We start from the raw sequence: 57,450 nt of genomic DNA, 5'->3' as shown, positions 1-57,450 counted from the left end.
TACCATTCGACTCAGTTCGTCGAGTACGCAAAATGTCTGTGTGTGTGTATGTGTGTGTGTATTTGTGTATGTAACATTTTTTTGCACTAACTTTTCTCGGAGATGGCTGAACCGATTTTCACAAACTTAAATTCAAATGAAAGGTCTTGTGGTCCCATACAAAATTCCTGAATATTATTTGGATCCGACTTCCGGTTCCGGAATTATGGGGTAAAATGTGCAAAAAATTGTGAAAATAAGTGCACTAACTTTTCTCAGAGATGGCTGAATTGATTTTCACAAACTTAGATTCAAATGAAAGGTCTTGAGGTCCCATACAAAATTCCTGAATATTATTTGGATCCGACTTCCGGTTCGAGAGTTATGGGGTAAAATGTTAAAAAAAAAAGAAAACATGTGTTTTAACTTTTCTCATAGATGGCGCGACCGATTTTCACAAACTTATGAATGAAAGGTCCTGTGGTCCCATACGTTATTCCTGAATTTCATGCGGATCCGACTTCCGGATCCGGAAATATAGGGTAAAGTGTGTTAAAAATTGTACACCATCACTGAAAATGGGGAAAAACCTTAAAAAAATTTATAAATCGACCTCAAATCTTTTCCAATTTGATGGTTTTTATCAGTAGACGGTCAAACAAACCGATTTCGGTTATTCTTTTAAGAATCGAAAAAAAATTTTTTTTTTGCCTTTCTCATATAGAAAGGTTATGCAATCACTGTGAAAACCGACGTTTGAATCGTGGCCCGGAGGGCCGAGTGTCATATACCATTCGACTCAGTTCGTCGAGTACGCAAAATGTCTGTGTGTGTATGTGTGTGTATGTGCGTATGTGTGTATGTAACGTTTTTTGCGCTAACTTTATGGGGTAAAATGTGCAAAAAAATGAAAATATGTGTTCTAACTTTTCTCATAGAAAGGTCCTGTGGTCCCATACGTAATTCCTGAATTTCATCCGGATCCGACTTCCGGATCCGGAAATATAGGGTAAAGTGTGTTAAAAATTTTATACCATCACTGAAAAGAGCGAAAAACCGTAAAAAGTTTTCTAAATCGACCTCAAATCTTTTCCAATTGATAGTTTTTATCAGTAGACGGTCAAACAAATCTATTTCGATTTTTCTTTTAAGAATCGAAGAAAAATAATTTTGAAGAATACCACAGTATTATATGTGATAGTTTGATTGATATGAGAAAGGCATCATTACACCACTAGGTGGATTAAAACAGGTTTTTTTTTCTGTCTTTCACTATAGAAATATTCGGTTCAGCTCGACGAGATCGAACAAAAAGAGAACATCCCCTAATCTTCGTACCCTTGCCCTCCCAGAACCACCATACAGTATCAATGTGGTAGAAACAGGTGGGGCAAACACAACTCCTTTGTGTTAGTGAAATTAACTTTGCTTCAGCAAGCCAAGTAAAACTAAAATCCACGTGCTTGCTTTCGTCACATCGTTCTGACTAGTTGGCATTGAATCAAAGCATGTTTATTTTTCATGTATGTCATCATACCGAATTATTTACAAATTTTTGGTTACCAACGCAAGCAAGCCATGTGGTCTGCCCCACCTGTTTATATCACATTGATACAGTATTAAATCGTTGAAGGTTGCGCTCATTGCATTTTATTATATCGTTTATTTATACCCGACTTAAACCTAGTTACGGTCGTTAGCTCAGGTGGTCCATTGCACTTCTACTCGTACTGTTCACGCACTTCACCTAATTTCATCCTTCGTTTCGCTCAAGGGGATCCACCTGATAACGATAACGATAGTAACGATGATAGTTGGTTCGCTTGCGCTGTTCTCTTTCTGATCCAGAAGAAATCCACTAAATACGATCGGCATATGATGTCGGACAGGGTTATAGTTTTATAGTGTATTTCGTTCTTTAACAGCATTACTCTCCTTTAGCTGTCCCGTCGCATACATAGTCCACGTGGACGTTTTTTACAATTACTTTCAAAGGACGCACGTTTCGACCGAATCGCTTGCCATCCAACATTATTTTCTACCGTCTGAACGACTAAGCGATTGCTCATAAAGATTGCCTCCGTTAGTTACAGCGTCACTCCGGTCATGCTTCGATTGTGCCAATCGTCTCCGCCGACCCAGCGTCTTACAATATTTCGCAGTTTTTGTTAATGCGACGTTATCCGCAAATTCAACGATCCTGCATCCGATGGTTTCAGCTTTAGTACTCCGTTGTAAATGGCATCCTGTAACGTTGGGCCGAGTATTGAATCGGTACTTTAGCCGTGATAGACTTCTATCATCCATCCGTCTCGTATATCAGGATTCTATGTTGAAAAACCTGTTCTTAATCCACCTAAGGGTGTGATAATGCTTTTCTCTTTTCATTAACAGTCTCATTAAAAAAAACATTTTTTTGATTGATTTTTTTATTAGGATCGATCATGTCATTCAGATTGTTTTAGTTAGTTCATAAAAGCGTATCTCAACGTTCACGTCATATATTCGATAGTGTTCTCGAAACAAAAAGTATCAACGATAATAGGTTCGAACTCATTCATTGGTTACATGTCTCTTTGTAGCTGTTCCAGCTATGTTCTCAGTAGTCCAACAACTTCAGTGAAAACATGTCTTAAGATCTAAGCAAGCAATCAGTAGCTTATGAATTATTTGTAAGTGTTGTTCGTAATTCTTGTCTATTCAAAAGCCTTCAAACATAATTGACATCTGGAAAGATAGTGCTTGAAAATTTTTGTCTTCGCAAAATTTCGTCTTACTCAAAGTAGGGATGGGATCACTATGAAAATATTCGCCGTTGCGTTCCTACACAAAGTTTGAATTTCTCTTTTCTTAAAAAAAAATAAAGGAAACGCGAGTTGTTCCTGGTCAAAAATAAACTAATTTTTTTTCCAGCTTACAACTATATGTGCATTTTTTCTTATTCTATGATATTACTACACTACAAATCTCAAAATGGACAGACAAATATTTACTAGCTGAATTACCAGCTAGTAAATATATATTATTTTGCATCTTCTCTGAATGGGAAAACCCATCTCAATTCGTCTTAACAATCAAAGATGAAGGTAAAGTAAAAGGTAAAATTAGTATATTTGTCTGTCCATTTTGAGATTTGTAGTGTAGTAATAGAATAAGAAAAATGTAAGTATAGATGTAAGATGGAAAAATAAATTTAATATGTTTATATATTGAAACTTTCGCAACGGCGTTGCTCGGAAATGTTTCGGGAAGGAAAGGGCACAAAAATTTTCGAAATTGTCCTGCCCAGTGAAATACCCGATTGAACAATACTCCGTTTATGTACAGATTGGTCATGGTCAGTGTCCCATCTCAGATTTCACAATAATCATAATTTTCACGGTATTCTCGTCAAATCGGGTCAGTTTTATGTTGATATGTTTTTCTTAAAATCCGATCAATTGTACTTTACACTTCTCATGTTTGGGCACTTGCTACACTCCCTCTCCCTTAAAATAACCTAGTAATCTCCTTTCATATCAAATTAGTATCTGTATTTGATAAGAAGCATTGTTTCTCATCGAATTGATTCTATATTGAACTCCCCGTTTTAGTGAACTTACTATAGCTCTCCTGCATTACACTTGCGTTTATAGGCGGATGAAGATTATGTTCCCTTAGTTATTTGAATTCCCCCGCAAAACGAAACCTGATCTTTTGAAATTATTTTTAAAATTTTGCGTTGCATTCAAATTAACAATAGTAATACTTTCTAACACAACCTTGAAATTTTTGCCCTTCTCTTGTTTTACAAAAAAATATAAAAATTGATTTTCAATACCACCTCCTTATAGTCTGAAGACCCCCCTCCCCCTCTTATTTGTCGACTAATAAGATAAATTTTACAACAAACACCCCTTTTTAGAGGCACTTGCTACACACTACACTCTTTCGATCACCTCTGCAATGAATAGCTAAACTCGTCGAGAATCGAAAATACCCTTATGACCACCTCTGAATTGCAAAAAGTACTCGTGCCAAATTTGGTGATTTTACTCAGTTGTTATGGAACTTTGCCGATATATACAAACAGTTTAACTCCCAGCTTCTTTATTAGTGATGTGCTTGCCATCCTTCCACGCGTATCAATATAGTTACAAAAATCTGTGCCTGTCGAAAGATATCGATTTTCGCAAAATTCGAAACATGTTGCCCCAAATTCCCCCTTCAAGCAAAAACTTACTGCAGCCTCCTTAAAATATCCTTATAGAAATTTATGAATAGCAGTAATAACTTGTTCCAAGTTAGATGTAGTAACCTTTTAAGATGTTTCAGAGTTACGGTCGATCATGAAAACATTCATTCTCCCTCCCTCCTTAAAATATTCTTAAGATTACTGAAGTACAAATAATAGCTGTACTTAGTATCGATTTTTGAAAAAATTCCATCCTTTTATATATATATATATATATATATATATATATATATATATATATATATATATATATATATATATATATATATATATATATATATATATATGTATATATATATATATATATATATATATATATATATATATATATATATATATATATATAGAAGAAGAAAAAGAAGAAGATTACCTGTATGTACTGAATTCTGTTTTTGATGTCTAGACGCTACATCCTAAATGAACATTTTACAAAAATGTTGTAACACAATTGTTACATGATTGATTCTTCATTTAGATCTCTTCATTTACAGCATACTTATAAGTGACTGCGGCACTTCTAACATGTTTTGTGGGATTCATTGTGGATATGAAATGGTTTGTTCACTATACGTCGAATTCTGAATCGAGAAAAGCTTTGAATCACTCTCTCGAACCGTAGAACTGAAATCGATACTGTCGCGATATTCTGCTGTGCAAAGGTAAGAAGGTGGACCTCGAAAGCAGATTACCACCTAACTCTGGATCCTGGTCGAAAAAATCGCATCGAGATCGCTTGAGGATGTGTTTGACGATCCGTGGGTAAGTCTTTTCATATTTGCTTTGTTTGTTAGCTCTCGTAGATTCTAGATATTTTCCTTCAGTTTTAATGGAGCCTGCATGAGAGAGTTAGTTCACTAGGAGCGAGTAAATACTCATTTCAGGTAACCATTTGAGATCACAAGCGAATGTGTCTAGTAGCATAGTCTAAAGGGTTACCATTTAAAAACTCTGTAATCTCAAGACGGTATGCACAAGATAATGCTTTTTGTTTTAGGAACACATGCGCCTCTAAAGCAGCAGTAGGAGTTGTGAATGCTCCTGTCATCGCCATAAGGACCATCCTTTGGAGATGATTTAATTTTTACTGAACTGTCGCAACTTCTTCTTTCTGCCAACATACAAGACATCCATAAGCTAAAATTGGTCTAATAATAGCTTTGTAGATCCAATGAAATTATATGGGCTGAATTAAAATCAAAATCAACCTAAAATTGTTCGTTAACGCGCCCAATCAACTCAGTTGGTGGCAATACTATTAGCTGATTTGGTGGCAATTCTATTAGCTGATTTTCTCTCGCTTGTTATATCTCTAATTGCCTTTGATACTTGGTAGCTTGGTTCTCTCCATTTCTACCTGCCATACTGACCGGTCATACATACCGCATCGAGAAAGATAGTTCTGAAGAAATAAAGTTGATTTATATCAGTGATCACGTTTCTACCTAAGCTCAGTGGTTTCATTTTGCTTAGTTAAATTACCGTCCCTATCCCAACCCGTGACCGACCCCAGACGATACTTCATTTGTCGAATGCCATGCAAGCTCTCTTAATCCTAAAATCAATTGAAGCATACCAATTCAGTTTTGAATTAAGAATAACTCCGACGTATTTAACTTGATCAACCACAGTAACCTCTGAACCAAAGAACTGTAACGGACGAGCTCCTGTGATAATGCTACGATGAGTGAAAAGCACCATTGATGTTTGCCTGGATTTCCAACCTGACAACACCATTGCTCAACAGATCGCAAGGCTTGCTGCATAAAATCAAAGAGAGTGTTAAGCTACGATTAAACATTGACCACACGAGGAGAGAAACACCAATTGCTCTCAAAGAGCATATAAAATTCTTGCATGTTGAAAAGAGTCTAAATGCGAGCCCAAGTAACAATTTTTGTCACGCTAGCTTATTTGTGACTAGTTTGCAACCAGAAATTTGAACGATTGTTACTAATATATAACCACTTGCGTGACTAAAAGCGCAGTTTCTACTAGTTTCTAAGTCGGCTATAAATAAGTTGTTACGTTGTAGTGCCATACTGAAAAAAAATATTTTTTCATAACTTGAAAATAACTTGTTTTCAAGTAAACTAGTTGAAACTTTGTCACTGTAAAAGTTGTCCCCAATCTTCAACTCGATCGTGCGAAGGAAACGACCCTATTGAATTAAGACGGAACAATTTTATCTATGAGTTATGTACAAAAAATTGATTTTAAGTAGTTTCAAACGAAAATGCTTCATATATCCGAAACATTATGCGTTAGACCTATAGCTTCTTCGGCAAAGTTTTTTCTCGTTGGAAGTTCTAAAACTTCGTCGAAAATATAATTTTTCTATCTCTTAAGGGAAAAAAATGTTGAAATGAACTTTTATCGTAGTAGGCTTTGCACATTTTTTATTGTGATCAAATCACGAGGTATATTTTTGTGAATGAGTTCTCCAAAAGAACTATGTATATCGGATAGAGAATTAAGTTCACGTTTTTGTCAATTCAAACCACTGTGCATTGGATGACCTCATCAACGAATCGTATTCGGCATTCGTCTGATGGAACAAGTTTTGGAGATCTTGAATGTGGAAACAAGATGACCTGAGTTTTTGCTGCATTGATCACAATTTTCCAGCTTGTAAAATATTCAGTTAGAGCATCCAGACCTGTCTGTGGTGTATTCTTCAGAGCATTAATGACACGACCTTTGTAAAGAATGGCAGTATCATCAGCAAATTGTGACAGAACACCACCACCCGGAAGAGTTGGGATGTCTGGTGCAAAAATGTTGTATAGGATGGGACCTAGGATACTTCCTTGGGGTACACCAGCAGGAATAGTGAATCTTTCTGAAAGTGCATTATTCAGAGAAACCTGGAATGCTCTATCTGCAAGATAATTTTGTGATCATTTTTATAAGATACAGCGGAAAATTATACCGATGCAGTTTAAACACCAGGCCATCGTGCCACACATTATCGAATGCCTTTTCAATATCCAATATTACCAGACAGTGTTTTGCTGGAAGGATCTTTCCCCGGATTCAAAACTGTTATAACTTTAGCTAACTTCCACATTGAAGGGAAGTAACCAAGTTTTTGGATTTTTTCACAAAAGCCATCAGCTCATTCGCAGTGACTCTTCTTTCCTCAGGAACCAAGCTGTGTGATTGGTTAATCTCAGCTACGCTATCAGCAACGGCTCTTTCATGTGGACTAACAATGTTGAGTCCTAAATTGAGAGAACACACAAACTGCTGGCCTAGCGCATTGGCCTTCTCTACTAGTGTGATTAAAGGTATTCCTTCGGTTGCGTCCTGGGGTGACATCAGAGAAGGAATAGGCTTCGGTTTTTTCTTAAGCACCTTCGTTAAGGACCAGAAGGGTTTTTAATGAGGGAGAATTTCTCAAAGCTTTCACTGGGAGTTCCTGTTGCGAAGCTTAGTTATTCTTTCCTGGATTATCCTAGTTAAGTTGTTATAAGAGGTTTTCTTATCTAGGATGCCAGTTCGTTGATACTGCCTCCGGTAGATATTTCGAAGTCGGATGTGTTTCTTGGTGACACTGTCAATTTGAAGAGAGGAACTCGGCATATGTTGTACTGGAACCGTCATATCACGAGCGACTGTGATTGAATGCTGCAAAAATGACGATCAATTGTTCAGTAGAGAATAAATCTCCAGAGTCATCCTTTACTGTGAGGAAGTTAAAATTTGGAATATCCCTCTTCGGTAGGAGCCGTGGGAAATTTATTTCATCCTTCTGTGGAACATTCTTGCGCGTTGATTGTTTACGGGACGCCTGTTGTCGATTTTTTGTGAACTCACCACGTTTGGGACACGATTTGCTAGTAGATGGATGGTCGCCATCACAGTTCCCAAATTTTACTGCGATGTCATCTAGTAGGCAATCGTTGGTATTGTGTGATTTGGCACATTTGGCAATTCCTCGCTCCATGGCTGTAGTTCAAACAGTTCGTGCACTGTGTGACCAAGGGTGGCAAAAACTCGCTCATAAGATTCCATTTGTTCTAATCTAATTTCTAATTCTCTCAGTGGGTTCTAATATTTGATCTGCACTCAGCGCTCATCTGCTGATTGCTTGACACTACGATGTTTTCTCTACACAAATAATTACCCAGTTACTCAACTCGTTCAGCGATGCTTTTAAAACCGATTTGCAGGTGAGCTGAACTCGGTGATGATGAAGTACTGAGTTGATTATTGCCAGCCCTGTGTGTGACATCCCGATGTACCGGTTTATACTTTTGCCATTCGATGATTGTATGGAATAACGATTTTATCGTTTTCAGTTGACTCATGGTGATGGAGCCCTTCTCCAGATGAATCAAGTACAGTTGATCTCGATACTTTCGAATGTCCGAGTTGTGTCGTTGCATTTTAAACATCATCATACGCATCCTATCGGGTAGTCCTCGAAGTACAACCTTCATAGGTTTGTTGGCGGCAATATCGTGTGTGAAGTATTCCGCTTTTGTCTGCTTAAGGTAACATTCCACTGCTTTGTAGTGGTTCATAGCCGGAACAGTTATTTTGTAGCCTTCAGTACATAAACGGATTGTTGCCTGTAGTCCTTTTCTGATCAACGTGTTGAAATCCGAGCGTAGAGTCGGTGAGAAGCAGTTCCTCTTCGACATCAACTGGCAGATCAGCGTATTGGTTGTTACTCAGCAAACGGTTGTTTACCTGTACATCACTTGACTTCAGACCGAGGGGGGCGACAGATCCGGATAATGCAAAAAAAATAAATAAATAGTTTTGAAAAGTGAAATATTGAAAAGTCAATAGAAACAATAGTCAAATTGCATTTATCCTCATTAATACATCGCTTTCATGGCTGAAAAGAAATAATCTCGGAAGTATTTATCACTCTACTCTACTTTCGATAAAGAACTGATTGGAATATGTATTCTCTAGCATAAATCAATTAGGATCTCTGTTGGTCATGATTTTTCTAGTGACAATTCTGCAGCTTCATTAACACAAATATTGTTATCAACAACGTATCAATCACCAAGGTAATATTTCGAACCACCAAAAACCCAACAAAAGACAATCGATCCATAACCATCTGTTACTATGATCAGTAAAGATGAAAAAGTAGCTACAAGAATATGCACAACGCATATGCGCGGGTAGGTAGGCAGCTGCGAATAAAAGATAAAACAAAATCGAAATTAATCGTAGCAGGTTGTTCGTCTGTCTACATCGAGTGTTAGATGACGAATGATTCTTAACTTTATTCAAATTTCCTGGGTTTTTATACAAGTTTTCAGCTTACATATCTAATAACAAATTCTACCATTCACATAGGATGAAATGAGAAAGAATGAAACGAACTATTATTGCACCTCTTGTTGATATGCTCTACGCGCAAAACATTACCTGCGCCGGAATGGCTAGCCTATTTGATCGGTCCTTTATATTATTTATTTAGGTTATCCTGCTTTATCTGGAGGTAAGAAAATTCTTCCGATTCGTTACAGTCACCATCGTTATTATAAACATTGAATGAATCCAGAACATTTTCCTATCAACAATAAAAAGGTAGTAGAGTACTTGAAATCCAAACTTAAAACAAGGTACAAATTTCACGTTCAAAAAGCTCAAAATTAATCCAAGTAGAATGATTTTTCATTATTTTTATTTCACATATATATGACAATTATAATATTATCACAATCGATGTTCAATCCCTATATTATTTTCTTCGTCTATATGATAGTGCATAGAACAAAAATGACTATTCTGCCTTCCATTATTTTCGCCAAAAAGTAGTTTTGTAAAAAGTAATATCCTGTTTTTTTTTTATGTTTTATACACTTCTTGCGACTCCAAAGTGTGATCACAGACTAACAGACATGACAGTATGAGTAAATTCTAATAAAAATTATTTTTCGTGATGCACTAGTTCCACCTATATTGTACTGCGCGAACTATTTACTATCTGTACACCCCTTGTGTTATGTAAAAGTTTTTTTACTAGTTGGTTTCCCCTCGTTTGTCAACACCGATCAGCTGCTTGCAGGGATGCCTGATTTCATCAAAATATTTGAAAATGAATCGTCACAATGATTTATTGGATTACGTTGATAATATATTTAACTTTTTCTTGATGTTGGAGGGTAACCATTTATTCGACTCAAATTTGTTCATCTAGACTATTTTTTATTGTGTTGGTAGTTTTCACCCGAAATTAAGTGGCGGCAGACCAGAAGCAAGTAAATATTGTAACAAAACGGGTTCGATTTTTTATTGAGTTGGAGGATGAGAAGTAGGCGCAATTATAAATATAGTTTAGGCAATATCAAAGATAAACTCAAGATAGAGTAGTCTGCGATTTCTTAGGTATCATTTGAATAGGACCCCTCGATGAGCTCGGTTCACTGTCAATTTGAGTATTTTGAAGCAAAACAACAAGTGTCTGATCACTAGATGCGTCGTAACTATGACAATGATTGTTTATGTTTGGAAAAATATCAAGTTACAGTATGAACGATATTGAGAAATTTCGCTTTATATCAGTGATTCTTAGAATAAGAAAGTGAAAACTACTTAGAACCATTGTCTAGAATTTATTTAGTTTGTTATAGCCTCATCCCATGAAGCATCAGTTGTGGCAAGAAATCATTATATGCTGAATGTAAACATATGTGTGCTTCCTTTCTAACTTGTATTGTTTCCATGGCATTTTGTCGGAACTAGTCGACGCTTGTTATCGGAGGGTCAATAAAATTACATTATTACTGAACCAACTGGTTCACGATTACTGACCCAACATTTTTCAATGAAACGTATGGAACATTGTAATCTTCAGTTTATCTTTGGCAATATGTATTAAATCTGTATCCCGCATGAAATTCGCATGGACGTATACAAATCAATACATTACAGGTAATTCTGTATGAATGGCAACTCTGTTGGTAAATGAAAAAAATAAAGACAGTCTAGATGACAGACATGATGTTTTTGATAGGGTAACGTGGCGCCATCATGACACATGTGAGTACTGTCCCAAATAATAGAATATTCGAAATGACCGTTAAAATGATTGAAGAATCAAATTTGAGTGTCCTGTCTGTTAGTCTGTGGTGTGATCGCCATGTTCATGCCAACAAAAGTTTTTTAGGTTGCTTTACGTTATCATTACGTTGGGAAAACCTACCGATAGCTATCTGAATCAATGCAGAAATTGTATGTTAGAATCTTATAATATCTTGCTACATCAATTCACAGTTACGATTTATCCTCCCGTGGTTGATGGGCTTGACGGTATTAATAACATCATCAGATACAATCAATTTGCGTTACAATTTGATAAATATATGTGTTACAGTTTTTAGCTTCGTTATTGAATCAAATAAATAGGATATAGAACGACTTGAATAAAATGTTGATTGCATTACGCTCCAACATCCGGGGTTGGAGAGGCCGGCAGGGCTTAACTGAGCTCTGTTTTATGTTTCATTTTCATACTGCCGGCCCTTATTACCAGTGTGAAGTGGAAATTAAGTGGAATAAACATATCTCAATTGAGTTTCACACGATGGCAGCAGATGAACGGTAAATTAAGTTCATCTTCGACGTTTATTGGTGGTTTATGTACCATAGAATATAGTGGAATGATGTATTATTGTGAAATAGAATAAAATAATATAGACTGAACATGTGAGCAAACCAACTAATAGCTGTCAAACGATGTTCATCCAGTTTATTTTGTAAGGATATCTAATGGGTGAGTTGATGTGTGAGTGAAATGTAAGAGGAAGTACATACAAGAACGGTAATAAAGGCCACCGTTCCAGCTCAGGACTAACGATAGACCAATAGTAGAGATAAAAGTAGGGTAACGGTATCCTCTTTATCTCACCTCCATTAGTCATCTCATATACGAAAACCATTAGATAAAGTGAGATCTGTTGTTTCTGTTTGATAGATTGACGCCTAGAGTGAGATAAAATAAGGAGCATTCGCTTCAATTTTTCGCGTCGCTATAATATCAGTATTGAAAAATTTCCGAACTAAAAGGTGATTTTTTTGAGGTTAGGATTTTCATGCATTAGTATTTGCTCAGATTTTTTGAGGTTATGATTTTCATGCATTATTATTTGCTCAGTATGCTTTGACATTTCATCATGAATAGACTTACTAACGAGCAACGCTTGCAAATCATTGAATTTGGCCCTAGAAAAGTTGGCAGAAAATCCGCTTTTTTATCGACAAATTTTGTTCAGCGATGAGGCTCATTTCTGGTTGAATGGCTACGTAAATAAGCAAAATTGCCGCATTTGGAGTGAAGAGCAACCAGAAGCCGTTCAAGAACTGCCCATGCATCCCGAAAAATGCACTGTTTGGTGTGGTTTGTACGCTGGTGGAATCATTGGACCGTATTTTTTCAAAGATGCTGTTGGACGCAACGTTACAGTGAATGGCGATCGCTATCGTTCGATGCTAACAAACTTTTTATTGCCAAAAATGGAAGAACTGAACTTGGTTGACATGTGGTTTCAACAAGATGGCGCTACATGCCACACAGCTCGCGATTCTATGGCCATTTTGAGGGAAAACTTCGGAGAACAATTCATCTCAAGAAATGGACCGGTAAGTTGGCCACCAAGATCATGCGATTTGACGCCTTTAGACTATTTTTTGTGGGGCTACGTCAAGTCTAAAGTCTACAGAAATAAGCCAGTAACTATTCCAGCTTTGGAAGACAACATTTCCGAAGAAATTCGGGCTATTCCGGCCGAAATGCTCGAAAAAGTTGCCCAAAATTGGACTTTCCGAATGGACCACCTAAGACGCAGCCGCGGTCAACATTTAAATGAAATTATCTTCAAAAAGTAAATGTCATGTACCAATCTAACGTTTAAAATAAAGAACCGATGAGATTTTGCAAATTTTATGCGTTTTATTGTTTAAAAAAGTTCTCAAGCTCTTAAAAAATCACCCTGTACTTTTTCTGCGGTATAACTTCACAAAACCGAAGCAAAGATATTGTATTAAATTTTATCATAATTCATTGATTGAAAGTCGAGTAATCGGTAAAATAACATGGGGACTCTACTAATGAGATGGCTATTGGTACATTATCCCTAGTGTAAATCTATTAGAATAGAAATAGTAACTCAATGTTATGATGTTTATATGTGTTTATGTATGCATGTGCAGAGATGGCATTTCACCAGAATGATACACGCTGGAGTCAGATTCTTGTCCACACCGAGGATGCAAAAAACGAAGCACCGCACAAAGAGGAAAGCGCACTTCTTCTCAGTGTCGAATAGACAGCATTTGAGTGTGTGCTTGTGGTTAAAGCAGCTGGCGCGAGTGAAAAACATTCTCGTCGCATGAATCGCTCACACGCGCTCTCGTCTAAATACACCCAAATGACCGCTGGCGCGTGATGGTGAGCGAACACTTCTGTGAACTTCAATAAATAGAGAGTAGATCTGGCCTTGCTATGAAAAATTTGCAAGGAAAACCAAAAATTTTACAAAAAATTGTTTTATTTGGCTGATTTTGCGTGTCCACGCTTCTTCTACGCAAACCATACAGCAGAGTGCTCACCGGCGTGTACACCTCTGTGAAAGTATCTGCATCCACCTCAGAGAATTTATTAGCTAATGCTCTAGCACTTTGGTGCGATTCAGTAGAAGAGGTAAAAGGAAATAAACAAACGCACTCATGATGCGTGCACACTTTATACAACAGTGGTGTATAAATGTAAAAGAGAAGAGCTCTCGTTGAAGTTGTCAGTGCGAGGGGAGAAATTTTGCTTGCTCTTCGTCACACAGAGGAGATAGACATCTCTGTGCATGTGTGTATGTATGTATGTATGTATGTATGTATTTATATATGTATGTATGTATGCATGTATGCAGGGCTTTTTATTATGTTTTAGAGAGAATATTGAAGTCATTCATACCTTAAAAACCTTAATATTTTGGTAAAATGGAATAGCAGAACTTCTAATCAGTTTTTAACATTTGGATGTTAAAAATACGGCCATTACCTTGTTTTAACCAGTATAGCATAAAAAACATGTTGCAACATAGCTAGGCTAAGTGGTATCAGAACTAGTTACGGGTTTCTACTATTGGAGTCAAATAAACTTATTTTCAACTAACAGCTGGAAGCATAGTTCTTGTTAAAGATATGTTTTGATTAAGTAACGATAGCTTATAATTTATAACTAATTCAATATGACAAAAAGATGTGGTGATTTGAAACCTAAATAATTATTTCGTAACTAGTTATGTTATGAAGAAACATTGCTGTCACCTTGTTTTAACCAATATAACACATAAAGCATACTCGTGCTTTTGTTGCAATATAGTTTTAACATAGACTTATCAGAACTACTTGCGGATTTCTACTTGGGAGACTGCTTACTCTACATACGTGTAAACAACATCACCCTGTGTAATGTGTATGCCCCATCGGAAAATGTCCGTGGTATAGTGCGAGAGAGATTTTTTAACACAACGCTCGCCTACTACCTCTGTCATCGCGCCGCGCACACACTACTCGGTGGCGATTTCAACGTTTATGCGACTGGAAATAATCATAGTTCAGTTCTACAAGCCACCGTTCAACACATTCACCTTCGTCAGATCAGTCACACTCTCGGTAGAGACTGGCGGCGGGATCTTCGTGAATATTTGCTGATGTACTACACCACACCTCATACAATCACTGGGAAAACACTAACCGAATTACTGTATGGACGAACTATTAGATCTAAAATACCAGCATTAAATGATATTGAGACAGCTCCTACCAGTACTGAGGCTCGCGACAGAGATCATGCTTTCAAAGATATATAAAGGGAAACAGACAGAAGATCTCAGGCGTAGGGCAAGAAAATCCTCAATTGCGGTGGGCGATACAGTATTAATGCAGAACTTATTACCAGGAAACAAGTTATCAACGACGTTCAGCCCGAATGAGTACGTAGTTACGCAGCGCTCGGGGCACCGCCCAAGTAACAATTCGAATGCCTTATGGTTTTGATTATAATTTATAGGAGTTTTGTAATTGATTTTTCAATTACCTGTTTTATGACAACTATAATAAGTGTCTCTTTTAACCAGTAATATCATAGTTTTCAAAGCTTCTATAAAACCCTTTACCTACACTAAAAATAAAATAAAAATAAAACAATTTACACTAGATTAAAACCATGCAAACACTCTTAATATTGCTTTCAAACATTTTCTTTAAAACATTATTGTCAGTTAAATTCTTTCATAAATCTAGTTTTGTGTGTGGTGCGTGTTCATTCTATGACAATTTCACTCAGAGTAAATTTGAGGGTTCTGAAGTACATTTATGACACATTAGTTGTAGGCTATTTGATTTATTGCTTCTTAGGTTAAGTGTAATTTGCATTAAAAGAAATTTCATGGCCGCCATTATGATGTTCTATACCGTAGCATTTATTGACATCAAATAAACTTCGAAATGCAAAAACGAGGAAATATGTTGGACTTTCATGATTCATTTTCAGATCGTATGCACAAGTTTTATCGCCACAGAATAGTTTTATACAAAATGACGATGAATCACAAAAAATAATTTTCATAAATCATGGAGACTTTCGCAAAAACCGCATTTATTTCAAGGCGATTAGTTATAGTTCTTATTTTTATCCTTACATTCACGATAAAAATAAAAGCGCATGAAGTTTTTACGTTCGGAAAAGGTCTCAAACTCGTAATTAAAATATAATATATTCTTACTGATTGCATTCAAAGTAAACATGACACACATAGTCAAGAAAAATATCATCAAAACGATCGTTTATTCATAGCGGAATTCATTCCATCCAAAGAAATTTAATGTTGATCGTAAAGCTGGTTTCAAAATTTTCTTGAATTTGGAGTTTTAAAGCAGGTTTATGCTGATTCTTCATTTTGATTTATAAACCTTATGAAGAATGGTCCACTTTTCAGGAACATGCTCTTATAGAGGTTTTCGGTAGGCTTTCGTGGAGTATAAAGTTTTATTGCAAGATTTATTATGTAGCATTGAAGACAGCTACAAGAATTTAATAATATTAAAAATGTTACTTGGGCGGGTGACTGTTGAGGACACAGCTACAGGCAGATTGTATGATCGCAACGTTGCACATCTGAAAAGGCAGTCCAGGAAAGTGGTAGAACAAATCGATGCTATACCTACAACTGGAGAAGAAAACAGCGGCGGGCATAATCAGTTTCCAGATCCTACTCTGCGGATTTTATCTTGAGCCGAAGGACAACGAAAGGTCTGAATTGACTCCGTTAAGTCCACAACGACGTGTTATAAATAAACCATCTAGATATGAAGATTACGTACCATAATCATCAGTGAGTAGAAAAAGGGAGATGTGGTACCTGAGCGAGAACGAGGTTATTGTTGAGTTGATATCAGTTGCGTGGGAGTTAATAAAAGACGATTATTAAACCATAAAAACAGTGTTATTATTACGGCCAGCAGAGAGTATTACACTCTGCATGGTGTACATATAAGTAATAATTTTCTGAGATCAAAATAATCTCTCAAACCCCTAGCGTTTATACCGCAACAAGTTTGGCTGATATGTAAGAAGGATTCGCAAAAACCACAACGCATCGGTTCAATATCGTTGACATATTCTCTACATTCGCCGCATTGTTTTTTAGCCATTGCGCTTCACACCAGATTCTTAACAAACAGAAACTTATGTAGGGTTTACACTATTGCTGGTTGCCAGCATGCTGGTGCCAGTGTACTGCCCTCTTAGGAAAAAACGTTCAACGGTGGTCCTTCGTTGGTCTAATACTTTGGATCATTGTACCACAGGGGTGTAATAACTTCAACTTAACGAATGTGTATTTTCCATAAAGTACCTAATAGATATGGTAAAATTTGATGCGCAAAAACTAGGAACCGCGCATATATTCGTGTGCTAGCCAGAAAAAAAGCCTTTTACTATGCCTGTTATGCTTTCTCAATGCTTTTTTCATAATATAAATTCATTTGATTGCAAATAATCTTTACATTCGAAAAAAAATTTGTTGGAAATCGGCTAAACTGTTTTGAACGGTTGATTCTCAACATTAAACTGACGAATCCAAACCACTGCATTTCGTCTATTCGTCTTTAATCGAGAATAGGACTTTTCGTTCGTACGAATGATGTTCGAATACACGTATCGTTCCAAACTAAACTGGCATACATTCTAGCGTTTCGCATATGGTTAACCACATGAATAGGAGTGATTTCATCCTGACTTAGCATTTATTTGAAGAAGATATTTTGTGGCAAAAGAGTCGCCTTCGAATTAATTCAAGTTAAAACAAGAATGATTTTTCGTATTCGTTCGAAAGTATCCGTTTGTCGTATGGTCGATACGGACGTAAACAAAAATGGAGTGAATAAATAACTAATAGCATTCAAAATCATATGGTTCAATATTTTAACGACCTGTAAGCGCATTGCCAATTTGCAGATATCGAAAGTGACTGTACATTCCAATGCGAGAGTTACATTAGAACGTGATCCAGAAAATGAAATCATCATGAATGAAGTCACAACGTCTAAGATTCTCTCAGCAATACGATCAAGTGCATTGCGAAAATCTCCAGGCCCAGAGGGTTAAAAAGAATTCTATTTAAGACCTTCGACATCATTCACAGCGAGTTAAACCTCATTTTAAACGAAGCCTTCTGTTCAAACTACCCTGAACATTTCGTAGAAGATGTGATCGTGTTAGTGAAAAAACGAGGTGCGGGAGACACCGCAAGTGCGTATAGACCAATCAGTTTGATAAAGTACAACTACGAAATTCTCTCCCGGATTCTAAAACAGTATTCAAGTGAAAAAAAAAATCCAATTGGACTTTAAACGAAAATTAACTGGCAATATAGCCTTAGTTACTGTGCCATAAAATCGGCATCATCTCGTGATGTGACGCCAACCAGAATGAAAAAGAAGAAGAAAACGAACAAGCAGCAGGAATGAATTTGTTCGTCGTATATGCAGACGATATCAGTGTTATAGTTGGCAGTGTGAAGCAATTAAGTCAAATACCGGCTATGTTCAGACAATTTGAACGTTTGGCAGGCGCTTTGACCAGAGCAGCACCTGCTGGTGGAGGCAGCCGATATGCTATATGGTCTAGTCTAGTGCATATCAACGGTCAGGATTTAATAGAATCACAACCAGCTTGAAGTGAACCTCACTCAAGCTGATGGGCGGATACTGTTCTGCCAGGATGTGGATTGCTAAATTACAAAAAATCGACTTTGGGACTTCGAAAAATTTTGAGATTTCAGAAATCGAAAACACCAGATCTCAACGTTTCATGCATTTCTAAAACAAAAGAAGAAAACCGGATAACTTTGTAAATATAAAGTACTTAGAGTTAGGATTTTTTTTGCATGATAAACTGTAAAAATATAATTCAAAACATTTTAATGGAATATTATATTATTCGTCTACAGCCACGGGAGTAAGATTTACTAAATTACTACTGTTTTCTGCAAGTTCTGTTATTGAAACCCGACCGCGTTGTTTGATAAATCTGGCAACAGCAGAAAGCTCTTCTTCCGATATATAAATAAACTTTCCCCTATCATCGATGACACCACTAAGTCGACCTTCTTTCTGCAACTCGGTTATTCTATCAATAACCGCTTGTGTTTTCAATTTGAAGTGAACTGCCAAATCTTCTAATACTATTACTTTATTGTGCTGCAAATAAAAAGGCATGATTAGTTGTCTTACACCAATCATTCTAACAGTACCTTGATAAATTTTATAAATTCTTGCAGTTGGTTTAATTTCTCATCTTCTTCTTCCTGATCATAGCCTTCTTCCTCGACACTAAACGATTCTTTCATTCGTAAATATTCCTCGTATTCCTTCCTTTCTTGATCCTCTCTAGCTTTTTTTTCAGCTTCCTCTTTTCTTTTTTCTTCTTCAGCTTCCTTCTCTTCCAAACGTGATCGTTCTTCTTCTGCCAAAGCAATTTTTTTCTTCTGTTCTTCACGCAATTTAAGCTCGTGCTCGCGTTGAGCCTTTTTCTCAGCTTTAGCTTCTAGTTTTGCTCGCTTTTTTGTACCCAGTTTTTCATTGCTCAAATCTGGATCTGCATGGGGGATATCATCAGCGCTATCATTCTCTTCGGCTACTGGTTGTGCCTCCGCGGCTAACCTGGCTCGGTTTCGTTGATTTCGAACCACTTGAACACGTCGCGGAATGTTTGCTTCATTCTCTCTGTGTGCATGATCTAACTCACAAGTAAATCATTATTGCCATAGGAATATTGTATACAATAAATACCTGGTAATTTAGTTGCATCCCTTCTTGACAGTATGAATAATGTTAACAATATAACTAATAAAGCTACCGCAAGTCCAGTGAGTAATAATACATCCATATTGAACAATTTTTTTAAATCGGTCAAATATAAATACAAAAACGACGGTCTACCAGCAATCAAAATAAATCATTCCACATATTCATTCATGGTACTGACGTACAGAGATCAGAGTTACCATATTCACAGATTTTTTTGCCTATTTTACACAGAATTTACAGATTTTTATGAATATTTCATAAAAATGACAGATTTTTAAAACGTTTTTTACAGATTTTCACATATTATGATCAAAAATATGCAACACAGATGGTACACAGATTTTTCAAATTGAAACATAGATTTTAAAATGGCAACTCTGACAGAGATGCCACACTGAGCTAAATTCTCATTTTCACTTTATATGATATTCTAATGATTTTTCACTATTAGAGCAAATTCAGCAGCTGCAAGATTCATATGGGTGGTCTATAATGTAAATGAAACTGAAACAAACGTATCCCCAGCAATCCGTTTTAGTTTTATTTATTCGACCAGTTCTACTGTCAAATTTAAAACTGGTATACACTGCCGTTCTATTTTTTCTATATTTGAAACACAGATAAAACGCTACTGGGGCTGCCAGTTTATTTCGTTATAATTTCTAGATTTAAATTTTAAAACTGACATAAATTATGCATCTAGAACTAGAACACTCCTGAATATGCCCTTAGCATTTCCATTGAGAGCAAATTCAGCAATTGCGAGATTCATATGGGTGGTCTATAATATAACTGAAACTGAAACAAACGTATCCCCAGCAAGCCGTTCTAGTTTTATTTATTCGACCAGTTCTTCTGTCAAATTTAAAACTGGTCTACGATGCCGTTCTATTTTTTGTATATTTGGAACACGAGTAAAACACTGCTGGGGCTGCCAGTTTTTCTTGTTATAAAATACAGATTTAAATTTTGTAACTGACATAAATTATGCATCTAGAACTAAAACACTCCTGAATATGCCCTGATAGCTACAAAGTGTATTCAACATCATATCAAATATATAAGATAATCTTATGAAACATAAAACCGACGACACGACCAGACACTCCGAAGAAAAATCGGAATAAAAAGTGTTCGTGAGCGATTTACCACCAGTTACCATAAATATAGCGACCCCTTGAAAATGACGAAAACTAACTATTCGAGCAACACTGTTTAAGTTGCTATGAACTAGTTACCAAGGAGCACCAGAATAAATAAACAAACAGTTTGAAACAGTTGTGGAATAATTCCACATTGAGCCTTCCGGTGAAACCCTCAACGAGTGAACACGTCGTATCGTGTTAGTGCGGTGAAAATTCGAGTATTTCGCGAGAAAGAAAGGATTTTCATCCGTACTTCGGTGACTCCACGTTGTCACATAGCGAGGGTTTCACTTGTAGTCCAGTGAAAAGATAGTCCATTGGACTATAAACGAAAGCTAACTGGCAATATAGCTAAATCGCTGTGCCATCAATCGGCGTCATCTCAAGTGACTCTTACAAAAAACTGCAAAAAATAACAATAATTCCTTCGAGGGCTGAATTGTATATAAAGTTTGTCAAACGCCGATGCTTGGTGAGTGTAAATGATATTCTCATTCGTATAAATGAATTTCTAATCGCTTTGTGTTTTTAGTTCGATCTCGAAAAAAGTTCCCTGGAACCAAATACTTAGGAAGCGAAGCTAAAAGCGTCCTGAAAGCGATAATTTTGTACAGCATTGAAACGGGCAGCAATGCTCCAGCATGTTGGATGATGTATTTTTCATTATTCGGAAGTGCATTCGACGTGGAACGTGGAACGCAATCGCTAGACGGAGTGTGTGCTGTTGTTAATAACGCTGCTAGTTGCTTGGAACTAGATTTCATAAATGCTTTGAAATCACCTCTGAAATCTGGTTACCCTACCGGTTACATAGATCTAGCCCAATCGGCACTTCAAAGTTCAATCCAGCAAGGGCGATTACAAACTAGTGACGTTGAACAGGCACGTGCAAAATTTTTTTAAAACTCGTTTGCATCCGTGGGTTGACCAATTTATCAATCACAATCACAACCTCGCTGAGGAAGAGTTGGCATCGTATGAAGCTGGGGAAACATTTATACAATTCCTTATAGTGCAAGTCGACGCCTTATTAACGGCGTTCAAAACTGCCCTCACACCAAGAAATTATGATGGATTATAATTATTCGGTTAGTATCATTACTAGTGAAGTTACAAGTCGCCTGGAGACATTCAATCGGCTTGGTGGACTAGTTTTAGTTTTTTTGCTTAGTTAAATCAATATATTCCCCCTGAAGATAACACACGAGAAGTTTTTTATTGCCTTAAACAACCAAAATCAAATTTTCAGTAGTGAATAATTTGCGTTGCCGGTACGGTACGCCACTACGAATTACATATTCGTTATGAGACAAGTACTCCAAAAGTGTCGAGAATACAACGCGCCATTGACTTCAAAGCGGCATACGACACAATCACTATGGCAGATTATGCAGCTATGGCAGATCTCTGAAAGAATAAATTTAATACTCTCCAGCGGGCCAACTACACTCAGTGGTTTCGTTTTAAGTGAGAATCTCTTGTTTTCGTTTACATTTCTTTTGTGGTTACCAAGGCTACTGGTAACTGTTTTTCAAAATCAATAATTTACCAACTTGTGTTGCCAGTTCCAACATTTTTTCAAGCGATTCCATTTTGACATTACCAGTTACTGAGGGGTAGCTCGATTTACGATACAGTTTTAAAAGCGAGTGGCAGGTCGTGTCGTCGATAAAACTCTTCGTAACGTTATTTATTATAAATGAATTTCTAATCGCTTTGTGTTTTTAGTTCGATCTCGAAAAAAGTTCCCTGGAACCAAATACTTAGGAAGCGAAGCTAAAAGCGTCCTGAAAGCGATAATTTTGTACAGCATTGAAACGGGCAGCAATGCTCCAGCATGTTGGATGATGTATTTTTCATTATTCGGAAGTGCATTCGACGTGGAACGTGGAACGCAATCGCTAGACGGAGTGTGTGCTGTTGTTAATAACGCTGCTAGTTGCTTGGAACTAGATTTCATAAATGCTTTGAAATCACCTCTGAAATCTGGTTACCCTACCGGTTACATAGATCTAGCCCAATCGGCACTTCAAAGTTCAATCCAGCAAGGGCGATTACATACTAGTGACGTTGAACAGGCACGTGCAAAATTTTTTTAAAACTCGTTTGCATCCGTGGGTTGACCAATTTATCAATCACAATCACAACCTCGCTGAGGAAGAGTTGGCATCGTATGAAGCTGGGGAAACATTTATACAATTCCTTATAGTGCAAGTCGACGCCTTATTAACGGCGTTCAAAACTGCCCTCACACCAAGAAATTATGATGGATTATAATTATTCGGTTAGTATCATTACTAGTGAAGTTACAAGTCGCCTGGAGACATTCAATCGGCTTGGTGGACTAGTTTTAGTTTTTTTGCTTAGTTAAATCAATATATTCCCCCTGAAGATAACACACGAGAAGTTTTTTATTGCCTTAAACAACCAAAATCAAATTTTTAGTAGTGAATAATTTGCGTTGCCGGTACGGTACGCCACTACGAATTACATATTCGTTATGAGACAAGTACTCCAAAAGTGTCGAGAATACAACGCGCCATTGACTTCAAAGCGGCATACGACACAATCACTATGGCAGATTATGCAGCTATGGCAGATCTCTGAAAGAATAAATTTAATACTTGCCAGCGGGCCAACTACACTCAGTGGTTTCGTTTTAAGTGAGAATCTCTTGTTTTCGTTTACATTTCTTTTGTGGTTACCAAGGCTACTGGTAACTGTTTTTCAAAATCAATAATTTACCAACTTGTGTTGCCAGTTCCAACATTTTTTCAAGCGATTCCATTTTGACATTACCAGTTACTGAGGGGTAGCTCGATTTACGATACAGTTTTAAAAGCGAGTGGCAGGTCGTGTCGTCGATAAAACTCTTCGTAACGTTATTTTTAAAAGATTTTCATATAACGAATGAAATTTCCAGTCTGATTTAAATTTATTGGCGCGCCCTATAACCATTACTAGATATCCACACAACATACATTGAAACAATTTATGAAGCGCATATTATATTCATTTCGAATTAATATAGATAGGTTTATCTATACCATATGACTAGTTTCATAAAATTCATATATTCATATATACTTTTGATGGAGGTCATCCCAGTTCTATATAGCAGTTATATCACAGACTAACAGACATGACACTATGTGTAAATTCTTCTAAAAAATTATTTTTCGTGAGACACTAGCTCCGTCTATATTGAACTGCGCGAACAATTTACTATCGGCACACCCCTTGTGTTATGCAAGCTGTTTTTTACTAGTTGGTTTCCTTCCGTTTGTCAACACAGATCACCTGCTTGCAGGGATGCCTGATTTCATCAGACTTTGTTTATTTAAAATTAATCGTCACAATACGTTATGGGATTACGTTGATAATACATTTAATTTTTTCGGCGATTCTTGAAGGCAACAGTTTACGGCGAAACTGTTTACTGATTTGACTTGTACGAATAAAAGAAATCATGATTCGGTAAGTTTTCATTAGTGAATTAACCATATTATCGTATCGTAGAATTATGAATTTATTGCAGAAAATTAATGGAAGATTTAAGATCGAGCTTTTTCATATTCGTCGGATTTTAGACAGTGCTTAGTTTATGCTAGAAATTGTAAAATACCGCTAAGAAATATGTTTACCGGATAATTCTAAGCACACAGACATTTTTAACAACATATTATTGAATTGCCATGCCACACACGCCCTAAGTACCGAAAAAAAAGAATTCATAGAGCCGAATAAAATCTTGAGTTTATCGTCGCACAGAAAGAAATTAAACTACAACATTGCGGAGTATGAGACGAAACGCTGCGAAAACATATTTAAGCATTTTACAAAATAAACTCAAACTGGATTAAATAGACGTCGTTCTTCCGAAGCTTTTAATATCCGACAAATTTTGGAATGCTATTTCAATCGGCTCAACAAGAATTATTTCTCGCTTCTGATCGAATCAAAATATACAGTATCTAATGGTCAATTGAGCTACTGATCGTGTCTGTTTTTAAAAGGGTCTTTGTCAAACAGCTGCTTCATATGAAGAGGGCTACGATCATAAACTCGGTCAGGTCCAACCTGATTGTTTTATAGCTATTGAAACCAAGTCAAGAGATTCGAAAAATAAGATTGAATTGGGTCTTGTACTTGGTCATAGAAACCACTTCAATCCTGATGGCAATTCGAAAGTAACGAAAGCGGGTCTCATAGGCATACTCAATCGTCTTTAACTTTTTTGTTTTGCATTTAAAAAAAATTAAACATCGTATTACCGATTACAGTTTGCCGAAACTATTATTTGTCAACTTCTGGTTTAGGTAATCGATGGCCTGTTCATATTCTTGTAGAAGGAGATCGCTTCTACAAATTCTATTGCCTCTTAGCGAAACAGTAGGTAAACAACAAAAAAGGCATACTAATATCGTTCTCATTGCACCTAGAAATCTTTCAAGTCAGCTTTACGATTTCTTAAAATAATATTGCATAAGACGCATAGGAATCAGTTAGTGTTTAGGATGGGTGGGGTTTACTTTCCGGTTCACCAACCACAACTATCTAACTCCAATGCAAAATCTGGTTAGTCTGATCCATTTCACTGAAAATGAAAAATCATGGATTAGCATCATCATCATGGGTGAAATTATCAACCTGACTTTTAAGGTGAAATGTAGCGTCATAAAATGCGCGCAAAATTTCATCCGCTTCAGTTGAACGAACCGTCGCACAAAGCATACCACGTAAAACGGACACATGGAAACAAGAACTTTTTACAATGATTGAGCGCAGTGGGCTTAGCTCTCGTTATATTGGCTTGTAAAAAAGACTGGACGTAATGGATTTTTGAATTCTTCACACTTTGAATATATCCTAATTCAATCGTTATTGTTAGTGATTACTCTTACACTAGAGCTATAAATCATGAGTAATTATGAGTGACTAACATGAGGTTATATGTATATGTATTGACCAACTGAATTGCTGAATGCGAAATGACGAACTGTCTGTTTCCTTTTGTGCGTCTTGTTTCAAGAATAAAAATCCATCTACTACAGGGCCGCTTTCACGTTTCAATGGGTCCGGGCTCAAGCAATATTTGTGTGAGAACCCCCGAGAACAAGTGATGAGAGCAAAAAAGGTCCCGGTTATATCATTTAATTTATTTTTTTGGTCGATTGACCCGGGGCCTGTGTAAAAGCGGCCCTGATCTACTAACACTTGCACTCAAAGCATAGTTTGTGCAACCTGTATGATGAAATATTCACATACACAGCAGAAGAAATTTCAAACCAAGCCAAAGAGGCCGACTCATGTGTGTGCAATCATAAAAAGCGGCACATTTTCTCGGACATCACTAGCTTGGGTTGTGAGAACTTAGATTGAAATGAACAAACTTTATAGTACCATAAACTTTTTTCCGGAAGCGACTTTCGGAATTATATAGTCTAGAAATGTCTGTTTCAACGATAACGAACCGAAGACCAAACAGCCTCTGGACTCCGGTGCCAGAAATCATCAAATAATAATTTCATAGATTACATTTTTAATACATTCCAATTATAACTAATAGTTCATCATACCATGCAGTTAAAATTATTTAGTGAATCTTTACTGAAGCACATATTTGGGGATCGGAATTGAATATAAAATTATTTCGTAGTTCTTTATTATTCAATCGATTTTGAAAGCAAAATCAAGCGTTGATTCATTGTATTCATAATAATTGAAAAACCAATGAATTCCAATAAGTTTTCCATGCTGACTGGCTCGAAGCTTACCCTCAATGGTTATCACTTTGTTTGTATATCATGTTAATGAACGATAATACTTGGCTTGTATTCATTTCATTCAGTAGCTTGCTACAATCTAAAATAATACCTGTTATACGATATCACACAGCCAGGCTTTATTGCTTCAGCAACATCAATGCATTGAACTCAACAGAATTGGACATTATTAGCATTATAAATGACAGTTACTTAGAAAATAAACAATTTCTTACAATACCCATTTTATTGTATTCAACTCGTTTCTATTTTAACACAAAACCCGTCATAACCGCGTCATAATTTTATATGTATTTTTGCTCACGATATAATGCCACCGTGCCCACCGTGCATTTCTCACACCACCTCAATACGAAACAGCAGCGCGCAAGCAATAAAAAAAATGCAAAAAAGTTTATGTAAACTTTTTCAATTTTCGGTTGTTTTAGCTAAAATTTTATAATTTTGAGTTGCATTTTCAGATTCTTTGTGAAATTCTGCTACAAACACTACTTTTCAGTTCTAAAATCATCCCCGTGGGACGGAACAGTGACCGTTTATACATTTCAAAAACCAATTACGGCTCGGCAAAGCAAAATTTCAAAATTCTAAGAATACTTAGTTATGATAAATTTGATTTCTAAAACTTAAGTGTTTTTGGTTTTTCGAAAATCGGTCTAGTTTTTGAATAATTGATCAAAAACGCGATTTTCGCATTCCGCTACATTTCACCTTAAGTCCCCAGTCATTCGGAAAAACCTGCCGACATTTTAGAGTCGATTTCCATAATTCGTTTGGTTTGAATCTGTGACTGTACTTGATTCCAGGTGAATGCTCGAATTGAATTTCATAATGAAGGTAAGCTGTAGTGAATCTTGCATAGCACTGTCAATAGCTTTGTATCCGATTGAAACATCCGCCAACCGCGGATAGACTGACTATGTAAAATTTAGTTCAAATCAGAAGAGGCACTGATGAATGGAAAACGGTGTCGACATTTCAAAACAACAAACAAACAAGCCTCGTTTCATAGCAACTTTGATGTTGCGTTGCCAAATCATTTCTTTTTCGGCATTTTGAAACACTCACGACGAAATAGACGATTGGGCTAGGCTAACTAGTTTATTTGCTGAACCAAGAAAAACAGATCCATTTGTATGGGACCTAGGGGTATTATTATTTGTATTTGCTTCGACGTCTTTATATCTGCTTCAACATCTAAAGATTCATTCTTTTTGCCTTACGATTTCGTTTTTTGTATACAAGTTGCTTCCTTAGAGGTTTTTTTTCCTTTAATTGCTTTAAATAGCTAGATATTAGAGTATTAAAAACCTTATCTATAATTATTTTGAAACAACTTAAGCATACGTATGCTTCGAACTGCTCGTATGGAACGTGCTCTGAGAGTCTACGTTTAACATATTTATGATTTTGGAACAAATATTTTAGGAACCGTTGTTTGTAGGCAGTAAAGGCGTTTAATCCAATGTCAAAAAGGATGGTGCCTGGATAGCATTGGGCACTTTTTAGTAGGCAGAAATTGTACACCGTGTTGCAGCTCTGCTTCATTTCGTCACGATTCAATAGCAATTTTTTTCGGCAACGTTTATGATGGAGCTTCAATGCCGAAGCCCCTAAAATGTACATGAGTGCATTCATCTCATTGTGGGTGTATTCAGTTTGATTTGTTGATTTCAGTGCTTCAAATTTATATGAACACATTTCAGAACTACTAGGGATTGCATCACACAAAAGATCATGATCGTCGAGAATAGGTAAAACATTGTCCTTTTCACAGTTGGCACCTTCAGCCAATTTCGCATTAGCTGCTATTGCAGCATATTTGAATGCTGTGCCAAATTGATATGCTGTAGGAACATCATTGCTTCCACATCTTCTGCGAATTTCAGAGAAATTGTTCTCTAGTGGGTCCTGGGTGAGATGATTTGTACATAGATATTCAAATTTGAAATTATTTTTCAAATTATACCAAAGCCATCGCAAAGCATATATGTTGCTTATCAGTCCACTTATGAAAACTGGCTTGCGCTGGCGTGTTGTAAGCATTTCAACTTCATCGTGGACCTGAAGTTGAAATATAAATATCAATCAATTCTACGCGTGATGTGTCATTAATACCTTCTCCAAATCGTAACAAGTTGGTGGTACGAAGTACAAATTTTGCAAGGTCTTTACGGCGGTATCCAAAAAGTCCCAATGGAATGATTCATCTCTAATTGCTGTTTGATACGGCTAAAAAGTATATAGAGGTTAAAAACGCGTACTTATGCCGCATGCTCTATGATATACTTTTGAGCCAGTTTCTTGGGTGCTTCTAGAATTGAATATGTCAAATAATATGTCGAAGAATTCGGCGTATCTTGCGGTACCACCGGCGCGTTCAGGCATTTCCCCAGACTTAATATAATATTGTAATCCCTTTGATACCGAAGTACTCAATGTGCGTGTTGCTTGGGCCACATTCATGGATGTAAATGGTTTCTGATACACATAACGTTCAATTAATTTCGGAACTAGCCTTGGTACCGACGTGTAATCAATATGATACAAAGTTCGTATGTCGTAAAAACTGGCAATCTTTTTCTCAAATACCGCGTTGTGTTTATATAAATTATTTCTAGCATTTTTTATAAGGTGAGGGCTATCATGGAATAAAGCAAGAGAAGTATTTTCGATTTGCAATAACGGTATTTTTTGCGTAACGCCGGACTCACTGGCCATCTTAATGTTCGTTGAACATTGATCCATAACCAAAGCTACTGGTTCCAAACCCCGTTGTTTGAGTGATCTGACTGCATCTGTAACTAGTTTAAATTGCGCTTTACTTCCAAGTGTGTGGTGTGCCAGTACGTAACTTATTGCCTTAAGGATATGTATATATAAATATAAGTCTCAAAATAATTTCAAAATGCAAATGCTTCTCATACTTTATTTAACTCGATATTCAAATATTATCATGTGGCAGAAGGCATTGCCTGAAGAGTGATGTAGATATCGTTTTTAAAATAACTGACCAGTTTTAAAGTATCGAATTAATAAGGTATTAGGAACTTTTGCATAAGATTACGCTAATGTCATTACGAGGTATTGTATAGAGGACATGTGAGGCCAGTAATGTAATTACTAGCAAGTAAGAGTGTAAGGGTAATAATGACGAAATCTTCATATTAGGCTCTCTGACAGCTCACTTACAACCACAAATGCAAATGAGATTGGTTTGTTTTCATCAGGAAAAGCATGCATTAAATACGATTCAGACGATCAATCAGCTTCCGTCGACGTCCAGATTATTTTTATTAATTTTTTTAGCCGAATATTGCTCACGTATCCGACGTTAAAATGTTCCGTGAACTTGACGTAGTGTCCTTTCATACGAATTGCTTACAATTAATGTTGTTGTTCCGTAATCGTTCCATGCAGCTGATAGTCACTTGATGCTGCGTGTGAATCGCTTTTACATATTGTTTTGTTTTCATCAGGAAATGTGTTGGCCACTCATTTTTCAGTAGGGCCACCGTTCATTTTTCACCGGGCATAGAAACCTCAATACTTAGTAATGATATTACCCAATTCTCGTGTAGAGGATTCTAATAACAGCTCTTACATCCTTGGTAATCACAATTGTGTTTTTCTTTTTTACTGCCCTTACACTATCATTAATAGTGGAATCACTAGCAATCAATGGCATTACTGGTCCTCGTACAAGAACCCATTTGCACTTTGCATATTTAAATAAAGTGAAATAATACTCTGGTAATGATATTGCCGATCTCTCATATAGACATGTTGCACAAATTGAACAAAAATTGAAACCTGCTTAAAACGATGGTGTTTATTTTGAGTTTTTTTTATGTTCCAATGTTCCATCGCCAATGTACTCACACCGCACACCATTACAGCGATTGCTTCAGTAGCCAAAATTTTTGGATTATTTTTTTCTAGCTTCTTCGGCTTACCATCAGAGGGGAAACCCATGAAAACGTCGGTTCGTGCGTTATACGTCAATTCTGCCTTAATTGACATTCCGTCAATTGCAATAATTACTGCCTTTTCATGTGCCGAAAAGCTCCGTGTTTTTCGTTCTAGTTTGTTCAAAATTTTGTAATTGATACCAGGTGTTATCTGGACATCTGCATTATACCTAGCCAAGGTCTTTTTGTTAGGTAATGTCAGAACATTGGATTTTTGAATCGATCTATATGCTGATGGCCCAGCCAGATAGGTCTCCTGGGCAAATTTTTTTGTCTCTTTATCGTACCTACGACCTCTTGGCTTTTTCACTGCGTTTTTGAGTGAGTTGTACATAACTTTGTTGCATTTCAAAGTATTGGTAAGTCTTTTTGAATATGCGTTAGACTGTCTTTCTAAGTTTAGAGCCTTCCTCAAAGAAATGATTTTCTTCCTTTTGGCCATATTTGAATGTAACCTCCAATTGCTTTTGTTTTCTGATGCTTTTAATTTTTGTTTAAGAATTTGGTTCTCACTTTGAAGGTGCAATTTTTCAAGCTTTTCTGCTTCATACAAACGTTTGTATGTGATTTGGTAGTCAGTAATGTCATTATATGAATCGAATGCAGCAAGCGATACAAACTTAAAGTTGTACTTTTTGTCGGAATGGAATGTGGGATCATCATACTTCCAGCTGACAGAGGACTGTTCAATATACTCATTTGTACAATCTAAGCTTCCGTACCCACCACGAGAAACTGTATCGATTTCGCTATCGAGAACAAAGAGTTCAAAAAAGTTGTCGCCAATAGCCGGAACGACATTCGGACGAAGGCTATTAATTTGGTGGATGAAGAAAAATAAGTAAACACACTTTTCAATAATAATATACCCTTCGCACAGGCTGTGCCTAAGGTCTTACCGTTTTCTTGAATTTGAAATATTCTCATACGCCTCTGGATGAAAGTGGTCAGAGCAAATTCGGCGTTGACGAACTGCAGCAATGCCCTTTCTCGAAAATTCGCTGTGAAGTTCTTCTGAACAGCATAACTGCACCCATAAAGCACATCTGCGGACAAATCGGGTTTATTTCTTAGATTAAAAAATAAACAGATAGAGGCTGTCATACAATCCGTATTCCTTTGGGAAAAAATGAAAAGTTTTCTCTGGATTGTATTCCACGTTATTGTAGCACCAGCCAAATTCACACTTTCTACCCATGCTTAAACTTTTTGGAATTGCATTGATAAAACGAAATGGTATGCTATAGTATTAATTCATGCATTGAAAAATAAATTTGTCAGTATTTACAGATTAAACCGATGCGTTAGAGATTGACACAGATGATTTTTATAATTTGTATAATTTTGATGAAGTAGCACAATTTTGTAGTGCTTAAAATTCGCGAGGACGTATACAAATTTGTACATTATAGATTATTCTGTATAAATGGCAACTATGTTGGTAAATGAAAAAATAAACACAGTCTAGATGACAGGCTGGATATTTTTGATAGGGTAACGTGGCGCCATCATGACACATGTGAGTACTGTCCCAAATAAAGGAATATTCGAAATGACCGTTAAAATGATTGAAGAATCTAATTTGAGTGTCCTGTCTGTTAGTCTGTGATTCCACTTCCTGCGATAAACCCGTCCTGTTGCCTTCCTTTCCTTTTCACCTATTGAGTGAATTACGGAATCGCGTGCGATTGTTACGTATGTGACTTCATAGCGAGACATAATGTAAAAGTCAATATTGTTCGAAATGCAATCGTGAACATTCGATAACGATTTGTCCGGTGTTTAAATTTACTGGGAAGCGAGTAATTCAAAATTGATGAAAATTGAATGAAAGTGATTACTTCGTCTGTAGCGTGTTAATAGTTTACCGAATTTATAGACGTGTCGCCGTCATTTTAGAAAATATTTCCGAATCGCGTATTTTTACTGAATATCTGCCAATTTCATTGAAATATTAAAATGTTGTATAGTGTGGCAATATTCTTGATTGCGATTCCATTCAGCAGTGCCCTTTATTTTCACATCGGAGAAACAGAACGTAAATGCTTCATTGAAGAAATTCCAGATGAAACAACTGTTATAGGTAAGTTGATTATGATAATAGAATGTACTGGCAAAGTGTAGTTATACTTAAACTATTTTCAGTCAACTATAAGGTTGAGCTCTATGATCCGCGAAGCGGAGGATTCATGCCTTCCTCACCTGGCATAGGGATGCATGTTGAGGTGAAAGATCCAGATGATAAAACAATTCTTTCCCGGGTATATAGCTCCGAAGGTAATTTGAAATTCTTTTACCTAGCGTCTAAGCTAACGAATTTTTTTGCAGGGCGTATCTCTTTTACTTCGCATACTCCTGGGGAGCATGTGATCTGCATGTATTCAAACAGTACAGCTTGGTTCAGCGGTTCCCAGTTACGGGTGCATTTGGATATACAAGTTGGTGAGCACGCAATTGATTACGCTAATGTTGCACAAAAAGAAAAGCTAACCGAATTACAACTTCGGATTCGTCAACTGTTGGATCAAGTGGATCAAATAACTAAAGAACAGAATTACCAACGGGTAAAATTGGCTACAACAATACTTCAATATTAATTTATTTTTTTCTCCACATCTAGTACCGTGAAGAGCGCTTCCGTCAAACCAGCGATAGTACCAACCAACGTGTACTTTGGTGGTCTCTAGCTCAAACACTTGTTCTAGTCACAATGGGTTTATGGCAGATGAAACACTTGAAGAGTTTCTTTGAGGCGAAAAAACTTGTATAGTTAAATAATAGTGTTGTTATTTGTAAATTCTAACACTCAAGTTTGAATAAATAAGAACCACGCAATGGGAAGTGCTAGTAAACTAAAATGACGAAATTTAACATTAAAAATTACATGTACTCAATGCCGTTTTTGTTACTAGCGCTGCACTACAACAGTCTGCTAGTAGGTGTTGCGAAAATATCAAATATCTCCGCTGAAAAAAATCATACCCGATTTTAGGCATCGATTATCACTATCCGCAAAATCAACGATGATTATGATCATTCGAAGAGAGTATGAACAAAATTTCATCCCGTTCAATATCTATTTATTATTATTTTTACGTTTCGTCTTTGACTCATCAGTGCAGAGCAGTTCAAATTGAACTGCTTAGTGCTAAACTCGGCAGTTCAACTTGAACCGCTAAGCAGACGTAAAGTTTCTGCTACTTACAGAACACTTTTTGTTTTGCAACGAAGTGCAATGTCTTTTCTGACGTGCCGAACGAAAACGTGTTTTCGACTATTTCTGGCCGATGCAGGTATGGTCATTTAGGGGTTAGCCAAATTTTGTGCTAGGGCACATAACCGTTTTTATTATTTTTACGTTTCGTCTTTGACTCATCAGTGCAGAGCAGTTCAAATTGAACTGCTTAGTGCTAAACTCGGCAGTTCAACTTGAACCGCTAAGCAGACGTAAAGTTTCTGCTACTTACAGAACACTTTTTGTTTTGCAACGAAGTGCAATGTCTTTTCTGACGTGCCGAACGAAAACGTGTTTTCGACTATTTCTGGCCGATGCAGGTATGGTCATTTAGGGGTTAGCCAAATTTTGTGCTAGGGCACATAACCGTTTTTATTATTTTTACGTTTCGTCTTTGACTCATCAGTGCAGAGCAGTTCTGCTAGCACAAAATTTGGCTAACCCCTAAATGACCATACCTGCATCGGCCAGAAATAGTCGAAAACACGTTTTCGTTCGGCACGTCAGAAAAGACATTGCACTTCGTTGCAAAACAAAAAGTGTTCTGTAAGTAGCAGAAACTTTACGTCTGCTTAGCGGTTCAAGTTGAACTGCCGAGTTTAGCACTAAGCAGTTCAATTTGAACTGCTCTGCACTGATGAGTCAAAGACGAAACGTAAAAATAATAAAAACGGTTATGTGCCCTAGCACAAAATTTGGCTAACCCCTAAATGACCATACCTGCATCGGCCAGAAATAGTCGAAAACACGTTTTCGTTCGGCACGTCAGAAAAGACATTGCACTTCGTTGCAAAACAAAAAGTGTTCTGTAAGTAGCAGAAACTTTACGTCTGCTTAGCGGTTCAAGTTGAACTGCCGAGTTTAGCACTAAGCAGTTCAATTTGAACTGCTCTGCACTGATGAGTCAAAGACGAAACGTAAAAATAATAAAAACGGTTATGTGCCCTAGCACAAAATTTGGCTAACCCCTAAATGACCATACCTGCATCGGCCAGAAATAGTCGAAAACACGTTTTCGTTCGGCACGTCAGAAAAGACATTGCACTTCGTTGCAAAACAAAAAGTGTTCTGTAAGTAGCAGAAACTTTACGTCTGCTTAGCGGTTCAAGTTGAACTGCCGAGTTTAGCACTAAGCAGTTCAATTTGAACTGCTCTGCACTGATGAGTCAAAGACGAAACGTAAAAATAATAAAAACGGTTATGTGCCCTAGCACAAAATTTGGCTAACCCCTAAATGACCATACCTGCATCGGCCAGAAATAGTCGAAAACACGTTTTCGTTCGGCACGTCAGAAAAGACATTGCACTTCGTTGCAAAACAAAAAGTGTTCTGTAAGTAGCAGAAACTTTACGTCTGCTTAGCGGTTCAAGTTGAACTGCCGAGTTTAGCACTAAGCAGTTCAATTTGAACTGCTCTGCACTGATGAGTCAAAGACGAAACGTAAAAATAATAAAAACGGTTATGTGCCCTAGCACAAAATTTGGCTAACCCCTAAATGATCTATTTATTGACAATCAATAGACAAGTTGGTCTTAATGATAATTCTTAATAATATTCAGAAAATGTGTACGTATTCTGCTTTGTAACTCATACGTGATAATAAATGATTTGCATTCGAAATCTTTCTCACGATTATCAGCCATGTAGCGAGTTTCACTGAAAATGCTGATATCCAATAGATTGTGTGATGTATTGAAAATCAATTTTAAACTAATCCTAATATACCATGCGATGATTAAAAACAATTACAATGCCAATAATAAAAATCTAATCACAAAGCTTTCTAGCAGTTTCAAAAATATTAACACTACTTGAATTTCACAGAGGCGCAAGACAAGACTAGTGCATTGCCCGTTTGCGTTTCCGGACGAGCGGCGGAGGGAGAAAAATCACGCGAAAAGGGGATGGGTCTTTTCCACAGTTAGAAAAATAATAAATTTTGTTTCTTCTGTTCTTCTTTAAACTTTTATTTGAATAACGTCTTTTACATAGTGGTAGCAAACTTTTCGCAAAACTATTATCACTTGTTATCGTTTCACGATAACACTACAGTTTACAGGTTTCTTCTCCCACTTGCTACCATCAGACTATGTGCTTACAAATTCGATATTTACTTCTATTTCTCACTATTCAGAAACTGTTAACATGCTTTCTGTCAATCATATCTTGCGAATTCTCTTCTTTGTAACGGTATTGTACCCGAATTGATATCAATGTAGAAACAGGTGGGGCAAACACAACTTTTTTGTGTTAGTGAAAATGACTTTGCTTCAGCAAGCCAAGTAAAACTAAAAACCACGTGCTTGCTTTCGTCACATCGTTCGGGCTAGTTGGCATTGAATCAAAGCATGTTTTTACCCAACTATTTACAAATTTTTGGTTACCAACGCAAGCATGCCATGTGGTCTGCCCCACCTGTTTATATCACATTGAATTGATATCACTTAAAAACGATTATTAACACGAGAACCTCGGACGGGATGGCCTAACTTATCTATGGGTCGAATCCCAAGACTAACGGCTATTTACCGCGCACTCTTTAAAACTGAACTGACTAACCGACTACTCGAAACAAAAAAAAACTACTTAATACCGTCCGCCTTTTTTTCAACGACTACCTCTCTAACTTTTTAAAACTGAACTGGATGCTAACTCTTCCCAACTAGGGGTTTTAAGCTCCTAACATTTACTTTCGGGTGAAGCCCGAAGATTTTTGTACAAGCCGAGCTTGTGATTCTAAGTAGAAAGTTCATCCGACTTTCTTCCGAAGTTCTACCGAAAGCCGAGACCGCTGTCACTATGTTAGAGGCAGTGACCAGTGTCCGTGAAAATAACTTTGTTTTTACAACATTGCTGCGCTGACTAATGCTCGGAACTGTCTATGATTTTATAACAATATTTCTTAAACATCTTTGCGATGACTAATGCTCGCAAATGTGCACGCTTCAATAACAAAGTTTATACCTGAAGGTTGCAGCTACGCTGATATGAGAGTTTCCTTCACAATTTCCTACTTTTTCTACAATACTAGCAAATTCGAAGGAAAATTTGCTAAGGGCGCTGCATGCCCCCTTACTTACTGAGCTTGATGTTACCTGAAGGGTAGACATCAAGTCGAATGCGTTGGTTTTTAACATTAAGGTTTGTAGCTGGATCACAAATTTCCGTATTTATAATTACTATTGCCGGACTTCTTTACATACGGATTTTTTTTCATTTTGGCTATACGCAAATTAAATTTCCTAACCTTACTGTGGTCCTCGTGTATGTGTTCTCCTCTGACGCCATCCTGTCGCATGTTATGCTTCCATTGTTACTTTATCTGTGGGGTGATCGAACGGTTGCTAGTCTCGGACTCTGGGTTCCGTGTCGTTCTCGTTCCTAATAGCTCGTTCTTCTGTGTTGGTGATACGTATTAGGGCTTCTCGTTGTTTATGCTTCATTGGGCATAGTTGAAAATTGATCATTGGGATTACTGCCAGTAGTAATAATAGTTCCGTAAAAATATATGTGATGAAGCTTCTTCGTTGATTAGTCATGTATTGATATTCTGTATTGTTGCTTCTCATCATGGCTTCTCGTTGGATACAATGTTTTGAGGTTCCTAGCAGCTTTTATGTATTTCATTTGATCTCGTGGTTGTTTTCTTCGTAGTGTTTTTAGTTTTCCACGTATTAATAACTTTGATTAACTTTGATTTCCTATATTTGTTTATGGTATTCAGCTGAGCTTTGACGATGCTCACTGAATAAATTATAGGGTAGCAATTTGTAACGTTGTGACATACCCACGCAAGTCATCTTTAACTGTGTTGACTGCATTTACTTCCTTCTTGTTTTGTTATCATTTGTACTTGTTGATGTAGCAATTTGTAGCATTGCCATTACTTTGATTTGTTATCACGTCTTCCATGTTAAATTTTTTTCGAAATTTTTCTGCCTCGATTTTTCAACTCGTAATTGCCTCGATTTTTCAGCTCTGCTGTTCTTCCTTCTGACATCTTGGTGATTCCACAATTCCCTTTGTCTTCAACTTGCCACCGCATCCGATCACACCCTCTCGTTCTCTTATGTAGCTTGGCTAAGCTACTGACATCCTTCCTTCTGCGACGACTATTTTCGGGCACACACACAGTTTGGGACTTCAAAAAAGGCGGGTGGGTAATGTCAGAGACATAACTGGATGTCGTGAATACGAAAACAAATGACATGTTCCTTAACACTTCCGAATATCAAATAGTTGATCAATTGTATGAATTATGCAAGCATTTCCCTTTTCCACATTTTTCGCAAAAACAAAGAAGGCTTCACTTGATCTCGATTACTGTGAATTTCACACAGCGAAAAGTGCAAGAATCTAACCAAACTGTTCTACATTTGCACTAAACTGAGGATATTTTCTTTCGATTTGCGAACAACACATCCTAATAGTTCTTCAGAAAACTTTTAGAGCCATTAGAACGGCTGATTTTTTATAATGCTTTCCAACGATGCTTATTCATCCATCGAAATGACTGGCAGCTGTGACGTAATCACTCTTATCGGAAGCGAAACTAGCTTTGCAAACGGCACAAAATACATCTGCTCGCATTGGCGATAGAATCCAAACTGATTAGATTTTTGTTAGGAGCTTTCTTTTACGTGATTTCGTTTGTAGCATTTTCACTAATGGGCGGTCCTAACGGCTATAAAAATAGTCGCATACAGAATATTAATGTCGATTATTTTATTTCGCATTTGCAAATTTATTGAAAAAAAAACTATCAATATGCTGTAGGGATTCATTTCCAGCATTCAGAAGGGACAAATTGCGTAATTCTCTACGATATTAAACTCGGAACATTTTTCGCAAAAAAAAGCTTCACTTGATCTCGATTACTGTGAATTTCACACAGCGAAAAGTGCACAAATCTAACCAAATTGTTCTTGATTTGCACTAAACTGAGGATAATTACCTGCGGTTTGCGAAAAACAAATCCTAATAGTTCTTTAGAAAAATTTTAGAGCCATTAGAACGGCTGATTTTTTATAATGCTCTCCAACGTTGCTTTTTCATCCATCGAAATGACTGGCAGCTGTGACGTAATCGCTCTTGTCGAAAGCGAAACTAGCTGTGCAGACGACACAAAACACATCTGCTCGCAGTGGCGATAGAATCCAAACTGATTCAATTTTTGTTAAGAGATTTCCTTTTATTTGATTTCGTTTGTAGCTTTTCCACTAATGGGCGGTCCTAACGGCTATAAAAATAGCCGCATACAGAATTTTTATGTCGATTATTTCATTTCGGATTTGCAAAATTTTTTGAAAAAAACTATCAATATGCTGTAGGGATTAATTTCCAGCATTCAGAAGGGTCAAATTGCGGAATTCTCTACGATATTAAACTCGGAACATTTTTCTCAAAAAAAGGCTTCACTTGATCTCGATTACTGTGAATTTCACACAGCGAAAAGTGCACAAATCTAACCAAATTGTTCTTGATTTGCACTAAACTGAGGATAATTACCTGCGATTTGCGAAAAACAAATCCTAATAGTTCTTTAGAAAAATTTTAGAGCCATTAGAACGGCTGATTTTTTATAATGCTCTCCAACGTTGCTTTTTCATCCATCGAAATGACTGGCAGCTGTGACGTAATCGCTCTTGTCGAAAGCGAAACTAGCTGTGCAGACGACACAAAACACATCTGCTCGCAGTGGCGATAGAATCCAAACTGATTCAATTTTTGTTAAGAGATTTCCTTTTATGTGATTTCGTTTGTAGCTTTTTCACTAATGGGCGGTCCTAACGGCTATAAAAATAGCCGCATATAGAATTTCAATGTCGATTATTTCATTTCGGATTTGCATAATTTATTGAAAGAGACTATCAATATGCTGTAGGGATTCGTTTCTAGCATTCAGAAGGACCAAATTGAGGAACTCACTACGATATTCACCACTTTTGGAAACATTTTTCTTGAACGATTTGTTGTACAGCAGCAGCTATTTTCTTCTCTTCCTCAGAACGCGTTCTGATTGGCTGGTGTTGACATGGGTCAAATGAGATAGGTTTTTCAATAGTGTACTATTGAAATACTTCAATGCTCTTGCTATACACGTTTAAGTTGAAAAATTTCGATTCTATTGGTAGTTAGATTATATAAATCCTTCCACAGATCACTGAGCTATGAGCTTTCAAAATACGAGAAAGGCAAACGCGCCATATGAATTATCCTCTTTGATACTCGTTTATACCAAACATTTCAGAAAAGTTTAATTTTGAACTATTTGAGATTATGTCACACAACTGAAAATTTTATCATAAAATTGTGATCATATTTCCGATGGCATGTAGCAAAAATTATGTTGATTCGTTAGATACAACAAGAGATATTCACGATCAAAAACTTATCACTCTCTCAGAGGGTAAATTTTGAAAAGGCACCCCATAGTAAAGTAAGTCGTATTCACGACAAAAAACTTTTATTCGTTTTGTATGATTCTGTGCCTTTAATGTAATCAATTTTCTATTCTATGATTGTTATTATTATTATTATTTTCATATACGTATTACGTGATCTATTGTCTATTCTGTGGTTGTTATTATTTGTATATACGTACACGGAACCACCCGCGATCCCATTTCAACCATAATATTAGTTGATTTTCTGAATTCGATTGGTTAAAATTTGGTACAACTAATCGATTGTTGTTTTAACTAAACTGTCATTTTTGTTTTTCGATTAGCAGAAACGATGGTTGAAACAACTAATTTAACTGTTTGAAAATAAAATGCTGTCAATTAGTGAGGACACATACCTTTCAATTTCAACAAATATTTTAGTTGAAATAACTGGTGTTGTTATTGAAACAAAATTCTGTTAGTTGAAAAATAAATCGGTTTTATTTGTTTGTTTGTTTTGAGATCAGTAAAGATATAAATTCTAAAAAAAATACTTCTGATTCGATTGATAATGATTGATGTAGAAAAACGTTTTTAATCAGCAAAAGTGCCCGGAGGGGCGAGTAAATTAGCGAAATTATTAAATTTACCTAAAATGATGCCTTCAAACGGTTGAACTAAAGTTATGCACTGATAATTTTAGTCAATTTATATGAGCTTGTGTGTATCAACCGCTGGGAATTGGAATTTCGCGACGGCAATTCAAACGCGCCTTCAATCGCAGCGCGTTCTGTGCGTTTGAAACCCTTCGCTCCTGTTACTTTTATAAATTAAATTCATGTCAAAAAGCGTTTTATTGCTAATGCATGAACATCATCATCGGTAACAAACAGCTGGAAGTAAAACAGTCTGCAGGAAGTGAATAATGATCGAATATGAAGCATAAAAGTTTTGCGCATACCTGAAAGATTACGAGATGATCATTCATTAACATTTTCTAATTTGTCTCCAAATCTTTTTCATCTCAAACGAGGTTAACTTTATCACAACACCGCTGTTAGATAAACACTTGTTATCATAAAATTCTGAAATCGAATGAACACAATTTCACCAAACGCTTTAACCATCGATGTTGTTTTCATTGACATTTTGAAGCGACGCGAACAGATTTCAACTAAAAAAGTTGTTGATTTTGCATTGCAATTACTGTTTTGCTTTCAACTGTCTCCGGCATTTGACAGCATTCAAAACAACATATTTTTCAACTACTTGAATATATGCAAATCAAAAACCATTTTGGTTGAATCAAAAAGAAATTAGTTAAATCAACTATCGCAAAAATCAAAAACTGCGATATCGCAATTTTATGATCGAAGGGTTCTCCGTGTATTTTTTCCATAATCGCATTGTGCATGTACAAACACGAACAAGCGTTCGAACCAGGTGGTGGAAAAGCGCTCTTTAAAGTGCTATCGTGGCAACATGACATCTCAGTAGAGGGCTGGTGCAAACACTGCGCAAAACCCTGCACTCTTGTTACTTCTATAAATCAAATTCACGCTAAATAGCGTTTAATTGGGTTTAATCTTATTAGATCATGAGTAAATCAACCCTGGAATTGAAATCAAGTCCTTCGTCTCTAAAATCGACATTCAGAATGTTTTATTTTTCGCTGTATTTGCATTGTATATTGCGTATTGGACTTCCGATATATAAATATTTAAAATCACTGTATGGCTGATAATCGCGAGAATATTATTCATAATCATGTGTGAATTTAAAAAATATTGCTGTAGTGATATTGAAAGGAATGAAATTATACTCCGTGACAATATTTGACTAAGTGATAATTGCACAACAGTGATCAGAAGTGATAATACTGTCCCAATATCTCAGAAAATTAAAAGATTTTCGTTATCATACTCTGTGATGATTTTGTAAACGATAATAGACCAACGATTGTTATCCCTCCCATGGTTGGTAGGTATAATGGTATTGCAAACATTCACCCCTATTAGGTTTTTTACCGTCACTGCTAACCTCAATCGGATGAACACTTTTTGACAGTCCAGCAGTTTGTTTATTGACAAATTGGATCAGATCATTTACGGTCCGTATCGCCTAATAAAGTTTTAAAACATTTGTTCACGATTGAATACGGTTCGGTTTTGATATTTATTAAATAAAAGTAACTCAGTTGCAAAGTGTAAAGATGATTGTTTTAGATGTGCTCTTCGATTTTTGTTTAAGCTTGTTTGTAAACAGTACCGCTGAACTGTCAAGGATGAATACTTGTTCATTTGTGTCGTCACGATAAAAAACCTAATTCTGTACGTCTATCGATCGAATGTGCAATTTCCGTTCTGCATTCCATTCGAGTTGCGTATGAACTCGAATATCATTCGTTCGAGTTGTTAAATTTTCGAACATTACTCGATCGACTTGTATTACTTATGTTCGGTTTAGAATCGTTCTAATTTGTTTATACAAGTATAACGGTTTCGTTTACTAAGAAATTAATAATATAAATAATATAGAACGTGCAAGTAGTGTTGACAGCTTTGTTGGTTAGTGTTCGAAATTTCAAGTGTTCTCTAACGAGAGTCGATCGAATCATGCAAGTCGAACGGAATAAAGAATGCAAAATTCGAACTCGAACGAAAGTTTAGATTTGTTCGTATCACAAATCCGTCGGATTGCAGAATCGGGCTGAGTATCAGATACAATCAATTAGAATTACAATTTAATATATGTATGTGTTATAGCTTTTAACTTAATTATTAAATTCAATGAATAAGATTTAGAATGATTGAATAAGAGGTTGATTGCAATATAGTCCAAAGGACTTTCTTTTCACTGGACTACAAGCAAAAATCTCGCTGTGTGGCTGCGTCGAGTCGTCACAGTACGAATAAAAATGCTTTCTTGTAAAATACTTGAATTTTTTCAGGGCTAACACAATGCAACGTGCTCGCCCGTTGAGAGTTTCATCGGAAGTGGTCGATAGGGCTTAACTGAGCTTTGTTTTATGTTTCAATTTCATACTAACGGCCCTTACTACCAGTATGAAGTGGGAATTAAGTGAAGTGAACGTGTCCCAAATGGGCTTTACACGGAGGGATGTCGCAATATCAATCGATTGAACGAATAATCAATTAATTGTCCAATCCACGGTGTGGCTAATTTCAGTGGTTATGTGATGAATGCTAGTGTTAGTTTATTGCAACAACCAAGTGAATTTTGTCGAATCGTACCAATTAGTGAAGACATATATGCAATAAAAAAATACTGTAATACCAAGAGAACAGTTGAGAAAGGCATAAAACCGTTTATAAAAATCTAAAACACCTAATGCAATTGTCTTCTACTTGGTTTATAAGTTCATAGCTTATGAAACTCTATATGCTTTTTCCGTAGTAATGGCACGAGTAATGATGGAATTCCGGATGTGGATTTTTGTGGAAGTGCTGAATATCTTTAGAACTATAACATAATAACAAAGTGTAGATTTAAATTGTTAATATTTCATCAACCTTAACGTTTCAATGGCAAATCAAATTTATTTTCAGCTAAACGAAAATAAAAATATTGCTATTGCTATTGAACAATCCAATCAGCGTGGTCACCACGAGATAGCGTTATGGTGATTGTTTTGACATATCCCATGTATTTAGAAAAAATTTTGACGAATTTTTCAATTTACTTGAGTTTAAAAGAATGCAGATGGCAAAACCTTACAAATATGGGTAAGAAAAACGATTATTCACGTGTTGTCATCAAATATATGATTTCAAATTGTCCTATACTCTTGACAATCTCGGATGAAATTTAAAATTTTCAGTTCACATACAGATTTGATTTAGATGGCAAAACATGAGTAAATAGACTAGTCGTAAAACTTTTGATCATAATTTATCTTTAAATCTCAAAATCCAACCCAAAAAACAAAGAATATCCCAGATATGAAAACAGAACCCAACCTCACTTCTTCGAATTTGGTATTTCATGTTACGATTTCTCCATAAATATCAATCAAACATACCACGGGAAGTTACTGAATCATTAATGATCGATTTTTTTACCAAATTTTCACACGTTTTTGTATGTATTTGTATAGTATAGTATTCGAATCGTAAGAAAAAAATAAAAACCCTGCATTTTGTTCGAATCTTAAAGCAAAATCTGAAAATTATCACCATCGTTTAGTTCAAAGCTCGCCACTCGGGCAGCGCAGCGATCGCAAAAGAGTTGGTTGGATTCTTCAATTGCTGGAGTAGTTACAAATACTCATCATTAATAATGAACGTGTAATGCAAAAAGTAATGATGTACAGTAATGCAGTAATGACGAGCGTTTGAGCAGAAGTGTCATTACTTAGTAATTACACTTTTAATGATCGTGTAAGGGCCGCTATTGAACCCCCCACAAACTTTGACTTCGACTCGCACACATTCTAATCTCGTATATAAATAGATATCTGCACTCCGCATCGGTGTAGGTAACAGAGACGTCAAATTTCTTAATAGCGGCCATCAACCCGCATACGCATAGCTGCCAGATGGCTGACTAAACGCTGCCAGCTGGAAAAATATGGCTGGCATACATTCTGGTGACCAACTGCCTCATCGCTGCCAGATATACAACTCAAACGATACAACCGTATCCACCAGGATTTTTCCACATTGAAATGTTTGACATTTTCAGCGAAGGTGAGAAGATGAAAACGCTCGGCTAACTTAGATACAGGCGACTTTGTTTTGTCAAATTGGATTTGACAACCGTCACTGAATCAATTTTGGGAGCCATCTGGTGGCCATGGCTGTCCAGGTAGCCAAAACGCTATGCGGGAAGCTGCCCTTACACGAGACAATATTATTGAACAATCCAATCAGCGTGGTCACCACGAGATAGCGTTATGGTGATTGTTTTGACATATCCCATGTATTTAGAAAAATTTTTGACGAATTTTTCAATTTACTTGAGTTTAAAAGAATGCAGATGGCAAAACCTTACAAATATGGGTAAGAAAAACGATTATTCACGTGTTGTCATCAAATATATGATTTCAAATTGTCCTACACTGAAATGAAAATCTTATTTATATTCATTAGATTTGTCATATGAATCATATGCAGAATATAATTCATAGAAATTATATGGAAACTTATAATCTTTATTTAATGTGTACGTCAAATCTAAATGGACGTTATCATAATGAAAGTTATAAAAATATCCCATATAATTTATATGGAAATCCGATGAAAGTCGTGAATAGTTGTGTCCTCGACATTCATTAACTGCTCCAGACCATTTTTTTCAGGAAGTTCCGCATCTCAATGTAATTTTAAATTGCTGACAAAACAGCTCATCCAACTTCGTTCAAGGATATGCGTTAACGGACCATGAAATATATATCCGGTACATTTCATTACTCTATCTGTCTAGTAAGACTAATTTTTTTATTTTCAGTCTCGGGATCTCACTTCTCTTTCGCAAATATCATGGGGTGCTCCCTTACCGAATGGAATACTAGTAAAGCTTGAATCCTCAAAGAAAAGTAGTAGTAGCAATTATCTGCTATTCGTATGACCTCCGTAGAAATATATATATATATATATATATATATATATATATATATATATATATATATATATATATATATATATATATATATATATATATATATATATATATATATATGTATATATATATATATATATATATATATATATATATATATATATATATATATATATATATATATATATATATATATATATATATATATATATATATATATATATATATATATATATATATATATATATATATATGTATATATATATATATATATATATATATATATATATATATATATATATATATATATATATATATATATATATATATATATATATAAATTTTATAAAACTAGTCATATGGTATATATGAATCTATTTAAATAAATTCGAAGTGAATATAATATGCGCTTCATAAATTGTTCCAATGTATGTTGTGGTAATCTAGTAATGGTTATAAGACGCGCCAATAAATTTGATTCAGACTGGAAATTTCATTCGTTATATGGAAATCCTGTAAAAATAACGTTAAGAACAGTTTTATGTTTCATAAGATTATCTCATATATTTGACATGATGTTGAACACATATTGTAACTATTATTGGAAATGCTAATAGTGCAAAATCATTAGAATATCATATAATGTGAAAAAGAAAATTTAGCTCAGTGTATACTCTTGACAATCTCGGATGAAATTTGAAATTTTCAGTTCACATACAGATTTGATTTAGATGGTAAAACATGAGTAAATAGACTAGTCATAAAACTTTTGATCATAATTTATCCATTAATCTCAAAATCCAACCCAAAAATCAAAGAATATCCCAGATATGAAAACAGAACCCAACCTCATTTCTTCCAATTTGGTATTTCATGTTACGATTTCTCCATAAATATCAATCAAACAAACCACGGAAAGTTACTGAATCATAAATGATCGATTTTTTTACCAAATTTTCACACGTTTTTGTATGTTAGTATTCGATTCATAAGAAAAAAAATAAAAACCCTGCATTTTGTTCGAATCTTCAAGCAAAATCTGAAAACTATCACCATCGTTTAGTTCAAAGCTCGCCACTCGGGCTGCGCAGCGATCGCAAAAGAGTTGGTTGGATTCTTCAATTGGATTGATGGTTTTGACAATACTTTGGATTGACAATAATATTGTCACGTGTGAGGGCAGCTTAAGGGCAGTTTAAGACAAGACCTGACAACTGGGGAAAGGAAAACGGCTTTTGTTCCGAAATGGACCAGTTTCTGATTGGCTGATTTTGATGTTGCTACCGGCACATTGTGAAAAAAACTTTTTGCAGGGTACGCGAGCAATGATGCCAAGTATAAAGAAAAGCAGAAGACAAGTTTATTAACATGTATAATTTTAGCTCACCAATGAAAATGAAAATTTTCAGAGAATGTCTCACTTTTTTCAATCTCATTTGTAATAAATGTTTATAATGGCAGCACTGTGTAATTAAAATCAGCATCAAGCAGTTTTTCTTTTGAGTGAATTAAAGTGTAATCAAAAAAGATTTCTCGGTTGATTTTTCAAAAGGGCGTATAAGCAAGTGACAGTTTCTCTTTGTTTACTTTCTCTTCTAATAATTACCAAGCGGTTTCCACGTTTATCACTCAACTCTTTGCATGAATAGATACCCGAAACTTTCGACCTTTAAACAGAATAGTGATATCAAAGAAAGTCTTTTTAATCACATCACAATAATCGAAAGAAAGAGTGATTAAAGAGAAACTGTCACTTGCTTATACGCCCTAATGAAAAATCAACCGAGATTTGTTAAATTAGTGTAAACTCGAAAGTGTGTTTATTTTTACGAGAAGAATGAACTGTTGTGTGGTCGCACTAAGCATTTCTTTCCAAACTTGACTTTTTCCGGTTTCCAAAAGATCCGGTAATACGTAAACAATGGATTCGGTTATGCGTTCAACATGAGATATCTCGTGTTTTGTCATCAAAGCTCAATTAATTGTTTTTAATTGTTAATATATAATAAAAAATGCATTCACCAAAACATTTTTCATGTTTATTGAAAAAAACCGAGTCTAAAATTTTAAATTGAATAAATATTTTTTTTCTTGGCATAAAGTTATAAAAAATCTGTAGATATGGCTACACTGTATCCGATACGTTAGTATTTCTCGGTTGATTTTTCATTAGGGCGTATTAGCAAGTGACAGTTTCTCTTTAATCACTTTCTCTTTCGATTATTGTGATGTGATTAAGAAGATGTTCTTTGATACAACTATTCTGTTTGAAAGTCGAAAGTTTCGGATATCATTTCATGCAAAGAGTTGAGTGATAAACGTGGAAAGCGCTTGGTAATTAATAGAAGAGAAAGTAAACAAAGAGAAACTGTCACTTGCTTATACGCCCTTTTGAAAAATTACCCGAGATTTATCCTACAGAACAAAAATGACGAGAACGATGATTCGGAAAGAAGAATAAGAAGCCAATTGTCAGGTCTTGTCTTAGGTTTACACGCGCATAAATTTGTTAGTTTTCGTTATTTACTTTTGTTTTCTTCCATGAAAATATTAACACTATGGGTAAATCTTTGAAAGCCTGTCGAGCGTGTGTTGTCGTACTCGGTGATATTGGCCGAAGTCCACGAATGCAATATCATGTCAAAAGTCTCTCTGAAACATGTTGCTTTGTTGATTTAATTGGCTACTTAGAATCTAAACCCCAGGAGGATTTGATGAGTAAGTCAAACGTCAGAATTCACGCTTTAAGTCTGTTTCCGGAGCTCAATCTACCTAATTCGCTGAAGTATATATTCAAAACAATATGGCAAGCATTAACTTTACTGATCGCACTGATCAGCATCAAAAAACCAAATTTTATTCTATGCCAGAATCCACCAGCTATTCCAAGTTTAGCAGTTTGCCAATTATATTGTATTTTTGTCCGGTCAACAAAAATTATCATCGATTGGCATAATTATACCCATACAATACTTGCTATCAACTCGACACAAAACACTTCATTCGTGAAATTTGCCAAAATGATCGAACGTTACTTTGGGAAGAAAGCATCAGCCAGCTTATGTGTTACACGTGCAATGCAACAAGATTTACAAGAGAATTGGAACATTACGTAAGTACTTTTTGTTCTCTAGTCACAATCCACACATGAGACTGAATAGTGAGCTAATTATTGAGAAGGCACAACGAACCAAAAAATATATGCTTAGGAGAAGGAAATGCCCCGGGTTGGCAGCTCAATGCTTAGGGCGCTATTTATACAAGCCAATTATCGTATATTTGAGCCCCGACCCGAAGGCGTGGAAGAAGATCTTTATGACTGTAAACAATCTCCATAATTATGCCCATTTCGATTGGCATATGGTCATTTGGCATAATACAGCAAGAACAAGGGAACCTCAGCGACCGTATATTTCCTCACTTAATCTACTCAAGTTCTTATTTTCATTAAATCAAATGTAAACAAACTGGATGTCGACTGAGAACCAGAGGGTGGGCAACTAAAGGCCACCATTTTCAGAAGTACAATAATTCTACTGTATCGATATATGCTGCTGAGTGACTGTAAGAAACACTACATACACTGCTCCGAATTGTCTAGAATAGTAAGCAAGGGTATTTCTAACGTGATTTAACATCAAACATCTAGAAACTTATTGTTCATTTTCTTTTGTGAGACATGAACCTAACTATTGCGGTTTAGGAACACCGTCCCTTAGAAGTAAAAAAAAAACCTTTTCGTTTCGTCTTAGACTTGTCATTGCAGAGCAGTTCAAATTGGACTGCTAATTGCAAACTTAAACAGTTCAACTTGAACCGCTAAGCAGACGTAAAATTAATGCTATTTGCAAAAAAACTTATTAAATTGGTCCCGAAGGGTCAGGTCTTTGCTGACGTGCCGATCGGAAACGTTATTTTCGGCTAATACAGACTGATTCAGGTATGGTCATTTAGGGGTTAACCTAAATTTGTGTTTAGAGCACATAACCGTTTTTACTTTTCTTTACGTTTCGTCTTAGACCTCGGCAGAGCAGTTCAAATTGAATTGCTTATATGGTATATGCCACTCGGTCCTTCGGCCTCGGTGCAAAAGTCGTTTTTCACAGTGATTGCATAACCATTATATATGAGAAAGGCAAAAAGAGATATAATCTGAGCTCATATAGGTAAAATTAAGAATAGAACTACATCGACCATAAGAATTGAAGTTTTTTTCCGCAATCCCATCTTATCATCTGGCGATTGCCAATCTTTCTTCAGCTTTCGGCAGCTTTCTTCAGGCCCGAGTCTGCCGCGTGTTTTCCGTGCATTAACCTTTGTATCGGCGGCGAAGTTTGTTGAATGAGGCCAAGTTCAGCATCGGAATAAAGCACTCTGATCCTGACTTGATTGTCTTACTATTCTATATTGATAAAACAAATAGGATATTGACATACGCTAAAGTTTAGTTTTAATATACGTTATCAATTATTTTGATTCAAATAAATTTACGAGATTTTTTAGATACTTTTTTCCCCTCCCATTGGTTGGTCGGCTTGACGGTATTGCAAACATCATCACATACAATCAATTAGCGTTACAATTTGATAAAGATATGCGTTACAGCTTTTAGCTTCATTATTGAAATAAATGAATAAGATATGGAACGACTTGAATATGACAATAAATGAGTCCAACTTTGACGTTTATTGGTGGTTTGTGTACCATGGAATACTGTGTAATGAAATAGAATATTGTAGAATAGAATAAATTAATAATGACCGAACCAATGAGCAAACCACTGATAGCTGTCCAACGATGTTTATCCAGTTTATATTGTGAGGATGTGTCGTTTGGGACCTTATGGGTGAGATGATGTGTGAATGAAATGTAAGAGTAAGTACATGCAAGAACGATAATAAAGGCCTTTCAGCTCAGGACTAACGATCGACCAATAGAAGAGATAGAAATTGGGTAACGGTATCCCCATTCATCTCAAATCGATTAGTCATTTCATGTACGAAAACCATTAGTTAGACTGAGTTCTGTTATCTCTGTTTGATATGTTAACTTCAAGAGTAACATGAAATTTGGAGCATTTTGCGTCGCTAAAACCATTGTAACCATGTATTGAACCATTTCCGAACTACTTTTATGCGCTATTGCTTCTTAGAGACAAGGCAAAGATTTTGTATTTGATGTTATCGCTACATTTATTAAAAGTCGAGTAATCGGTAAAATAACATGGTGACTCTACTAATGAGATGACTATAGGCACACTAATTTTAGTTAGAATCTATTAGAATAGAAATAGTAACTCAATGTTGTGATGCTTGTTTGTGGAACACATGTAGGTATGTATGCATGTGTGTATGCGTGTGTGCCTGTGTGTATATGTATGTATGTGTACAATATACATTGTACCGTTCCCTTGGGTGCGTTGTATCAAATTGGTCGTGATACATTTCGATTGTGAGTCAGTGTACACCAGATGTTCAAAAGTGCCTGAACGGATGGTAATACTGTCAAGATCAACCGAAGATAACGAAATGTGAACATGCTGTGGCAATACTAATAAAACCCAAGTGTTAATATCATTTAAATAAAAACGCATGTCCTCAGTTCTTATCCGTCAAACCATGATGAGCGGCTCTACAAAGATCAAACTAAAAACAACAGGAACAAGAAATACGAAAAAGCTGAAAGAATTAGGAAAGAATATCAGTAACAACATAAACACCACTGCATACAACTAACTTTTACATTTAAGGAAACAACATAACATGCCAGCAAAAGTACGGAGTGGAAAAATGACAACAAAAGACACTTACGAATCACAGCTGAATAGAACCACTGGAATTAAGGTAAAACAGAATATAAACTATGACCAAAGGTAAGAAAACCAACATGAATAAATAATAGAAACTGTTGGGTAATAATATAATTTCCTCATTTTGAAAGAGACATTCATGTGGCGCGCATACGCTTATTCGGCCTGATACAAATTAACGGGGAGGGCAATACATTTTGGACAGGGCTGTAAAGCTTATTAGAACCCTTTCCTCACCAATATGTAATATTAGAAATAAGGATATAAGGAGATTTTTTAGATACTTTTTTCTTCAATTTCAGTGCAACGGTACTGTATGACCGTCCACCAACGCATTTCCGACCGAGCTCCATCAGTGAAGACCACAAATTATTCCTTCGATTGTCCAGAAATATCCAAGAATTCGATGGAAACAGTCTCAATTCAACTGACGAGAATATAATAGAAAATGCTTCCTTATTTACCGTACAATATGTCGATGGTACAATCAAATATCGCCACGATCGACCGGGTTTACTAATTTCCAGTACTAGTTGGACACCTGATGAAGACTTTAGTATACTACTATCGGCTTTGGATTTATACGACAAGAAGGCTAGTGAAGATCCTACACTTTTTCCATGTCTCATATGCGTTATAACTGGAAAAGGGCCGTTGAAAGAATACTATCGGCTACTGATAAAAGATAAAGCTTGGAAAAAAGTTTCCATTGCTACTCCTTGGCTGGAAAATGACGATTATCCAAAACTTTTGGCTGCAGCCGATCTTGGAGTGTGCCTACACTATAGCTCTAGTGGTTTTGATTTACCGATGAAAGTAGTTGATATGTTCGGGTGTGGATTGCCAGTCTGCGCTATAAAATTTAATTGGTATTGTATCTCTTGATTGTACCATGTTTACTAAACATTATTCCCAAAAAATACACACCATTATCCTTAAAGCCCAATAATATTGAATTGTCGACATAATTGCAAATTCTTATTATTGTTTTCAGCCTCTACGAACTCGTACAACATGGTCGCAATGGTTGGGTTTTTGAAACGTCTGCTGAATTGTCAGGTCAGCTTGAGCATTGGTTCTACAAGTTCCCGAATAATACAAGCATAATCGACGAAAAACAGAGAATAAATAAGCAACTCGAGCAATTTCAGCAACTGCGGTGGTCTGAAAATTGGGAAAATATTGTTAAACCATGTTTAGAACAACTTTTAATTGTGAACAATGATTTTTCTTTAAAGTACATACCCTGTGTTATATTATTTGGAATTGATTATACCTTATCACTTTGGAGTATTTATAATTCGTAAAAAAATCATTCTATACTCTAAAAGAATTGCGCTACGCTAAACGATCATGTTTAGTCTACCTTTAATTCGAATGAAGTCGTTTGACATAAAGTCATTCAGCAAAAATTACCGTTGCGACCGAACTCAACTTCACTATTTTTCGTTTAGAAATCAATGTAATGTCGTTTAAGCATAATACCAAACCTAACCCATATTTCACCCTAACTGCTGTTGAACCGTTCGTTTGAAGTAAACTTCGAATCTAGTTTCAATGTCATTGTTTGTGTGTTTAACCTGGTTGGTAGCGGTTTACATAAAATATGTTTCCAAGTGATTTGGTAACATGTGTAAATGCTTTTAATCTATGACTCCGGTAGGTGTTAACTCAATCGAATGCCGTTAACCTCCCAAGCAACCAGAAGTTGCACAATTACTTAAAACCTCCTTCTTGCTGCCTAAAAGTACCCGTGAAACTTTTCAGAACTTGAAAATACAGAACAACTTTCTAGCTGCCTAAGATAATACGATGTAGTTTTTGAAAATTCGAAGTACAGAACAAGTTCTGCGTGAATTTTCTCGCTGCTTAAGAGTACGCATGGAGGAGGCGGTTGGACTCGGTTGGTTACGGCGCGTTTAAATCGGAAAATTTTTCTCAAAGCGATACGGTATCGGATTTATTCGTCGTTCCGTGTTAATCGTCAAAAACTAATAGGGAAAGTGTCCAGCTGCAGGGAAAATAAAAAAATATACAGAAACATCTCGCGTTTGTGGTGGTTTTTTACTTCTCGAAAAATTCCGGTTGCCGCGTGTGGAAAAATTCGAAGATGGACGCCAAGTGAGGCAACTGATTACCGTTGACAATCAGCCTCCTCCTCTAGCAGCAGCTAGTGTAAAGTGGTCTTAATGATGACGCCAAATATAATGAAATGCTATTAAAACGAAGAGGAGAGAAGAAAAAAAAATAGAATTTGCGAAATGGAATTTGCACCTCGATCGAAGTCACAAATCCCTCGCGAAGCAGCACGTCTAGCCGGTCTTTAAATGCGGTTTTATTCGGATTGATTCGACAAACTAGGTCCGAACATTCGAATTAAATCTAAATTCCATTCGCGAACCTGTTGTGGATGCAGGGAATTCCACGTCGCTAGTGAAATTTTAGTGAAAAATTGAACTAAGTTGGAAAACTCTTCGAAGTGCACATATCGCCGGGTCCTAATTTATGATATAAATCGGCTTAATTCGACAAACGTATACTCGGTAGCAACGAATTCCAAAAGTAACGCACAATCGCACACTCGACCACTCCTGTAATGGCACAGACAAACAAGTTAACAGAGAAAACTACCTCTGACAGGATCAAAAGAATCATCGAAAGCAGGAAAATAGCCAATAACAGAATGACCCGTTGTAGAACTAAAACAATCGATACTAGAACTGAAAAACACACGTCAGATCGTGCAATGGACAACCAAACAGGGACAAGAACAGTTAACAACGAACTCTCCCAAAACTCAATACTAATACTTGAAGTAATCGATACAGGAAAAAAAACGTACCAAACCATCCGACAATTGTCGGAAAGTTCCTAAAAGGAAAAGGATTCAGCAAATTTTCAGAAATAACAAAATCCGGAAAATTTCGATTCAAAACCGAGACTGAATTCGGATCAGAATTAAGCCGTCTGAAATTGTCAGAAGCTAACCTGAGAGTCTATAAGCCTAAGAATAGGAACCACACCATCACCCACATTATCGAAATGACGGAATGCGTAATGAATTCTTACTCGACTGCATGATTTTTCAATGCTCGATCGGTTCAGTGCTAGAATTTTCGCCTGAGTTGGCTGCTCGATCAACCTGATCAACCTGACATTATAAATGTCATTGAATATTCGCTCATTTTATGAATGTGTTAGTGTAAAATTTAGGCGACTTAAGCCATTTCATTACACTCCAGCTAGAGGAATGGATGATGCTGACTAAGGTAGGCCGTTTTGTTAATTTCCAGCGAATTTCAACAGTTTATGTTGGAATTCTAAGAAGAACTGGTTATTTACTAGTTCTGTATATCCGAAAAACATGAAGATTTCAATGTGTATAACCAGTTATGTAAAGTTTTCATTTAAAAATAAACTGAAAGTCAGCACGAAAACGTGCAAAATCGGGAAAGAAGAAGAAGAAGACAAATGGACAATTCAGTCCGCATCTTCTCACTCAATTCCGACTGATTTCCGAATCAACCGGTTGTAGGCGAAATTCATTCGGAATCGGTTGTTGCACTAGAGTTGGAATTGATTCGGAATTCATTATGATTTCCACATGAAATTCCGAATGAAAATTTCTCGCCGATTCGGAATTGATTCGGAATCCATTCGGATCTGATAATGTGGGCACCTTTGTCAGAGGCGTCCCCACTGATTTTGACGAGGATGAAATGATGGAGAACATCGGAGCTGAGGAGCAAGTTATGAGCTCACAGCGAATTAAACGGCGAGACCGAAACGGAAAACTACAGAACACAATGAACATCAAAGTGACAGTCGCAGGACAGCTAGTGCCGAAATCGGTGAAAATCTTCGGCTCCAATTTCAGACCCGAACTGTATAGCTTGCCGATCCGGCAATGCAAAATATGTTGGAGATTTGGACATGGTGCAAATTTTTGCACTACACAGGTAAGGTGCTTCAACTGCGGAGGAAAACATCCTACATCAGGCTGCAACGCTGAGAAGAAATGTCCCAACTGCAAACTCCGACACGAAGCAAACCACCCCGAGTGCCCAGAAAGACAACGACTGCAGAACATTCGTGAGGAAATGAAAAGGAAACAAATTCCCTTCATCCAGGCAGAAACCTCCTACCCAAGGCTGCAGAACCGCTTCGCCCTTCTAGAGGAAGCAGAACAAGAGCCAGAAGGAAGTGACTTTCCAAGCCTTGGAAATACCAATAAAATAAACACAGGAGCCAAACGGAAGCAACCACAGAAAAAATCGATAAGCAGTCTTTCTCAAGCCAACAACAAAGAGGGACCAGAGCTCCCACTCTCGACGAACCCTTACAGATATCTTGTGTTCAAAATGCCAGGAAAACCCTCTGAGAGCTACAGAGTTCGAACGATTCATTGCCTGGCTCAGAGAAGAATTTTTTACGGAGGCGCGGTCCAAACGCTGGATAAACGTTCTAAGCAACTTACAGCACAAGATCGTAAACAAAATACAACGTATGGAAACAGAACTAGACAGAGACCAGCTCCTCGTCGAAATAGAACACGACATACAACTCATTCTCGAAAATCATTCGGAACAAACAACATTCACCAGAACCAACATCAATCAAAACGGTGGAGTGTAGAAAGCTGAAAATCCTGCAACACAATATCCAAAGCCTCCGTCCCGTAGACACTCGTGAGGAACTTAGCCATTTTCTCCGAAAATACGGTACATATTGCGCTGTTGCAGGAAATCTGGCTGAAAAAAGATGAACCATTCAGATTAGCACCCTACCGATTAGAATCTGCTCGCAGAAACCAGGGGTACGGAGGAGTAGAGATCCTCGTACATGAAACGCTCGATTACGAAACAATTACTTTCGATGGTCTCTTGCCAGTCGAAGCAATAGGAGTAAAAATAACAAAAGGATTCGATCCTATCCTGATGGTCTCGGTCTATATACCACCCGGAACACACCCCCCGGAGAAATCAAAAAAGAATTCTAGAACTCTTCGAAGCACTAGAAAACACCGATGGAGAAATTTTTATTGGAGGCGATTTCAATAGCCACCATAAAGTTGGGACCCTAGCTCAAACAACTGCACCAGAGGTAACTTGCTGAACTCCATAATAAACCCATCCAAATTCATCTTACTTAACAACGGTACCCCGACCTGTCTATCCTCGACGAACAAAACCAGTGCAGCGATAGACCTTACCCTTGCGACGACCGGCATAGCAACCAAAACCTCTTGGGAAGTCATCCCCCAAGAGTTTAGAAACAATCACCTGTCAATTAAACTTGAAATCGGAAGCGACATCCCTGTAGCCCAAGGAGTTATGAAACGAGTCAATAAATACAAAGTCGCAGCTCTAATTAACCAACTAAAGCCTCAGCACATCAATAATCCAGTAGAAATGCAACAAATATTCGAAGACAGCATTGAGCGGACCAGCTTCGTCGTCAAAAACAAAAAAGCAAATTATCTCAAGCGGTGGTGGACCAAGGAAATTAGTACGGCCTATGTCTTCAAACGGGAAAAATTACGAAACTACAACAAATCCAAAACCATCACTAATTACCTAGAACTCCAGAAGGTTAGGGCAACCTTAAAAAGGCTTATACGGAAGGCAAAAAGAGACTACTGCCAGCAATTGTCGGAGGCTATAGATGACGAAACCCCTCCTAGGCAGCTCTGGAATATAATCAAAGGGCTGGACACTGCATTAACACAGCCAGTAAAAAGAAAAGCAGAGATAACTCTGGAAGATGCCGATAAGTTCTTAGCACACTACTACAGCAACAAATTAAAAACGGTACTCAAACCGACATCAACTTTTCCCAGCGACTGGAATGGCTATGAGATGGCATTACAAGTTGATGAAATCCTCAACACCCTGCAAAAAAGAAAGACTCACTCGGCCCCAGGCGAAGACGGCATGTCCTACGACATCCTCAAGAAGCTCGGATCAGATATGCAGCTAAAAGTGT

At 36.5% G+C, this 57,450-nt stretch overlaps 3 protein-coding genes across 4 annotated transcripts; 2 read left to right on the top strand and 1 right to left on the bottom strand.

Moving 5' to 3' along the window:
- Positions 1–18,544: 18,544 nt before the first annotated feature.
- Positions 18,545–19,859, bottom strand: LOC131431439 (DDRGK domain-containing protein 1). Its single transcript, XM_058597151.1, has 3 exons — positions 19,535–19,859; positions 18,997–19,481; positions 18,545–18,943 (listed from the first exon to the last, which is right to left on the bottom strand). The coding sequence occupies exons 1-3, from the start codon at positions 19,629–19,631 to the stop codon at positions 18,680–18,682; spliced, it is 846 nt and encodes a 281-aa protein (XP_058453134.1). The 5' UTR covers positions 19,632–19,859; the 3' UTR covers positions 18,545–18,679.
- Positions 19,860–32,300: 12,441 nt separating this feature from the next.
- LOC131431061 (transmembrane emp24 domain-containing protein eca) lies at positions 32,301–33,312 on the top strand. Its single transcript, XM_058596520.1, has 4 exons — positions 32,301–32,537; positions 32,600–32,731; positions 32,783–33,018; positions 33,075–33,312. Exons 1-4 carry the CDS (start codon positions 32,414–32,416, stop codon positions 33,222–33,224), a joined length of 642 nt encoding a protein of 213 aa, XP_058452503.1. The 5' UTR covers positions 32,301–32,413; the 3' UTR covers positions 33,225–33,312.
- Positions 33,313–48,086: 14,774 nt separating this feature from the next.
- Positions 48,087–52,777, top strand: LOC131430246 (chitobiosyldiphosphodolichol beta-mannosyltransferase). Of its 2 annotated transcripts, none has more exons than XM_058595046.1 (3): positions 48,087–48,768; positions 51,406–51,499; positions 51,768–51,921. In XM_058595046.1, the coding sequence occupies exons 1-3, from the start codon at positions 48,215–48,217 to the stop codon at positions 51,783–51,785; spliced, it is 666 nt and encodes a 221-aa protein (XP_058451029.1). In that variant the 5' UTR covers positions 48,087–48,214; the 3' UTR covers positions 51,786–51,921. The 2 variants fall into 2 exon arrangements, with proteins under 2 accessions (XP_058451029.1, XP_058451028.1); XM_058595045.1 differs by lacking the exon at positions 51,406–51,499 and adding an exon at positions 52,460–52,777 and having other exon boundaries at positions 48,095–48,768; positions 51,768–52,334.
- Positions 52,778–57,450: the final 4,673 nt, after the last annotated feature.

Source organism: Malaya genurostris, chromosome 2 (assembly GCF_030247185.1).
Source record: "Malaya genurostris strain Urasoe2022 chromosome 2, Malgen_1.1, whole genome shotgun sequence".
Classification (NCBI taxonomy): domain Eukaryota; kingdom Metazoa; phylum Arthropoda; class Insecta; order Diptera; family Culicidae; genus Malaya; species Malaya genurostris.
Note: the sequence above shows the minus strand (reverse complement) of the source record. Positions and strands in the feature narration are given on the sequence as shown.

What these genes read in the sequence shown, in the direction of transcription:
- LOC131431439 (XM_058597151.1), bottom strand. Translation starts at nt 19,631, where the DNA reads ATGGATGTATTATTACTCACTGGACTTGCGGTAGCTTTATTAGTTATA. An exon ending in GGATGCAACTAAATTACCAG is followed by an intron (nt 19,482 to 19,534) that starts GTATTTATTGTA and finishes CTTGTGAGTTAG; the next exon opens with ATCATGCACACAGAGAGAAT. An exon ending in AATTTATAAAATTTATCAAG is followed by an intron (nt 18,944 to 18,996) that starts GTACTGTTAGAA and finishes TTTTATTTGCAG; the next exon opens with CACAATAAAGTAATAGTATT.
- LOC131431061 (XM_058596520.1), top strand. Translation starts at nt 32,414, where the DNA reads ATGTTGTATAGTGTGGCAATATTCTTGATTGCGATTCCATTCAGCAGT. An exon ending in CCGGGTATATAGCTCCGAAG is followed by an intron (nt 32,732 to 32,782) that starts GTAATTTGAAAT and finishes ATTTTTTTGCAG; the next exon opens with GGCGTATCTCTTTTACTTCG. An exon ending in AAGAACAGAATTACCAACGG is followed by an intron (nt 33,019 to 33,074) that starts GTAAAATTGGCT and finishes CTCCACATCTAG; the next exon opens with TACCGTGAAGAGCGCTTCCG.
- LOC131430246 (XM_058595045.1), top strand. Translation starts at nt 48,215, where the DNA reads ATGGGTAAATCTTTGAAAGCCTGTCGAGCGTGTGTTGTCGTACTCGGT. An exon ending in CAAGAGAATTGGAACATTAC is followed by an intron (nt 48,769 to 51,767) that starts GTAAGTACTTTT and finishes CTTCAATTTCAG; the next exon opens with TGCAACGGTACTGTATGACC. An exon ending in TGCGCTATAAAATTTAATTG is followed by an intron (nt 52,335 to 52,459) that starts GTATTGTATCTC and finishes TATTGTTTTCAG; the next exon opens with CCTCTACGAACTCGTACAAC.